General features: G+C 35.6%; 3 protein-coding genes and 2 long non-coding RNA genes across 6 annotated transcripts; 2 read left to right on the top strand and 3 right to left on the bottom strand.

Annotated features, from left to right (window-relative positions):
• The first annotated feature begins 16,438 nt into the window (after nt 1-16,438).
• Nucleotides 16,439-18,913, top strand: LOC116256517 (uncharacterized). Its single transcript, XR_007573654.1, has 4 exons — nt 16,439-17,155; nt 17,778-18,168; nt 18,249-18,512; nt 18,673-18,913. It is a non-coding gene; the product is annotated as an uncharacterized LOC116256517 (long non-coding RNA).
• A 147-nt stretch (nt 18,914-19,060) lies between these two features.
• Nucleotides 19,061-21,134, bottom strand: LOC116256579 (wall-associated receptor kinase-like 10). The gene is made up of 2 exons (XM_031632980.2): nt 20,015-21,134; nt 19,061-19,475 (listed from the first exon to the last, which is right to left on the bottom strand). Exons 1-2 carry the CDS (start codon nt 20,904-20,906, stop codon nt 19,432-19,434), a joined length of 936 nt encoding a protein of 311 aa, XP_031488840.2. The 5' UTR covers nt 20,907-21,134; the 3' UTR covers nt 19,061-19,431.
• An 11,433-nt stretch (nt 21,135-32,567) lies between these two features.
• LOC116256004 (probable prolyl 4-hydroxylase 4) lies at nt 32,568-37,422 on the bottom strand. The gene is made up of 8 exons (XM_031632117.2): nt 37,371-37,422; nt 35,928-36,017; nt 35,788-35,845; nt 35,601-35,693; nt 34,430-34,487; nt 33,688-33,860; nt 33,522-33,573; nt 32,568-32,912 (listed from the first exon to the last, which is right to left on the bottom strand). The coding sequence occupies exons 6-8, from the start codon at nt 33,844-33,846 to the stop codon at nt 32,611-32,613; spliced, it is 513 nt and encodes a 170-aa protein (XP_031487977.1). The 5' UTR covers nt 33,847-33,860; nt 34,430-34,487; nt 35,601-35,693; nt 35,788-35,845; nt 35,928-36,017; nt 37,371-37,422; the 3' UTR covers nt 32,568-32,610.
• A 1,476-nt stretch (nt 37,423-38,898) lies between these two features.
• On the bottom strand, nt 38,899-50,722 carry LOC116256000 (uncharacterized protein At2g24330-like). 2 transcript variants are annotated; one of them, XM_031632112.2, is made up of 6 exons: nt 50,451-50,718; nt 48,462-48,734; nt 44,898-45,042; nt 41,444-41,553; nt 40,921-41,341; nt 38,899-39,370 (listed from the first exon to the last, which is right to left on the bottom strand). In XM_031632112.2, the coding sequence occupies exons 2-6, from the start codon at nt 48,729-48,731 to the stop codon at nt 39,114-39,116; spliced, it is 1,203 nt and encodes a 400-aa protein (XP_031487972.1). In that variant the 5' UTR covers nt 48,732-48,734; nt 50,451-50,718; the 3' UTR covers nt 38,899-39,113. The 2 variants fall into 2 exon arrangements, with proteins under 2 accessions (XP_031487972.1, XP_031487971.1); XM_031632111.2 differs by having other exon boundaries at nt 40,921-41,553; nt 50,451-50,722.
• A 3,547-nt stretch (nt 50,723-54,269) lies between these two features.
• On the top strand, nt 54,270-57,524 carry LOC116256005 (uncharacterized). The gene is made up of 3 exons (XR_004173015.2): nt 54,270-55,366; nt 55,455-55,551; nt 56,729-57,524. It is a non-coding gene; the product is annotated as an uncharacterized LOC116256005 (long non-coding RNA).
• Nucleotides 57,525-72,089: the final 14,565 nt, after the last annotated feature.

The following is a 72,089-nucleotide window of genomic DNA, read 5'->3' as shown; positions in this document are numbered from 1 at the left end:
ATGCATACTCTAATAACTAATTAGTTTATTTGTAAATAAACTTCAATAGAGTTACTTAATGAAATCAACATCAAAATAAAAAAAATAGATGGTATACAAAAGCAATTGAAAATAATATAAAGACCTTAAACAAAAATTGCTAAGAAGGTTGAAGTTATTTATAACAAAATACTACTAGTATAAAAACAATAATAATATAAAAATAATATTTAGAAAGCAAAAAAATCAAATAATTAATTAGGAATTGAAGATGTTAACTTAAGATTAGCTAATATTGTAGAAATAATTTTAATAATAGTAATGGTTCCCTGTAGTTCCACACACTCTGTTTGGGACTTAACTCTATAACTATATTTCGCATAGGCAAATTTTAAAACAGGAGACTGATTAATAAAAATATCAACCCCACCACTACAGAGACTTGCAAATATTGTGATATATAGTTCATCATGTACACTAGATATTCTATGGTGACTCTCAATAGCATCACATAAGAAATCTTATTAGGAAGTAACTTTCTTTGGTCAGTGATCACCATGCAAAATTGTTTACGAAAGCAAAATCTTGGATAACTTTTATAAATACAAAAAAATGGATGTACAAAACTTTACTCAGTTAAAGAAAAATTTAATAAATAAATAATAAATTGCTGTATTACTTTGTAGAAATGAAAATTGATATAGTCAAAAGAAATTTTAAATTCAAATGACTAATTTTTCCACTGTCAAATTTCATATGGTATTCAAATGAACTTAAAATTGATTGGATAATTAAATGCATCTAATTCTTATACATGTATAAGCTTATATAAAGTGGTAACAACATATATATTTTATTTTTTGTTCTAAAAAGTAATCAAGGCCATTTAAAAAACAAAAGCGCGCTGAACTTAACTTACATGTAACTATATGGTTACCAACTAGTGAGAAAAATAGAGTAAATATAAATATTTTTAAATAACACTATATTAATCTAGTTTGCATATATTTTTCTTTCTTTTCAATTTCCCGCCTGTTCACATGTTTTCTAAGTACGTTTTTTGTTTACTATTGATTCTTCTATTCCATGTTTGTGGAGACTATTGACTCTTTCTCTCTCTCCTTCTTTCTTTCTCTCTCTCTCTCTTCCTGAAGGCACCACCCAATAATAGATTAATCGTTTCTTCCTCAAGACACCACCAAGAAACATCACGGTAAAGGAGAGAACAGAAAATGAGGGCCTGCTGGCTGCTGGCTGTTGACGGTGAATGTGAAGAGGAGATAATTACAGTGGTAAGAGGGAGGAGGGAGCTTCTTATTTAGTTGAGAACCTTTTCATTTTATATTGGCAAGAGTTGTGCTTCTTTATTGTTTGATTTCCATTAGTTGGTTATTCTACTTTCCCTTTTTTAGTTGTAGGATCTCTCTCATTGCCCCCTTCATAATTCGCAACAATTACTCAAGTTTTATACCCGAATATGAATGGATGAATTTCACCTCTCGTGCATGTCTGGTATTTCATTGCAGTGCAGTCTTTCATTCGACTTGTAGCATGTAATTAACTTGTGAATATATTTTCTTGTTGTTTGTCTTTTTTAGATAAATATCTGTTACTCGTAACTGTGGTAGTACCAGAAATTTCATGATTGAAAGAAATCTTGAGCTTTATTGGAAAAATGAAAAAGTATGACCAGTAATAAATAGACTATACTGTAATATATCCACAAAGTTATTAATTCATATTCAATTAGCACCCATAGACCTAAATCATTGGCTAGCCTTGTCTACTTCTTTTGGTTTGTTGACTGATGACATGTGTCTATTTCTTGTTACTTCAAGACGGGTAAATCCTTGTAGGCTTCATTTTGAAACATTTGGCTGTTCATTCTCTCTCAAGTGGTGGTCATGTTTTGTTGTCTTATATATACATGTGGAGTTGGTTCAGCTTAAACCAGAAGTACGTTACACACCATTTTGTTCAAGAAAATGATAAAAACATATGATAATTTTTCCTTTGTAATTATTACCTTATTAAATATAATACAACACCAAAATCCAACTCAAATGGCTTGGTACTCACGATCTGAGCATGCAATTGTATTTGCCTTGATTAGATATGTTAGTTCCTTAATTATGATATTGAAAATACAATCTGTAGACAACCTAAATGTGTTCCTTCATTATTTACTGCAATATTGGTACATGTTTCAAACAAAAATTTTTTGACTTACTTTATTAAATTTGACTAAGGTTCAAATTCTGAATGTAGATACATATGTTTCACATTTAGCTAATTAATAAAATTAGATTTTGAATTGAATTCATATAGAGTTTAAAAGTTGGATTTACATACGGATTAAAAGTCATGTTCGAATCGGATTAGGATATGACTTAGTAGTTGATTCAGATTAAGTTCAAATAGAACTAAAAAGTTGTTCGGATCAGATTCGAATATAACTTAAAAGTCGGATTCAGATCCGAATCAGATGTAGATTTAAAAGTCTGATTCGATATATTATAGAATTTTTTTCAATTGCATTCAAATTTGAATCTGAATATGAATATATGAATATCCAAAAAATTAGATATGATAAAAGGTATATACGGTTTGAATCTGATAAGTTGACATCTCTACTCTTAAGGGCCACAAACTCGGCTGGAACTAGACCTAGAACTCAGCTAGAGCATCTTTTGCAGAGTGACTAGACCCAGAACCGACACATTTGGTACAGCTTGCTTTGGACCTTTAGTTCACCTTTTGGCATTGGGTCTCTAGAGGCAACACATTTGGTGCAACTTTGAGCTTTATCTTTGGATTTACCTGCATAAACTTTGCATAATATTGGATGTGAAGTGATAGGGCTTCCATCAACATTATTTCTTCAAGATCAACAACAAGTTTTCTATTTCTGCATATTAAATGTTTTCAAGAAAAAAAGCTTCATACAAAATTTTGATGCCCATGAACAATGTAAAAGTGTTATGCCAGAAAAAATAAAATAAGTCGTAAAGCTACGTGAACCAAGCATTTTCTGCTACTAGTATGAACATGTTGTTACATACATTTGTTGTTTGGTCAAATGAAGTAACTACTAATTGATTAAATTAAACAGAAGTTTTTGTTCTTAGATTTGCAAATTATGTAGTATCATTCAAATGCTAGAGACGTGTGTATATCATTACACTAACTAATTTACTTGATTAATATATATGTAACTAACAATCCAACAACAAACTTTTCTATGAGTTCTGCATCTTTGTCCAATACTAAACATATTTATTCAATATTAATTTTTACATTATAAAAAATGTCAAATTTTGTTGAAGTTTTTCATTGAAGTTTCCTCTATTATTTCCTATCAAACAAATAAATTATTTAAGAAATCTTATTTATTTAATTAGGTTAATGAAAATAGTTTATATAAACATGTTTAATTAAACACTATATCCATTAATCGAATAATTAAATACATTTGTATTTATTAAAAAATTTTGTTTTTATTTGGAGGAATTATGTGTCAAGAAAATTTAAGATTAATTTTGTTAGTGCTGGCTTCCTTTATCAATCAATTATCATGTTTACAATTTTATATTTTTTTTTTACTTTTCTTATTTAATGCTACTCATAAAAATTAGTTATCTATTATAAAGAATTTCAATTTTTACCAATTTTTGTTAAAGGTTTTTTATATTTTCAATTATTTTTATTTGTCATATTTTTTTTCCATTTATAGATGGGGTTAATTAATTTCTTGAAGTTTATATAATGTAATAATTCAATTAATTACTGACATGCACTTGTTTAATGAATTAAATAATGAAAATTTTTTAGATAACAGAAAAGCTAAATTGAAAAATCAATTTAAGTCCCAGAGCTAGATCAAAACTTAGCAGGAATATGTAGGCCACCTAAAATAGTACTAGGAGAATTATTAAGAAACAACTATTTTTCCAAAAACATGTAGAATACGTAGGTGGAAAAATTGGTGAAGGAAAGATTAAGTTATAACTACATATAGCCACAAAGGCCTTAGAATTTGGAATACATGATATCAAAAGTTTGCAAGAGTTTTTTAGGATTGGTCAATTATGCGAGACCATCTATTAAGGAATAAGGGAAAATGGTTGGTCCTTTATATAGCAAACTTGGCCAAATAGGTGTTAAAAATTTTAATTTAAAAGATTTAAAACAAATAGACAGGGTCAAGGAAGGCATCAAACATTTACCAGAAATGTATATGGCCCCCTAGAATCAGATTTTTTAATAATTGAAACATATAGATGTTTTAATGGGTAGGGCACAATGTTAAAAAGAAAGCCTAATGAATGTACTCCATAAACAACAGAAGTCGTTTGGAGATACAGTAGTGGCCAATATAAAAAAACTAAGGGGACTTACCAGTCGCATCGATCACGAAATCTTAACCGTAATATATGGGTTGAATAGTTTTAGACAATTTTTTGCTCAATAAAAAGGAAATATTAGTAAGGACAGATTATGATGCCATTGTCAAATTTTATGAAAATAAAAACTCAAAAAGGATAAGGTAAAGGAGATGGATATCCTTTAAAAGTACTTTAATAAACCAAAATTATAAGGTAAAGGAGATGGATATCCTTTAAAAGTACTTTAATAAACCAAAATTATAAGGTAAAGGAGATGGATATCCTTTAAAAGTACTTTAATAAACCAAAATTATAAGGTCACCTTTGAACAAATAAAGGGAGAGGATAACCGCTCAGCCGACATGTTGAGTAGAATTTTAAAAGATGAATAGCGATATTGACATTTATGAATCAAAGATCAAAAGACTCAATAAAATTATAGGATATCTAGAACAATCAAGATAATGACTACAGAGTATTGACTATGTCTATTGAAATAAGAAAGACCATTGACAATTTATTAGATATTGTTTTAGAAATGCAGCAGCTGGTTGCCACCATGAAACAAGTTAGGGTCCGAGCATCTTCATCTAATCTTACATTAATTCCAGGTAGCGATGAGTAGAGATGTGACCCCATTCAAGAGGGAGCAACAACTTAAATAATACTTTTTTTTATGGAAGAAACATCATATAAGATAGATTTAAATTCTTTGTAAGTAGACATTAGTCATGGTAGACAATGTAGAATGCATTGTTTTTCATAGTAACAATTTTATATTGCAGGATTTATGGCCTCTATAAGTCAGATGTCTCTTGACACAGACCTGGAGTTACCAATCTTCCCTCACCATTCAAACCTAACCTTTTGTTCTTCTTCTAGCCTTATTCTAGAATTAAAAGACCGCATTCTGTTAGACAATTTGTGGCAAAACAAACAAAATCCTACATATCCTAGAATCTGTTCTTTGTTGGCAAGCCATTTGAACCTGAACAATAGACAACTGCAATAAAAAATTCTAGACATCTTCATGGAACATGTATCCCTTAGACCTCAAAGCCTAGGTGCCTACCTTGCCTTAGAAAGAAACTTTAAGGCAGTACACTGAAGAAGAGATAAAGAAGACATCTTCATGGAACATGTATCCCTTAGACCTCAAAGCCTAGGTGCCTACCTTGCCTTAGAAAGAAACTTTAAGGCAGTACACTGAAGAAGAGATAAAGAAGCTAGGGGAAAAAAGAGAAACAATTCCTCTAAATATTTTATTGGTAAAAGAACAGATCTAGCGCTTAGTACTAAAAGCGGTAGATCTGTTCTTTTACCAATAAAATATTTAGAATGACTTACTAAAGACAATGGTATAGAGCCCTAATAGGAGGGAGCATGGTTTAGGATATACTTTGATCAAATATAAACATGACCACCATAACAATAATTATTTTTGTGACTGTTAAAAAGGTTTCTCAATTATACAAGCCACCATTAACCTTAGGAAATGGTAAGACCAAGAAATCCTAGGAATGATACTCTCTATAGGGTTTTTAAAATGTATTATAAATGCCAAAGAAGAGAAGGCAAGACTTTTGATTTTAATTGGCGACTAGGATACACTGTGAGATAGTTGTTTAAAAGAGGATGGGTAAACTCCTATGGGTATGTTAACTTAGACATTAAATCTATCCCTCCTTCTTACGAGTACTCATGTGAATCTAGACAAGAAATCTTGATAACAATCTACACTTCACTTTATCCCTTGCAGACTAGGATTCCTGTAGACACTATTAGAACTGCTTTTACTAATGATGATGTATATGCCCAAATCAAGAGATGGAGGGCTTATACAATGGCCGTAAACCAAAATGTTAGTTGGAATATAAGCAAATGGATGATAGCTAAAGACAGGAATACACACATCTTTTTAGCATATAATCGAGCTACTACAAAATTCTACATCCCTTACCAAAGCATCTTACAAATAAATATTGGCTTATGCAAACACTTATTTCATAATAAAGATAATATATGAAAAATCAAAATGATTTATTAATTTTGCAAGTTGAGGACCAAAATATCGAAACAATCCTCCAAAGAGACGAAGAAGATGAATGAGATGATGGAGAAGATTGGGATGACAATGAACGATATGAAGAAGAGGCTATAGAAGGTATGGATAACAATTAGAAAAGTAGGGACGAAGTTACTGAGTCTCCACCCCTGCAGCCTAACTTCATCAGGATCGATAAAACTTGACCCTTGCAAGTCATGGTTAAACTTCCCATGGGTATAGTGTTTTCCATGTAAAACTCAAACATCATCTATTTGAGAATGTGTGTAACAAACTTTTCATTCAGAAAATCCTCTAAGTTGAAAAATAGAATTTGTATTTTAGATAATCGCCCTAAAATATATTCTAAAAAAGTCCTCCAGGTTAAGTATTGGTATACGTTTGTAAATTTTTGACACAAAAATTTACCCTATGAAGTATCCCGCAGGATAAGCTCTGGATCACTTTTTTAGGCAAATCATCACGAGGAGCTTCTAGAAGACTGTCATAACAACCAACAATCTTTATGTGGCATAAAACAACATTGCGCGTATCCAAAATAAATAAAGGCATAAGGAATCTCACATGCATAGAAAAAACAAAAGTAACAACAAGCCACGTGGCCTCTTCTTGGAGAAAAGGCGAAGGTGGTTACTATAGTAGCCACTGTAACAATACATCATACACTATTGTGCACTATAACACTTTTGACTTTTGGGCATTTACGATTGTCACCTCATCTAACACATAATAGTTGTCCTTCTTTGAGTTCCTTCACATGTAACTGTTTTTGTTTGTTAATTCTTTGCTTGTTCAGGTCGGAATCTGATTCATTTTTCAAGTTGTATTTTGATTTGAAGTCTGGTGCCTATAAAAGTGCTACCCCTTTAAATCTAGAATAAAGCCAGGAGAAGTATGAAATGTTAGGTTTGAATGGGGAGGAAAGATTGATAACCTTAGGTCTGGGTCAAGAAATATCTGGTTTGTAGAGGCCATAAATCCTATAATATAAAATTTTTATTAGGAAAAACAATGCATTTTATGTTGTCTACCATTACTAATATCTACTTACAAAAGAATTTAAATATATCTTAGAAGATGTTTCATCCCTAAAGAAAAGTATTATTTAGATAGTTGCTCCCACCTGAATTGGGCCACATCTCTACTCATCGCTACCTGAAATTAATGTAAGAATTAGATGAAGATGCACGGACCCTGACTTGTTTCATGGCGGCAACCAGCTACTGTATGCTTAAAACAATATCCAATAAATTGTCACTGGTTTTTCTTATTTCAATAGACAAAGATGGATCAATATCATGTAGTCATTCTCTTGATTGTTGTAGATATCCTATAATTTTATTGAGTCTTTTGATCTCTGATTCATAAACGTCAATATCCCTATTCATCTTTTAAAATTCTACTCAACATGTTAGCTAAGCGATTATCCTCTCCCTTTATATGTTCAAAAGTGACCTTATAATTTTGGTTTATTAGGGTATCTTTAAAAGATATCCATCTCCTTTGGCTTATCATTTTTTAGTTTTTATTTTTATTTTACAGTGACATCATATTACTATATCCTTTTTATTGAGCAAAAATAGTCTAAAACTATTCAACCCATATATTACAACTAAGATTTCCTGATTAGTGTTAATGGTAAGGGATGCAAATTTTTGAACTACATTAAAGGTATTTTGTATTTTTAACTATTTTTATTTGTCAGATTTTTTTTTCATTTGTAGATGGGTTTAATTATTTTCTTGAAGTTTATTTGATGCAATAATTCAATCACTCCATTTTACAACGTAGCAAAAATAGTATCATATAGGATATATTTAAATTTCTCTATAAGTAAACATTAGTTATCGTAGACAATATAAAATGCAGAGTCTTACCTAATACCTTTTTTATTGCAGGATTTATGGCCTCTATAAGTCATATGCCTCTTGACCCAAACCTAGGGTTATCAATCTTTCCTCCCCATTCTAAACTAGTCTTTTGAACTTTTTAAGGTCTTATTCTAGATCTAAAAGACCATATCCTACTAGACAGTCTTTGACAAAATAAATGGAATCCTACATACCAAAAAATCATTTCCTTATTGGCAAGTCATTTAAACTTGAAAAATTGACAACTCCAATCAAAAACTCTGCTAGAAATCTCTATGGAACATATACCCCTCCAACCTTAGATCCTAGATGCTTATCTTGCCCTAGAAAGAAGTCTAAAGGCAGCTCAGGTAGAAATAAGTTGGATAAAGAAAAAAAAAGAGATGAACTAAAGAATAGAAGCTCTGATACCAAATAAAAAAATGGGCCAGATTTGCACACAAAAAGCATCAGTTTGACAACATGAGAAGCAGAGGGAAGGAAAGGAAGAGGAGCTAAGGAAAAGAGACAGGAACCGAAAGGACTTGAAGTCAATCAAGCACTTAGGACTCGATGGTGGATACAAATGTGGATGATGATACAGATTCCGGGGTGGTGCTTATATAGGCAGCAGACTTCAAAATAAAATTCAACTTAGAAAATGAATTAGTTTCCTTCCTGAACAAGCTAAACACTATCAAACAAAAATAGTTACATGTGATGGAATTCAAAGGAGGACAACTATCGTGTGCTAAATGAGGTGGTAGTTGAACGTGTCAAAAAAGTCAAAAGTGCTATAGTGCACAATAGTGTCAACCACAGTACTATAGTGACTGCTACAATAATCACCTTCGCCTTTTCTCAAATAGAAGATGTATGTCTTGTTACTTTATTTCTTAGTTATTTCCATCTCTTCTATAATGTCTTCTATAATCTCTTCTTCATACTGTTCATTATCATCCCAGTCTCTTCCATCATTCCACTCATCTTCATTATTGTTTCTTTGGAGAATTGCTTAGATATTATGATTGTCACCTACCTATTTTGTTGTTATTGTCTTAGATTTGAAAATTTTGTTCACATAAGCCAAGCTTTATGCATTAGATACTGTCTGCTAAAGAGATACGAGTATTTTTATCTTCAGCTATAATCAAAGAGGATCTAGTCCAATGGGTATTTTGGTTTGCGGCTATTGTATAAGCTCTCCACCTCTAAAGTTGGGAATGCACATCAGCTTCCTTAAGTTGGGAAGATGAGTCCTTAAACCTACAGCCTAATGTTTGTCAAGAATGGCAAAACTTGGCCCTTGCAAGTTAAGGTTAAACTTCCCATGGGTATAGTGCTTCTCATATAAAATTAAGCATTATCTGTTTGAGAAGGTGCATGATAAACTTCTCTTGAGAAAAATAAAAAGAGGAGGCTGACAGTTTGCTTTTCTTACAACATGGGAGGCAGAGGGAAGAAAAGGAAGAGGAGCTATGGAAATGAGACGGGAACCAAAAGGACTTGAAGTCAATCAAGCACTTATGACTCGACAGTGGATATAGATGTGGATCATGGATACAAACTCCAGGGTGGTGCTTATATAGGTAGTGGACTTCAAAATAAAATACAACGTGAAAAAGGAATTGGATTCCTTCTCGAACAAGCTAAATGCTATTAAACAAAAACAGTTACATGCGAAAAAACTCAAAGGAGGACAGCTGTAGTGTATTAGATGAGGTGGCAGTCGAATGTATCCAAAAAGTCAAAAGTGTATAGTGCACAAGAGTGTTTGTTGCAGTGCTACAGTGCTCCTAAAGTGACAGTAGACATCCAAAAACATCTAAAACAATAGACAAAAGAATGAAATACTACCTTCAAAAATCTAACATCAGGAAACCATACCTTGACAAACATAGACATGTTAGAAAATATAATACTCAGTGAGATTATAACAACAAATTAACATGCTTTACTTGCAGTAGTCCTAAACATTTAGTTAGGGACTGTTCTAAACCAAAAAAATCTATATAATAAAGCTTCAATTTTAGTTGATTGTGCAAATGAAGATTTATTAGCTTTAGATAAATATATTAGTGATACTAAAAGTATTTATAGTATTGTCTTTATAAACAAGTCGTTTTCTAATAATAATTCTTCTAATGAAGAACCCTTCACTGATAGTCGTATCTGTTATAACATATTTGAGTCAAACAGAAAATATGGTGAACAATTCCAGGAACAAAATGTCCACATTAACCAACCTACAATATATGTTTGATAATATAAATGATGACTAAAGATCCTATTGAAAAAGCAAATGCATCATATAGGATAGACTTAAGATTTCTCGATATTTTGTGAATAGACATCAGACACAGTAGACAACAAAGAATGCATTGTTTTATCTAACATAACATTTTTGTTTCAGGAAACATGGCCTCTACTAGCCAAACCCAATTGGTCTAAATAGACCCAGATTTAAAACTGCTTATGTTCCCTTTCGATTCTAATCTTACTTTTCAAACCTTATCTGACATGACCACCAACCAAAAAGATCAAATTTTGTAGACAATCTATGACACAATAGAAAGAATCTAACATTCTCCAAAATCCTAAGCATCATGGCAATCTATCTTAGCATACAGAATACACAAATCTGACTTTTTTACCGATCCTACCGAAACTCCTATTTTTCTGAAACCTACGATACAGAGACACACCAAAATGGGCCAAGTACCCATGTCAACATTTCGACACGTGGATCCCAACACGTGGACATGGCATGACATGTTTTGGATCGGGTCTGCATCAGACCCGATCCAAACCACTTTTCTAACCTAACATTTTAACCCTAAACTTCTTTACGCGTCCTGTTTCACGCTTGATGCTTCCCTTTACGACAACTGCTTCTCCTTGAAACCGACGACAGCAATGCCAGGAGACAACGACGAGTTCCCGCGATCCATGACGACGTTCGGTGGTGTCCGGCGACAGACAGGTAAGTGGTTTTTTCTTTCTTTTCGATTAGAAGCTAGGGTTTCATGTTCTTCATTTGGGTTTTTGTTTTTTGTTTTGGATTTGCCGATTTGAGGATGTTTTTGTTTGAATATCTTGATCTTCTTTTTCTTTCTTTTCGATTAGAAGCTAGGGTTTCATCTTCTTCATTTGGGTTTTTGTTTTTTTGTTTTGGATTTGCCGATTTGAGGATGTTTTTGTTTGAATATCTTGATCCTCTTCTTCAATGCTATGTGCGATATGTTTTTTTTTTTATTTGTCGATTTCTCGATGTGGGGATTTTGCTGTTTTGCCTTACTCGTGAAAGTTCCAAGGGAGCCTTCCTCATGCTAAGGTAGAGGAGAGAGAGAGGGACGTGTCAGAAAATATAATACTCAGCGAGATTATAAGAACAAATTAACATGCTTTACTTGCGGAAGCCCTGAGAATTTAGCTAGAGACTGTTCTAAATGAAAAAATCAATATAATAAAGCCTCAATTTTAGTTGATTGTGTAAATGAAGATGTATTAGCTTTAGATGAATATATTAGTGATACTGAAAGTATTTATAGTATTATCTTTATGAATGAGTCATTTTCTAATCATAATTCCTTTGATGAAAAACCCTACACTGATAGTCGTATAAGTCATAACATATACTTAAGTCAAACAGAAAATATAGTGAAGAATTTCAAGACAAAATGTCCACATTAACCAGCCTACAATGTATGTTGAATAATATGAATGATGACTAAAGATCATTTTGAAAAAGCAAACGCATTGTATAGGATAGACTTAACATAACCTAATATTTTGTAAATAAACATTAGCCATAGTAGACAATATAGAAGGCATGGTTTTATCTAACATAACATTTTTGTTTCAAGAAACATGGCATCTACTAACCAAACCCAATTGGTCCAAGTAGACCCATATTTAGGACTGCCTATATTCCTTCCCGATTCTATTCCTACTTTTCAAACCTTAATGGGCATGACCCTCGACCAAAAAGATCATATTTTGCTAGACAATCTTTGGCACAATAGAAAAAAATTCAACATTCTCCAAAATCCTGAGCATCATGGCAACATATCTTAGCATAAAGAATACACAAATCCGACTTTTTACCAATCCTATTCAATTTTTCTAAAATTAAACCAAAACCTAGAAGATACCCGCAAAGAACTAGATCTATGTAAAGAGAAGTTAGAATATATGATTGAAAGATTGAAGCAATCAGTAGCAGAAACAAAATTTCTAAAAGAGCAGTGGAAAAAAAAATGAAAAGACAATGAGAAGAAAAAAGATAAAGTTTTTTCCCTGAAATAGACATAACAAAAGAATAAGTCTACAAAATAGTACTCCAAAAGAAAAAGGTTAGAGCAGGGATGGATCCAAGAAATATTAAGATTCCTTTCCAAAAACCATGGATTACGAAAAAAAGGATTAAAATTCTGCCTAGTCAAATTTCAATAAAAAAGACAGAAAACTCTTTTTATGAATGCTATAAAGGATTTGGGATCATCTTGGCAAGTATTAATCTCAAAAAATGGATAGATATGGAAGTATTGGATATGCAAATTTCTTTGCAAAACTTGATCGAACAAGGATATGTAAAAAAAATTATTGTAATAGCAGTAGAGCAGACTCATATGCTCCCATTTAATTGGCATTAAACTCATATAGTAGAGCAAATATTCAGAAACAATTGGGTTACAAAAGGCTTTGTAAACCTAGATATTGATGCAATTCCTTCAACGCATGATTATCCCTATGACACAAAACAAGATATTGTTATTCGAACATATTCTTTTGTTGCCCCTTTACAGGCTAATCTACCTCTAATAGAAGTTCTAGAAGCACTTTTAGATGATTGGTATGACAAGCTCACAAGATGGAGAGAATTCAAGATGTCACAAAAATTAAAAAAAAATGGCATCACCCATATAACCTTATTTCAGAAAATAGAAATACCAGTATACACATTTGATTCTAAACGTGTATCTATGGTCATACCCTTCCTAAACCATATTTGTATTAAGCCAGGATTACACGAACATTTTGCCCAAAACAATACAGGTATGTAGATTCAAGAATTTGGAGATACTGATAAAGATTGTGCTGCAATGGTTCCCTATTTCGACGAGTATTCAAATAATAAAGAAGAAACGATCCAGTATGGCAATAAACATTACTTAAAGAAAATGGAGACGAAGCAGCTGAGTTTTTAACCCTGCAGCCTAACGTTTGTCAAGATCAGTAAAACTTGGCATTTACAAGTTATGGTTAAACTTCCTATGGGTATAGTGTTTCCCATATAAAAATTAAACATTATCCGTTTGAGAAGATACATAATAAATTTCTCTTTGAGAAAATCCCATAAGTCAAAAATAGGATTTACATTGTGGATTATCGCTTCAAAATCTACCCTGGAAAAACCCTTCAGAATAGGTATGAGCTTTAAGCTTGTAATCTACCCTATGACGTACCCCACAAGATAAGTGTTGGGTCACCTCCTGAGGCAAACGCATGAGCCTCTAGAAGACTGTTGTAGTTGTTGACTCTCTTTATGTAACATAAAACAACATTGCATGAAGATAAAGGAAATAAAACGAAAAGAATCTCACACATGTCAAAAAAGTGAAAGTAACAAGACATGCGGCTTCTCTTTGAGAAAAGGCGAAAGCGATTGTTGTAGCAGTTACTATAGCGGTCAGTGTAGCACTGGGGTAGAACTATTATGCATTGTGACACTTTTGACTTTTTGGACATGTTCGACTGCCACCTCATCTAGCACACGACAACTATCCTCCTTCAAGTTCCTTTGCATGTAACTGTTTTTGTTTGATAGTGTTTAGCTTGTTCGGCAAGGAATCTAATTTGTTTTTCTAGTTGTATTTTATTTTGAAGTTTGGTGCCTATATAAGCACAACCCTGGAGTCTCTATCCATCATCCATATCGATATCCACCATCTAGTCCTTACATCCATCGCTTTAAGCACATTCTTCATCGCTCTTCTTCTTTTCCTTACCTCCCCTCCTATGCTGTAAAAAAAAGCAAACCGGCGCTTTTTGTGTGCAAATTCGGTGCTTACTATTTCCTTTTTATTGAGCAAAAATAATCTAAAAATATTCAACCCATATATTACGGCTAAGATTTCCCGATCAATGCTACTAGTATGGGATGCAAAATTTTGAACTACATTAAAGGTATTTTATATTTTTAATTATTTTATTTGTCAGATTTTTTTTGTCATTTACAAACCAGGTTAATTATTTTCTTGAAGTTTATTTGATGCAATAATTCAATTAATTACTGACATACACTTGTTTAATGAATTAAATAATGAAAATTTTTTAGATAACAGAAAAGCTAATTTGAAAAATCAACTTAAGTCCCAAAGCTGGACCAATAATTACTATTCTTATGTAATTAACTTTGTTTTATTAATATTATTTTATAAAAAAAATCAAAAAACTTGTAGTTTTTTATTTAAGCTAAGCTTATGTATTCTGTGATTTATATGAATATCATAGGGCTAGAGGTGTGGTGTGTTTTAGCTATAGTAACCTTCATTACGATCGCTCAATAACAAGATTTTAAAGTTGGTCTCATGGCTTTTGGTTTTGTCATAAGGGCCAAAAGTTTTGTGATTCAAACCCACGGTGCAGTCAGTTTGATGTCAGATATACACTTGATCTGATATCTATGTTTGGATTTTGGATGTACACTGATGGAAATCTATATTCGGATTTCAGATATACACTTATATATATATATTCAGATTCAGGTTTCAGATATCTATCTATAACTCTGTTAATTATCAGATCCGATGTTTGATAAAATCAACATTATGCAGTCGGATTCTTAATACAAACTGAATCTGCATCCGATCATATATGACTTCCTAAGATTGAATCTATTCCATTGAATGATCCATCTTAAATTTCCTTCCCAATTATTTAAAACAGATTGTTGGATATCTGATATGAATCCAACCACTATATCCCTACTCCAAAAATAGAATGCTGAGAACTTAGGCTTGTGCAATTTGGAGCTCACGTTGGCACGGCAGTAGAGAGAACTATTTTACAAATGCAGCAACGAATGGGAAGACCACCTCCTACTATATAGTCTTTCCCTTTAGAAAACAATCCTCATTGGCTACACTACTTTTTTGGGTGAATGGGGTTACCCACGGCCAGCAGAAGGCCCAAAGTCTTCACAAAACCCCTTATCTTCATAGGGTATTGCTTTCATTGCCTCCTTTTTGTCATGCTTCAACTTTCACAGCGATTACCCTTCTTTGCAACCTATAATGTTGATGTCACGGGGATTCGAAATGGGAGCCAGCTGTTTATTAGCCCCAGCCCGAACCATTGCACGGACCTCATTAGAGATTGACAATACTACTTTTGAATGTGATTATTGTGAATGCTTCTTAGAATGAACCATCATAGTGCACTATGCTTGCATATTAAACGACCTTTTGCGACAGACGCTCCTTTTAAATGCCTCTCATTTGTTCCTTGAAATGTAGGCAAAACCACCCTCGATGGTTATATATTTAGCCATTGTTCTTGCAAAGATATATTGTTGTATCAGTTTTGCAGCATAAGAAATCAAAATGGTTAGGTATTTACCTAAATCCTGCCATTGTCATCTTATTTTATTTTTAGTTTTTCTTGGAAGAAATTACATATTGGCGCTTAAGTGTTCTGACCCTCTTATCTATTGTTTGATTTTCCGATGTCCATTTCCGGCCGGCCTACTTTTCCCCAGTATTTCCCGTCTAACATTCTGGCATCTATTTCTGGTCGACTCTTAGGGCCCGTTTGATAGACAGGAAGAATTTAACGTGGTAAATTTACCATGGTAAATTTTTCTGGAAAAATTTACAAGATGAAAGTTTTCCCTCTTCCAATCTGAGGGTCTATTTGATGCACAGGAAAAATTTAACCTGGTAAATTTAATCTTGTTTGATGGACAAGATAGAAAAATGGAAAGACTTTTTTCATAACATTTAGTAGTTGTTGTTGTTTTTCTTTTCCTCCCCACTTTGACGTGGGAAGAAATTGGAAGATATCTTCCTATTGAATGTGAACTACAATTTTTATAGTTGGTTATAAAGTGCTCTATCGATTAGTCAGAAGGAGAGAGTGACAGAGGAGAGGAAGGAGAGAGCAGTAGGGCATCAGAGAAAGGGAGGGAATCAGAGGGAGAAAGGGAAAAAGCCTACCGGCGGTGGAGCGGAGAGGCAGCGGCGACGGTGCAACCTCCTTCCACTCTGGTGGGATGTGAGAAGGCTCGAGGGAGGAGGAGCTGCGGTGCGATGTGAGCTGCAGAAGGAGGTCGTGCGCTGAGGAGGGAGGTCGAGTGCCCGAAACAACGAGTGGGTGAAATTTCACCCAAGGAGGTCGTGCGCTGAGGAGGGAGGTCGTGCGCTGCGGAAGGAGCTCGGACTTTTGAGCGGGTGGAATTCCACCCGCTCCCTTTTGGGTTAAACGGGTGGAATTTCATCCCGTTTGACGGGATTTCAATCGGGCGGGTGAAATTTCACTCGCCCGTACCAATTTCTTCTCCCCGGGTGGATTTCAACCGCCCATCAAACGGGCCCTTAATGCAAACCTCCCTCTCCTCAAACCCCTTTTCTCTCTATTATTGTAGGAATATAGAATGCCTGCAACTCAGGGGCAAAGCTAAAAATTTGATTGAAATATAATTTTTCAAAATTTTTATATACAATAAATATTTTTTGAAGAGACCCCTGCCGGCCGTTGGCCCCTGTGTAACTCAATGGTTCCACGACTTAAGCTCATGATGGCATTGCTTTGGCGGAGAAGCAAAGAGCACCATTTTACAAATGTAGCAATTCGTGGGAATGCCACCTTCTACCGTAACCTTTCCTTCTCAGTTCAGAGCATTTTTCTGCTTATTTATTTCGTTGTTTTGAATGCTTTCTAGCATTGATGCTTTTGTATGTTCTTATTTTGAATGCGTGTTAGAATGAAGCATCTTAGTGCACAATGCTTGCACGTTGAACTACCTTTTGTGGCATATGCTCGCTGTGAATGCCTCCCATTTGTTTGTTCAAATGCCTACAAGAGCATTCAGTCAAAGGCAGCCTCCACGGTTGTATACCCAGCCATTGTTCTTGCAGGATATATTATTGTGTCAATGGCAAATGATTTTGCAGCATAAGAAACTGCAATGGTGAATAGATTATCAAAATTTTATCATTAGCTTGTTGCTTTATTTTCGTTTTCTATTGGAGAAAATTACATGTCAGTGCTCAAGTTTTGCATGAATAACGAAGTGGCCCTCAACTGTTGGAGGTGAACAAAAGAACTTTCAAGATATATATTCACAAATGACCAAATTTGTGACGATTTCTGAGGGAACATCATGCATCATATTTTTAAGTCATTTGCATGTATTCATATGTTTTTATTGTTCAAGTCCCATGTTCACAATGCTTTTATTGATAAAAGCTTATATTTCAAATTTCATGTGAGCAGAGGTAAAACAGAGAAGATATGACATTTTTGGTGTTTGGGGATATTTTACAAGAGATCGAGATCCAAATCCAAATCCAAGGAGTTGAAGTGGATCAAATCTAGGATCCAAATCCTCATAGGCTTCCTTCAAATAAAATGCCAAACACCGACGTCTTTTTTTGTTATGGCGTCGGAGGCTATGGTAAAACCGACAATTGGTGTTAGTAGTAGCTGACGAAGAGTAGCAGGGCCCCAATCGACGATCTCCAATAGCACAGCCATTACCCCTTGCTGATTGAGATGCAAAAGCAGCAAGCTGCATCGAAACGACGCTCCAACTTTTCTCATTTGCATCGTCGGGTTCTGGATTTCCTCCTCCAATCTTCGCGGGCATCTCAATTTTCCTAGGAAGGTAAAAGCGTTCAACTTCCTTGTTCAAATCTTTTCTTTGGGTTTTGTTCCTAATTTCTGATACTAGGGTTCATCGAGCAGGCCGTAAGCTGTGTGTGAAATCCAGGTGGTGACTTGATGAGCATGTAAGAATATGGTAAACAAGGGGGAATGGAAGTATTTGCTCGATTTGTGCTACTAACTTTTTATTATTTGTATGTCTGGGTATATGGAGTATCATTGTTTCTGGATTCATTTGGAGAGGTGTTAATGCTTTGATGCAAGTTTTTCTATATTCGTTCTCAGGGCTGTCAATTCACTGTAAATTTGGTGTGGGTGACCGGTGATACTCTGTAATGCTTAAAGGTACCTTCCTCACCTACTGTTGCATAACTTACCATGGTCATTCTTTAATTTTGTGAGATTAAGAATGAATTGTAAATTAGTTGCTGATTTCACCAAAAGGATGTGTCCTACTGATTGTATTATTTATTCTTTGACTAAATAACTATAAATGCAACTTCAGGGTAAGCAAGTTCCTACCCACCACCCGGAAAAGAGGCCGAAGAACAAATCTCGTTGCTTTTGGGTCCTGGGTCAGTATCAACATGACAGCAGTGCACTCCTCAACTCATATACTATGCTCCACTACTTAGATGCAAAGACAATATACTTATGACTAGATACAGTCCCTTTTCACGGGCCCTTAGTCTGACCAGCTGCACTATGTCTTTTGTGGCTGCTAAATTGATGAAAAATATCTTAAATGATACAGCGTATAACAACAGTCGTCAATTGCTCCATGAATGCAACTTTGAAGGATCAATTATTGTCTGAACTGTATATTAAGAAACCATGGGCAAACACGTGATCAAACACTGGAAGCCCAAATACAAGTCTAACAAGGGAAGGTAGAGCTGGACCTAAATATATAATAATTCAAACAGATTGGCATTCTTCATAAGTCAAATTCAACCCACTCTGTGAAGCAGTCTGGCTCATTGGATACTTCACTTCAAAGATACATCTCAGCAAGAGTCCTGAGAAGAGATCCAGCGACACATGCACCACATATAACATGAAAATTCACTGTCAATTTGCAGATAATGATAAGGAAATTAGTTGCTAAAAAAACAATATTTCAAGTTCTTTATTCGTTTCAACCGTAATGACATCAGATCCCTGTAACAGATACAATTAAATTCTAGCAATTTTGCAGAACTTATCAGCACTTTTCCACCATTGTTTAGTGGATGGTCTGCTCTGTGGTATGTTCATTTTCTCCTCAGTCCATCATAATCACAGTCCCCAAGAGCAGCAGCATAATTCCTGCAATCAAACACCAACTTGCTTTACACCGGGGAATCTATAAGACTATAAGTGACAGTTCACTTTGAGAAGGAACATCACCAGTAGAGATCAATTCTACTGAAGAAGGATATGGAGAATTGGGCAGTATCGGTTGAGGGAGGGTAGAGAACTCGGACCCAGTAGTTCGAGTACTCCAATCTCCATCTCGTCGTTGTATCAAGTCGAGGTGAATCAGTTTATCATCATTTTTGAGATTAGACGCAACACAAATCGGAGCAGAGAACCTGATATTTTTCGGGCCAATGTTCAGCAACATTGACATGATGCACTAGTTTTTTTTTTGTTTTTCGTTTTCCATTTTTTTTTTTGGGAAAGGCGACGAGGTTTAAGGGGCAACATACGGACATCTGAAAATCTCAGGAGTATGTACAATCAAAATCAAAATATTTTCAGAAACTGGCGAGATCTGTTATCGTCCCAAAGCTACGAGGGGCCAAGGTTGAGAGAGAGAGAGAGAGGGTCTGTTGATCATAGCAAAAAGAGACTCTGCACGGTACCTGTCCAGATCTGTGGAAGAATCCTGAAGCCATGTCCCCAATATGATTCTGCAAAAAGACAATCCGTAGAGGTATTGAACCCAGCTGGGCAGTTGCAGACAAAAGTATTATAGCTCCCTGTATACCCACAAACTCCATTACTCTTCTCACATTGCATACAGACAAGTGGGTACGCATTATTCACGCTGAATTTATATTTAAGCGAGATGCTATACTTCCATTTCGTGGCATCAAGCTGCTGGTAATTGAAATTGTCAATGGAGGTATAAGAATTACACTGCAGCCTGTCGAGATCCATATCAAAGGAAGGGCCAAGATCAACAGGCGAGTACACGCAGCAGGAAGAGGCAGGGGAATAGAGGGGAGGGTTCAATCCTGCTACAGCCGGACAGGCATAGAGCTGGCTGCATATTGGCTCGCCGCTAGCGTCGCAGAGAGGGGCATTTCTCTTAGTGAAGTTGGAGTTGAAGGAATTGTTGAAGACGGGGGAGGCGGTGACAGAGCAGCCGAGAAGAGCAAAGACGATGTTGTCTACGAAGGAGAAGGGGGCGTCCCAGTCGAGGCCGAACCCTTTGCTCGGCTGCATGCAGGAGCAGGTGGACATGGACGGGTCACTAATGTGGATCACCTGGTTGCTGTAGTCGATCGCTTGGATGGGATACGTGCCGGAGTGCGTCTTGAGGACGAGCTCCTGCCGCCGGCCCTGCTCGTAGTTGCAGTTGCAGGTGACGAAGTTTTGGAACCGGGGATCGCCGCATCCGGGGCCGGTGCCGAACGGGTAGCGGATAGGAATGGACCCACATGATTTCTGGCAAGCTTGGGACAGGACCCGGGCAGGAAAGAGCAGGAAGAAAAACCAGGAGGTGCAGAAGACGAAGTATATAGAGTTCATGCTGGTTGTTTTAAGAGTTTGGAGACTTCTCTCTCTCTCTCTCTCTCTCTCAACGCTCTTTTGATTCGGTAGTCCTCGATGTAGCTGGCGAATTCATAATTTGCATGCTGGCATTAGAATTGTTTAGGAAAAGGTCGAAGAATGGTCCTTATATTTAACAATAATATCGCTGAAATAACCATGCATCTCCCAACATTGCATACCATGTGAACCACTGTTTTCGTTTTTCCTTGAAGAAGTGAGGTTGGGTTCGAAGATCTTAAATCCACGTTACAAAATGAAAATAACCAATTACGAGTACGTTCTGACCTTAAATTCACGGATCTGAGATCGAAACTGAAACAAATATTACCTAGATTCACTGAAAACAAATTAAGAAGGTTCTCGCCCAAGCTCCGGAAACCAAGCAGATATGCAGAATCATCTCACCACCATTGTTTTACAACAGCCATGCCAAATTTAAATGTACGTTTTGTGAAAAGTTTGAGTTGAAGGAATGATGATAAGTTCCAATCGAATTTTTAAATACAGAAGATAAAGCAAGGACTATTTTGAAAAGAACTCGCTGCTTGTAATGGCTTTAAATGGGTGGGTAGTAGCTTGTTTCTGGAGGAAATTTATGGGCAATGGGAGGTGGCCATGTGCTGTAGCGTGGAAGTTTCGGGATGCGGGAGCGCGCTTTCGGTGTCTTGTCCGCCTTTGGCATTGAGATCTTAATTCCTTCGTTTCCTTGACTTGGGTAGCCTAAACGCATAAACTACTAGCACGTTTGTGTATTTCAATGTTTTTTCACTGGTTAAATGTGTTGGAATATTCATATGAAAAATAACTAATCATCCAATCATTAATTTATCTGAAGCTTCATAAAAAGGTTACATGTTAATTTTTTACTTTTACTCTTAAAATGTAATTTTTTGCATATAAACAACGAACGTTTTATAAATCTCTCTCTTTTCTCCCGTGGTTGGTGTTTATTAAGAGGTTTCTTATCTATATATCATATGTAGGAACCTCTCAATAAACCCAGGTGCATAGAAACAGGTTATTTTGAGGTCTTGATCTCAAGTCTCCTCCTTGATATATCTTAACTTCTTATGCCCCTAGTGATAAGAATGCATACGATATCAAGAAACATACATATTAAAAGAAAAGTGAAACACACCTTTTTACAGATCTAATTATAAAGTCATGCTGCCTTTAATTTGTTTGTGCAAGTTTGCCTTTTTGGCAAAATAAGGACCTGATATTGCATCCAGGTCAGATGGTGAACTTTTTCCATATATACTTGAAAATCTTGTAATAAGTTGTTATTTTTAAATGCAAACAAAAGAGATCGGTGTAAATGCATGTTGCTTTTGCTGCATGTATAAGTCACATAAAGTTAGCTGAGTATGCTTTCATCACTACAGTTGGTTTATAGGTTTTGACTTACTCTTTCTTTTTGGGCAACTTCAATATGTCAGACTAAAAAGTAGATTTATGGATATATAGCAAAAACCTCCTCGTGCACAAGTTCGGATTTCCTAGTTTTTAAAAATTAATGGTTTAATTCTTTTGGCTCTAACAGAACAGTTATCAAAAGAAAAAAAAAAAAGATGGGAATTAAGGTATTTTGGAGAGTTTTTTAAACGAAGTGTCCTTTTTAATCTTTTAACTTTTTCACTACCTATTTTTGTCATCGTAGCGAACTCTCCTTTTTACTTACCAGGGGTATTTTAGTCATTGTGTATTCTGGTATATACTCTTCTGTGCACCGGGTAGGGCATATAAACGACTTCAAGCGAAACTGGCATCAGCTTACTAGTGACAGTGATCAACATGATTAATGGTGCTAAGTATTTGAAGCGGGTTAGATATATGTATATATCAGGCCCCAGGCACCCCACAGTGTATAAACTCATGGAACAAACAAAAAGAAATGCTCCCACAATGTACTATGAACATATGCAAAAATTTTTACTAGACATTTTTAAAACATTTTTTAAGCCCTCCATATTACCAGTAGGGGCAGAGCCAGAAAATTTTCATGAGAAGGGTTGAATTAAAGTTTCAAAATTTTCAAAATATCATTTTTCAAAATTTTTATATAGAACAAACTAAATTTTTTAAAATTTTACATGTATTAAAAATAAATTTTTAGGGTGGGTCAAGGCCCGTGCATGACCCCCTTTGGCTCCACCCCTGATTACCAGGGCATAAAAATAGTCGACCAACTCACACATATAATAATAAGGGGAAACATGAACCAAACAATTGAAAAGGAACGCTTGACGCAAACTGAAATGCAAAAATGCAAAAAGTAGAAATGAATTTTTCATTTACCATTTTGTTCAGGGACATGGTCCAATGGCAATCAATTGAACTAATCCATTTTTTGCTTCTACTTTTCTTCACTTTCTTCAAGCTAGGAGTACACCAATCGGGATTAATTAGCTATGCAAAGGTGCACTGCTCTCCAACTTGTCCCCTAACAACCGGTAGAGCTAGAAAATTTTGGTTAAGAGGCACTAGCTAGCTTCTGGCATGGTAAGACAAGTACTTATAGAGTGCCGACCTAAGTTTGGTGTAGACACAACATATGATTGAACCTATGTTCAGCTCAGTCACAACAAAATACTTCAAGGACTGGCATGGGCAATGGCCTACACCAGTCACACAATAGCTCCGCTACTACCTTCCAACTGTTTCTCTCTCAGTGAAAGTTACATTCATGAGTGCAATATGAAAGTACTTTGTTTATGCCACGAGAATCAGAGCTCAAATGGCAGGCTGGAACGTATTATAAGGCACATCGTTAGTTTGATATGTGGAGATTATGTTCTTGTACTGTAAAAGGGGATGGGTCTCTATGTATAAGTTGGAGCACATGGAGTAAATCTTGATCGTTGGGAGAAAAGGAAAGAGAGGGTTTCAACTCTCACTTTGGATGGTGGGATTAATCCTCTTACTCACACGAAAATGCCTTGTTGAAGATTCCCTCGCAAAACTTTTATAATTCTTGATAGTATGTTCATATTGTATTTGAAAAATTACAGGAAAAATGACCTGCGATGTGAGAGGACTACAAAGCTGAGAATATGTTTGAAAAAAGCTCTGAATTACTTGTTAGGAACAACATATGAAACTACAGGAAAAATAGCAGAGACGTTGTATACAACTGTGGGTAGATGACCCTTTTTGTTGGGTGTGGAGGACCACAAACAAATGTGTTCTTCCTGCAGTTTTTTGGCATATTTTCACATTTTCAGTTATTGCATTGTTATTTTTGCATTTTATGTTTAGGATTTCCTTTCTTAAAATTTTTGAAATTTACTGAGATTTTCATGAGAAAACCCACTTTGCCTTATTATGTCTCAGAAAAACCTCACCATTTATTCTTAACTCAATATTTCTCCGAGAAAAACCACATATATGTCCATATTTATAAAAAAAAATATTAACTCAAGCAAGAACACTAGCCAATAAAGGAACTTATAAGGACAATCACATAGTCAGTCCAAAGCAAACAGCATCACAAGGAAGGGCATTAAGGTCTTACACATGCAACACACTCTTGCTTTTCTTTTTGGTTTTCCTGTTGTCTCTATCACCCCCTTTGTTGCCTTGTTATCATTGAACGCCCGAAGGAACAAGAAGAGTAATCTTCATTATATATATATATATATATATATATATATATATATATATATATATATATACACACACACACAAGACTTTGATTCGGGCCCCTTTACAGCTGACGAAAAATCTAGAAAAATCATAGTCAAGTCCTGTTAAAACCAATGTTTAAAAACTCATAGAGTGCGCTCGTTGGCTCGGCCCCTTATCAGGTCAACCTAATAGTGGGATTTGGTTTAGTTAATAAATTGGTAAGGCTCCACCTTGACTCGGTTGACTTGGCAGAGTTACGAGTCGAGGAAAACTTGTTCAAAGTTTTGTTGAGTTTTTTTTTTTTTTGTCAAAAACTCGGCCGAATTTGTGTAGAATCATTCACTCGATTCCCATCTCCTTATGCTTGACCTTTGTTTGTCCAACTTCTGCTTGATCATCTTTTGGGCTTATTGGGCTCATTTGGTCTGCTCATTATGAAGTTACAGAGTGTGTAGAATTTTTCTTGGCCATTGGACTGTTGTCCCTTCCTGAGTCTTGTTTTTCCTACATGAGTATTGTTGTCTATGTCTTCTTGCTGAGCATATTGGGTTCATTTTGTCTGCTCCTTATGAAGTTACAAAGAGTACAGGATTTTTCTTGGCCATTAGACATTTGATTAAATGATGAAATGTTCAGATTTAATAGATAGTTTGTTGCCTTCGTTGGTCAAACGATTGTTTTCTGGTTCAATTGTTTTTTTTTTTTCAAATGATTTTAGATACGATAGAATCTCAACCTGTTTCACCTGGAGGAATGGAAGATGATCCATGAACTCAACGGTCCATTATTGTTGTTCGGTTATAGACTAGTCCACATCCTCTAAGGTCATTAATCACATATGATGTATCTCTGGAAATATCTTAAATTTTTGTAGTTTGAGCAATCAACTAACACAAAGTCAATAGCAAAAAAGTTCTCATTTGCAAAGGAGAAACTTTTTCAGTACTTTTATAGATCTGAATCCTTGGTTGTTTTCTACTACTTCTCGTCATCTGTAACCAAACATGAGATTTTCTTGCCTAGCTAGTTCGGTCATCATATTAATTTATGGCTTCTTATGATCATGGAGGCTTGGAGGAGCAGCATAGTTGCATCTGGTTGATGGAAAGCCACCTTCAATTTTTGGTGAGAGTAATTGACAATCATAAAACAACTAATCTATGTGTGTGTGACTTTAATTAAAGTTAGAACTGCTCTAGCTTACCTGTATTTGGCAATTTTTTAAAAAAAAAAAACATTAACCTTTGGATATTACCTCTCCATCCAACAACCTAGAAATTGGCAAATAAACTTCTTTTTCCAGTGTAAATAGGATCGTGGCAAAGCTTACAATATTGTTTTGAATCCTTACATTAAAAAAAAAAGAAAAGAAAAAACTAGAATTGTATTGTTGGTTCTTTTTATTATCATATTATCAAGTATTATCTCTTTTTTCTCTTTATATAAGGAAGCACACACCTACTAAAAAATTCAGGTGACAAGACCTATAGTTAGAGTCATTGATATGCTTGATTCTCATTTTTCTCGGACTCTGATATCTATGGAGACATCACCTTGAAGATCTTAAAATTAGATCTTGTATAGATCTTTGGCGGTGGTTCATCCTTTCTATTAGATCTACTGTTTTTCTTATTGATGTAATGTCTAATCTTATCTATTAAAAGTAAATTGATCTTATTTTTCAATTAGAAAAAACTTATAATCGTTTTTAAAACAAAAATGCAAGAAAATTTTCAAAATATTGTAAAGAAAATGGAGATTTATAGGTCAAATGCATACTGAAATGAACAACTAATAATTATTAAAGATAATAAAAGTGTAAAATAGCTAAAAGTATAAGCAATCAACTTTAGTTTTGATCAGTGATGAGACACCAGACCAAAATATGTTTAATGGATAATGACATAAAATGCTTACATATAGTACCTAAGTTGGTATTTTTTCTCTTTTTATATAGATTAATGAATTGACCCTCTTGGGCAATTTACCTTTTATTTTGGAAAAGATATATCTCATTTATGTAAAAGAATAAGGGAAGGACATTTAATAAGGTTACAACATTATAAATTGAAATTTATTAGCTATGACTATAGTTGTTGGAATAGTATCAAAAGTACAAGTGAATCACTAAAGGCAAAACTATGCATGACTTCGGACCCTCTTTTTTTGAAAGCACATCTTCAACAATTAAAAACAGTTGAAGTATGTTTGTTTGAAATAAAAGTATCAAAATTTTCCCAAATCCAAACATTAAAGATGGATATCACATTCACAAAGTTAGTTTCATTAAAAACATAGTAGGATTGTTTCAACGGGATCTCCAAACCCAGGAGTAACAAAATGATCATACTTAAATTTTATGAAGAGAAAAAAAAATGGCCATGCTTTGCTTAAACCTCGTTATTCTTTCCAAAGCCTTGATATCTACATGACTTAAATATTTTTGAGAGTAAAATCTGTTTGAAAAATTTTGTGAAGACATTTCAAGATTCAAAGAACTCCAGCAAATATTCTTGGCTCCAAAACAATAGAAGACATCATGTTTGTGTGCAATGTGATTCTAGACATGCTAGGTAGCACATATGGTGCCAAAACATTGTAGATGGAATTGATTTGACAATGAATGATGACACCAGAGCTGAATAGTTGTATGTCAAACTCCAAGGATATTAAGCAACCATTGAAGAACCATTTTGCATGCATTTTGAAGGGGTATCATGAGTTTGCAAAAATCTCTTCAAATGTCTATTTCATATGATGTTTATATTTTGTATGTATAGATGAAAACCATTTTGTATGTATCACATGCCATTATAGATAACTACAGGTAATCAAATCTACATCATATTTTTTGTCAGATGTCATATTCAAACTTTACTATCGTCAATATGACTACTATTTTGTATGTCATCTTGTGATAGCTGCACATAAAGAATATAAATGGAAACTTTTGTTTTGCTTTAGTTGTTTTGCATGTTAAATTGTTCATATTTCATGGATTGGCATTTGTTTGAATAAGGTTACTCTTAATTGTATAATTTTTTTTGTAGGCTTTGAATATATGTTTGGTTAATTAGTGTTTTTATTTTTATAATTTAGGAAGCATTTGATAGTGAATGATAGGTGAGTTGGGCAAAGACTATATTCAGTTTCCATCGAACATAATTCCAAAAAAAATTAGACCTAACTCTCTCTTCTAACCATATTTTAAGGTAAGATTTAATGAATATAATGTTGTCTTCTTCCATAATGAATGTAGTACATGGTCGAAATATTGAATGTCATTATAATATTGCACATTCTATGTTATTATTTATATATGATTGCTTGAGAACAATTGATGGAGCTGATAATCCTGCTTGGGTGCCACTTGAAACACAATGATGATTTTGTAATATGAATGAAGTATGAACTCAAAATGTGATGGTTGTAGTGGGATTTGATATGCTTCATTATGCACTTGTAGGTTGGAAGACATCAACTTCAGATTCAAGAGTTCTACATAATGCTATTGATGATAATGAAAATCCACTTGTAATACCTGAAGGCAATAGTATTTCTTGTTTAATAAATTATTTGTTGTATTTTTTATTTTGTTTTATAATCATACGACTATAGGGAAATATTATCTTGCTAATAATCGATATTCAAACATAGTTGGATTCCTCACTCCATATCAAAGATACATGCACCATCTTTTAGAATTCAAAGCTTTGGGAGCTAAACCTATAGAGAGAGGGAAGAAGAGCTTTTCAACTATATGCATGCATCACTTATAGCTATAGTGAAACGTGCATTTGGTATTTTAAAATCATGTTTTCCAATATTCAAGCATCAAGTGCAATATATTTTTCACACTCAAGTAAAAAATGTTCTTGCAACATGTGTATTCCATAATTTTATACTAGAGATGACCTCAAAAGCAAAGTAATTTGAAGCAATGAAGATGATGAATTTTACAACCATAAATAGGTAGATGATGATAAAAAAAGAATAGTAACCAACTTCACCTTCGTGGTAGCAACAATATGTTGACGAATGAATCACAAAACAAATGTGGCATGACTATACAAAATGGTGCGTACAAATTAATAATATTTTTATGTCTCTTTACCTTTGATTATAATCATTTCTTGTTCATTGTTTGATCATCAATAATATAATATGAATTGCAAGTTGTTGGATTCATTAAAATGCACATGTTATTGGCTAGATGGATAACTGGACCTTTCAGCTGCATTTAAAAGGAAAAGTATTTCATGTACATCATTAGATGGGACTTGTCTGAAAAAGGGTTGTTACTTGTTGTAATAGGTCATCAAGTTTTTTTTACCTTATAGTTGTGTTTTATTTGTAGTGCACCACAAGAACCTTAATTGATTACTCTTTTACAACTGTTTATTCACCATGTGATTGAAATTCAATTTTGGATATGACATGCATGATGGTTTCCTAACACTACAACTTCTTACTGAAAATTTGAATAAAATTCTCTATAAACAAGCCAGCTAATCATGTAATTGGAAGACAGCCAACTAATCATAGGTTTGATAAATGTATGGATTGACTAATGCTTAGAACTGTTCTTGGTAAAATTGCTAGTGTGTTATTATGCATGCACAAAGTGTGAAAAACTTTAGTAGTCTAATTGTGGAACAAATATGGGCTTGAGAGAAAACAACTCATAGGTTTGATGTAGCATAGGTTTGTGTTCTTTTAAATTTTAAAATTTATATAAGATTCTTATGCACTTAAATTTGAAATTTGAACAACAAAAATGCACTTATGGGAGTTCTTTTCAGGCCTTCTCAATTTAGGGGTGTTGTCAAATGGCAAAAATTTTGTTTGGTTTTGTTAAAGTTTGGTAGCCATTGCAGCATTCTTTTCTACTTTTGTGTTTTTGTCCTTTTCACTTTTTTAAAGGAGAATGTCTTTTTGTTGTTGTTAGAACACAACAGTTGTTGAGTGGTTCTATATACGTCTGGCTATTAGATGAGTACATTGGTGGAAATAGATGATCCAATTCAACTTAAATATATTTAAAAATGATCCAAATAAGAAGGTTGCTAATCTTTTGAATGTCTAATTGTAGTTATTGCATAACAATTTTGCCTACCAAAAGCATAGTTTTCTTGCAACTCCATTCCATGTACTTATCAATTGTTAAAGAAGTTTGAATTTAAGATCCTCATTTTGTAACAAACATTGGATCTTAGATCCCCCATTGTAATTTTGATTCCATCAAACAAAAAATCTTAAATCCATGGTAAGAAGCTCTGTTCTAAAAACTTAGGATCTAAGATTCTCATATCTCAAATCACCTCAGATTTAACATCTAAGGTTTCCAAACACAACCTAAAGGTAATACATCCTCAACAATGAACTGAACTGAAACTACCATAGCAAGAAGTTCTTGACATTTATCTTAACATTTAAAAAAATGTTGTAAATTAGACGATAGTTGCAAAGTAGGTTGAATACTTGACTGCGATGACAAGGCTAATGAAGGAAAATAATCTCACTAAAGATAATAAAAGGTTATATGCTAAGAAGGTGAGGATTCTTGCTCATATCTTGACTATTTGGTGTACACGTGTGAAAGTGGGAGATAAGGCGACACTAAGTTTGCCATCTTTATCATGTTGGTTGCACCTGCCTTATTGAAGATCCAGAAACTATGGGATGCTCGTCAGGATAAGCATGATGATCTAGACCAGTAAGATCTGAATCTTTCTAGCATTCTCTGATAGACCTTGCCCAGAGTTGAGAACCATAAGTGTCAGGATTAATGTGACCTTGCCATGGTATGTCTTGCCTTCCCATTTCTGAAATAATTATTTAGTGAGGGAATTGTATCACCTATGCCTGAGGCATGGGAGATGTACAATTAGGGTTATCAAAGGAGGGGTTGCAACAGCTAGAGTTATACTGAAACTAATTAAAAAAATTGTAATTAAACACATCTAATGACATGTGGTCATGCTTGTTAAGATGGTAATAAAAAAAAAGAAGTGTCTTAGTGAGTTATACTATCCCAAGCTTTTAGTTAGATGGTAGTCAAATTGATGAGTTGTATAGCTTAGTTGTACATACTATATTTGTTTGCTTTGTTCATTCATTTTCTATGTACATTTGACATCTTATATTCTTGTATTAAACGAGAATCTTAAAAAATGTGGGAAGGCATATGGAATATGTAATTCTACTGCAGTTGTATTGGTTGTCATTCAACTGTCACTGCTGCTTAATTGAGACATTGCTTGCCTTAGCATTCAAATGCCACCTAAAAGAAATCAATTGGTATATTAATTGAAAAAGAGATCCTAGTGCTTGAGAAATGGATCTAGAAAATGTAGGAAAAATTTGGAGCATGATATTTTTGAAAAAATAGGGTTTTGATAGAAAATAGTTTCCTTTAATTTGACGTAAAACCTTATCAAATGGGCAAATATTTGATTCAAAATTGGGTGGCTGAACTACACAAGTGTAGGAATATAATCTAACTTAAAGCATCAAAAAGCTTGAGCTAGACTTTGAGATATGATCTAAACAATCTCTATGAAAATTTGGATTTCTGCATAAAGCAATGAAAGTGGCCATGACAAAAAATATGATGCTATAAAATAGGTAAAAGTGATAACAAACACAAACTTTGGTTCACCTAAATATTGATAAGAAAAAACTGCATGTATATAGGAAACTACTCCAAAGTAATAGAAGTGGAAAACTCTTTCTAAACTCTGAGATGTGATGCATGTGAGACTGGATAAAAGATCATGCAAACAAAACACATAGCAAAAAGTTACATACCTACTGTCAGGACAGTGGAGGACCCATCAGATTGGAGTTGGATTTGCACTAAAATTGGTATACTATTCTACACATATGTAGGGAAGTATTCCAATTGGTAGGTTATAACAATAAAGTTTAGGCCATAAGACATTCCTCTGAGCCCAAAAGGAAGAAATCTTCATTAATGTAAGCTAGCTGTTGAATTGTTCGTGTAACCATTCATACAAAATTAATAAAACCGGCCAGCTGATCTGATTCATGTGTTTTTTAACTTTTTTGGGAAAAGCTAGTTATATAGACATGATCTTCATGTTCTAAACCATGAAATCAAGAGAAAAAAATCATTTTTTGTGCACCAAATCATTTCAAATTATTGATTCTTAAACTCTAGCGAGCTCCTATCTGCATAGTTCTAAAAAAGTATACATCATTTTTAAGTGAATTTTTAATGTATTATTATGTAGTAAATTTTGCAATAAAAAGAATACAAAATATTGAATTTTATGAGTGCAACTGGTGAAACCAATAGGAAATGACAGCTGATCCTACCCAATCCTCTCTTTGTCATGGATAGCGCAACTGGTTGGGGTAAATGGTGTGTAAACCCACATCATTGGTTCAATTCTTGAAGAGCATTATTTTGATGGTATTGAGTTGAGTTAGGGTTGAGAGTTGACACTTGGGCTAATGTGGATGGGTCTTATCGGATCCCCTTTCCGCTTCCCCTTCATATCTCTCTCTCTCTCTCCTACTCTCTCACATATATGTGTGTGCGAGTGTGTGTGTGTGGATATATATATATATATATATATATATATATATATATATATAAAGAGAGGGAGATGAGAAAATTGAATGGTCACTTTAGTTTTCATAGTTACAGAGCTAAGCAGGATCATCCATCCAACATGATAGACAATTAAGAAAAAAAAAATGATAGGTATTTTTGTCAGTCATCTAGTATTAGTTCACATTTTTTCTTGTTTTTCTTTCAACCATCTATATGCTTCAAAAAAAACAAATAGACAGCCTGTTTAGATTAATGGGTAACTTCTGTTTAGATTAATGGGTAACTTTGGATAGTCAGAGTGTGACTCTGGCTTTTCAAAGTCACTGCATTTAACAGAAAAACACAAAACTCTTAGTAGAAATGTAAACCCCATTAATTTTTTTTGTTTATAATTTGCAGAAAGATTACAAAATCTGGGGACACAATGATGAATCAATAAAGTATTTATTAAGGGCGACCAAATTTAGCCGATCAGCTGGGCGCCCCGAATACGCAGAAACGGCAACTGAGTTTACAAAATTTAACAGCAAAGGGATCGTTTTGGACACAGGCACCAGCAGCAGCCCTTGCTTTGCAACTAGCTCTGCGGTCTCTGCACTCACCCTCCTTGTACAGAGATGCGCTGTAACGATGGGCTCTAACGTGGACCCAGTGGGTCGCAACCCACTTCTCGCCCTCCACCACCCGGCAGCTCCCATGCCGGCTTGTCTCATCAGGAGACTCGTCCAGGTTCAGGTTGAAGAACAGCAGAGCGTCTCCTTTCCTTGGCTTCACTGCGACCAACAAGTTCAAAAATAAATAGACGAAATAATACCCCACAAAAAGTTCTTATCTTAATTTTAGGTAAAATCGTTTAATTTCTTTTTATGCTTCTTTCATAGTCACAAAAAATGTTATTGGCAAGGTTTTTCTTAGGTATAATATAAAATGTTATTGGCAAGGTTTTTCTTAGGTATAATATGGTGAAATTGAAAAAAACGAAAAAAAAATGCAGTAAATTAAAAGAATAAAAATTTAAAAATTAAGGAAGAATCAAATAAGTGAAAAAGTAATGACAAAAATATTAAAAATAATTAAATAAGCAAAAATAAAAGAAAATAAAAACTAACAGTTTGGCATTAAAAACGTGAAAATCCTAAAGTGAAAAAAAAGAGAGAAAAAACATGAAAGAAAAGCATTTTTCTTGTTTTTTCATTTTGGTGTTTTTTTAAAAAAACCGGCGTTCTTTTAGGTTTAAATGGCTCACTTATTTATCGAGTTCTATAAATGTTTTTTTTTTTTTTGGAGACTATGGTTTCTTAGTCCATTTTTTACTGCTAATTAGACTTATTATCCATTGATAAGAGAATAAATGTTGTGTTAATCTCGAGATTGATGCTTACCTGCAAGGCCCGTGCTACTGCAGTTGGACAAGGGATCATACTGATCAAACACCTGCCGGCAAGATGGATAAATTTCTTTATCATGATTTTAGCAAGAAAAGATTGACAAATGTGTAAGAAAACCCGGGAAAAAAAAAAATCTAGACTGTGGATGTCAACATCTTGCCTTCGCGTTCGGGAAGAAGGTCTCTCCGCCCGTGGTCACCGTGGACAAGTACATTATCAACGTTACCACTCGGTTGCCGCCGGCAATCGGACGTTGGTTGTCCATGAAATCCGCGTGCCACATGTAATGCTGGCCTTTCTCATACCGCTGCACCTGCATTGTCTCGCCATTTTCTGATCGCCAAAAACAACGGCAACGATCAACTTGTGATTTCCAGAATTAGATGAAATTGGGCCTGTGATCCGTCGAACACATACCCAAAAAGAAACACAATTTCAGTAATTTTACTTTCAGAATTGCATGTTTTTATCACAATTTCACTAATTTAATTTCATAATTGCGTGTTTTTCCATGATCGAGGGGGTTACAACTTGCCGACTAGGAAAGAGCCTCAATATTCTCTCCATTTCTCTGGCTTATATAGTCCTGAGTTGTATATGTAGCACTCCACTTAGAAAATTTTGTATCTCCCGGAACGATTTGGCATCTCTCTTGTTCAAGGATTTCATATTTCAAGTTCTCAAAATCCAATGAATCAAACATTTTTTTTTTCTAGTTGTCCAAGACAAGTAGAGTTCTGTAAGTAGACACTAGCAATTGAAGTGTTTGCTTTTCCACTAAATTACACCAAATTTAATTTCTGCGATTACATTGCAAGCTGCCTAGTTTATCCTCGATCCCATACGAAGAATTCTAAAAATTCAGAGAAGATAAACTTAATATTATAACATTCAAATTTCACCTTTAGGAAGTAGAGTCCATGCTTCAATTCTGTCCTTTAGTCTTGCAACAACCTTGTCCTATAAATGAGAAAATGAAAGCAAGATATATGAGAACAATAAAGGGTCTCATAGATGCACGTTCTCTCTCTCAAAGGTTTTTGGAGGGCGTTTGACAAGGACATTATATTTTTAGGACATATGTTCGAAGAATATAGCCTGCCTGTCAAGAAACATAACATGATTATGTGTTATATCAGACTGTTGGATCTAATCACAAGAACATCAACAATTGCACTATGTCTCTTGCAACAAGACCTAAATGTTTGTGAGTCATGTGTTCTTATATAGAATATGCATTCCAAAAATACAATTTTCTTCTTATGAAAAGCCCTCTCAAAAACTAAATGTGACATGTATTTCAAAAATATTATATTCTTTTTATCAAACGCCCACTTAATGATGCAAATTATCTTGTTCTATGCAAAGGTCACCAATTGATAGAACGTGACGAGTTGAAACACTACAGTAAAAGTTAATACATACAGCAATTTGAGCAGCTTGTAATACCTACCGCAGTAAAAATAGCTGCTTACAGCATGTGATAAGCAAAAGCAGCCACCTTCTCAGGTAAGGTAAAATTGCCAACAAAAAACTCCACCGGCCTAGCTAAGGGATTGTTTGATAACTTCAGATATAAGATCCGAGTTGATTCCACCTTTCCTCATAGTGGTATATAATCTGGTGTTTGTTTCTATATATTGTGAGTCTAACATAAAAGGTATCTTAGATATCGACTCATAGATCCGAGGCTATCAAACACGCACACAAGGAAAATGACACATTCAACTTCCATGAATGCATCTTAGCGTCTGCCTTCTGCCAAATCAAGGTCAGAAACTGGAGGTTTTACAACAACAGCATCAACTAAGAAAGTTTTAATTTCAAACTGAGTGAATTTCTTTTCTATTGAACTAAAGAAAAAACTCGCACCCCATCAACTGATTTAGAAGTTTTCAGTTGAACAAGATTAAGTATATTCATCGATCAGATGGGGTGCATTCCTTGGCCACATAACCATTTAAAGGAAAAGATGCTCGAAACTAAGATTATGTTTCACTAAGTGTAGATACAGAATATACAGATTGATGATGTAGCAGGAACTTGAATGGGATCATGAAATGGTTCACTCACATCGTCGTCTAAACCCGCAGTCGAGCTCGTTCGTCCCAGACTGAAATGACCCGATGAATGGCCAACCTTAGATCTTGTAAGGTTATGCTTTGCCTGTACGTGACCAAACCAAGCAAAGAAACTCGCCATCAGAACAGAAGCACTGGATTGATCACCATGCTTAACTCTTTAAGTTCGTCAACATTACCACATTGATGAGATGATCACATTCTTCATCCGTCAGGAAACCCTTGTAAAGGAAAACCCTGCCAGAACCAACACCAAATCATTTGTCAGAATTCCGGAAGAAACTAACTTGCATTCTTCTATTAATCCAATTCAACATACCTTGGTTGTTGGGACAGTTGGACTACTCGATCGTATTCAAAAGAAGTTGAATGCTGTGAGTACTGAAAGGGCGAGCTTTCCTTTTCGTCCCTGAGATGAACGTAACAAATAATTTTTAGGACATGAATAATGGAAGTAAGGGAAGAAACCTAAACTAATGCTTCTTACCATTTTGAAAGATCATCAGAACGGGAGAGATTGAAGATGGAAAACAAGAGCAAGAAGATAACAAGTAAAGACATTCTTTTGATGCAGGAGAAAAAGATGGAAAATTTGAAAGAAAGATAAATGTGGTAGTGATCAGGAGGTGAAAATCAAGAAGGATGAAGAATGAAGGAAGAGAAAAGGGCGTTTACGTTTCCTTTTCTAAGCAACTCCCAGACAGTAATGAGCTTAATGAATTTGCATTCACTTCTATCTTAATTATTTTTCTTAATGCAAAATAAATGAATATAGGTTTTTCTTTTATTTACTTTGAACGTATTCTGTTCAATAATAATAAGAGTAGCAATCATTCCGGACATGAATTTTATATATATATATATATATATATATATATATATATATATATATATATCACTTTTCTTCTCATTTCTGCAGTTAACTTTATCCAATTTTTTTTAGGTGAATGCTCGAGCCGGTAAAACACGGCCCGGATCGGCCCGTTGGGTCCAAAGCCCAGACCCGGGCCCGGCCCAGTCAACAAACGGGCCAGGTGGGGCCGGGCACCGAGCATGTCCACCAAAAAACAGGCCCAGCCCGGCCCGTTAAAGTTAACTGACCAGTTTGGGCCGGGCCTGGTCCACCAAAAATCAGGCCCAGCCCGACCTGTTTTGTTAACAGGCGGGCTGGGTCGGGCCGACCCGAGGTTGAGGGAGAACTCGCCGAGCCAGGGGAGGCAGAACTTTCGGGAGGGGAGGACGGCGGCGAGGAACCGGCCGGCGGGGAGAGAGGCGACCCCAACTGGGCGGTATCCTCCTAGACCATTCGTCTACCCTCCTGTCGAACGACGACGACTACCGTTCGCCTCTGTCGCAGCCGCAATAAGAGTCAGAAAGAAGAACAGGGCGAGGGAGAGGGAGAGGGGAAGGCGATGGAAGGCGTTGGCCTTCCGTTGGAGGGCGACGACAGGGAAGGGAGGCCACCGGCTGGTTTGCTGTTGCTGGACTGCACCGTGCGACCCACAGGTGCCCACCCACAGGCTGTCGGTGGCTTCCTCGCCGCCACTATAGCGCCCAATCAAGAAAAAGGGGCATTTTTTGAATCGGGAAGGAGAAGACCGGATTTCGCCGGTTTTGGGCGGGCGACGGCCGGCCGTCTTGGCGAGACCCGCCGACGGCCACCCACATTATTGGGTGGCCTGCCGGTGGAGTTCCACCGTTCGCCTTAGGGGTGGGCCTTTCTAAGCCCGGCCCGGCCCGAATCCTAGACCCTTCGTCTAACCTCCTGCTGCTGGATGACGGCGGCGTTGGCCACGCTGATGGGGGTCTTGACTCTTGAGTTGGAGATCATCGACGGCAGCAACGATTGGAAGTAAACAATGCAAAGCCTCCTCTCCTCCTGCTCCTCGTCCCCATCGCCTTCTCTCCTTCTCCTCCCTCTTCTTGCTCGTCGACGTCGACCCAACGGGCCGTTGGGCCGGGCCGGGTTTAGAAAGTGATAACCAGGCCAGGCCCGTCCCGTTAAGATATCAGATCGGGCCGGGCTCACTAAAGTTGAACCCGATAGAAAAAAAGTGTGACCCGGACCCGACCCATACCCGGCCGGACACCCAGGCCTATTTAATATATCTTCATTGATTGCCATTTTTTTAGATGTTTCGGATGTTGGTAATTGTGCTTTAGCGTAACAAGTGCACATAAGCCGTAATCTTCCTACTTTGTAAGCATGAGGTCTCGCATTCTGAGCTAAAAGACATGCCTGCTTGACCATGAAAAGGAACAGAGGGCTTCAACTCAAGAGTGCCTCTGCTGTCGTTCTTGCATTTTGCAACGCACGCGAGAGAGAGAGAGAGAGTTGTTGTTACTTCACATTTAGTAACTTTAGTCGAAAAGAATTGTGCTAGTGGAAAACTTCTTGTTCCACGCCCATCTAATTCTGCTCATGTCAGAATAAATATCAAATATTCTTAATTTTTCATGCTAAATTTTAAACGTCCTGCTCGCCAGTTTCCATTCATCTCTGCTAGCGCCAACTCTTACCAGGCACAAATAGGCTGAGAAGATATGACACTTGGAAGTTTCGCTCTCCTTTTTCAAGATGACTGGCTCAAAGAACAAGCGTATCTTAAAAACTTGACAGCATTAGCGGCTAACGTGATAATCGAAACATTAGGTAGCACTTCACAGATAACTGATATGGTTGGCATCTTTTGGCAACTGTGCTTGAAAATTGCCGCCAACTTGTATCACGCATGTCCCGCTCTCGAATAGCCAGTCGATAGACAGGATCTGATAAGTTGGCTTCAAGAACTTGCGCAGTTTCACAGAAGCTTCTAGCCTTTTGCAGCATCAAACATCTAAATGCCGCTGGATGGTGGCCGTTCCTGCAGACAAGAACCGTGTTGAGCGATACAAGGGCAGAGATCTTCCCACCACAACCACACTAACCAAAAAAAAAAAAAACTGAATGAGGAAACAAGCATTGACATTTGTAACCGCAGCAGACTTACCAGCGTCTAAAACCTCATCTACCCCCTCAATGAGTAAAAGATCAACTTGCCCTTGGAACAACTTTAAATATATATATATGTTGCCAGAGGCCCAGAACCAAGCAAAAATAAAGTAGAGGCAGATGCATGCACATACGAGCGTGCATTTTGTGCTTACAGATGGTCATAATCTGGGAAACCTGCCAGATGGATCTCTTTCACAGACAACAATAGACCACTAGAGACTTGTGAAATGATCTGCACAGACAAGCTGAAAATGATCTACTTGATGCAGGATGTTGAGAAAATTCAAAACGGGAGGATCTTAAACAATGCCCTCAATCATTAAGCACAGAGATTTTACAACAGTCAAGAACAACCTTGACATGGATATGGAACTCAGAAAAGGTTCTTTTAACCACCACAAACTATCCTTTCCTGCTCTCAGAAAGATACAATGGAAGCAACCCTAAGGGAAAAAATGGTATGTGTCCTCTACTGGTACATATCAAGCTCATCTTTTTGTATACATGGGTTTAAGATGCCGGTACATCAGATTGCTCAACCTTACTCATTCCTGCAGCTTCTAGTGAGTCTAGAGAGTTATCAATGACCTTGCCCTCCAACAGTGTACCTGCACTAGCACTACTTTGGCCATCATCAGAATGAGGTGAGCTGATCCCTTTAGAACTTGAATCAGCAGTCGGTGAGTCTTGCTTGCCAGAACCGTTTAGAGCATGGCAGTGAGGGCAGTAGTAAGTTATGTAAGGAAAATCTTCCTTTCTTGCTAGTCCTGCAATGTTGAAGCACATTGTTAGTATAGTAACATAAATTTTGTTCAGAATGCCAGGAAGTGTCTAAACTTCCAGTCAAATTCTGGGCACTTGAAGCTTCTTCGATTGAAGGAATACTAGTGCCCTGGCAACATTATTGTTCCCCTTCAGGCAAACAGAAAACATAGAAGACTCTCCATCGTCCAAAAGAGTTATCTGGGCAATGAAGCACGCCCTAAATGGAAAGCACCAAGCTTTCTCTTTTTGGTAGACCAATGTAAGAATTTTATCTGAGGAATTCTCAATTTTCTCCTTTTCCAAAGTTAATTTTATATTTTGTTGAGTTCATTTTTTAGCCTTTTTTGGGAGCCCAACTAGGCCCTTTAGATGGCATTTATTAACAAGAACGCTGAATCCATTGGAACATAATGCTCCAAGAATGTGTTTGTTCTATGGTTCCATGAATGTGACCATTTTTTGGTACACATTCATGGAACTCTAAGTTCCAAACAGCAGTGTTCTTGTCACCAGACGCCCTCTTAGGACCTAACTGTCCAGACAAGGACTAACACTTGAAATTTTGCCCCTCCCAAGATCCACCACTTCTTGATTTCCTGGCACAGGAAACATAAAAAAAATCAAAGGAACAAACTTCATAGTGTTGAATGATTCACGTGTCTAACTTAAATTCAGAATATCTCTTTTTAATGATGTTTCTTCCCTGTGGTCACTTTGTTCTTTGACCCTTGTCAACTTGTTATCCACTTTCTCTGGGACTCGTATATCCTTGTTGGCATAAAAAAAAATGATAGTTTTTAGTTTTTACAATGTTTTAGAAAGAGTACATTCTCGCTACTTGATATCCTTCTGGTGCAGAAAAAATGGTACTTTCAAAGTAACAAGCTTCAAACAACGTTTAACATTTCTGTCCCTGAATGAAGATAACAATAAATTCACAATATTAATTTTGATGATGTTCTTCTGTGTGGTTTCTTTCTTTGTGGGTTATCCACTTCATCTTGAACTCCATTTAGAATGCTTATTTGACTCTTTTTTCTTTGGTTGACATAAAATTATGAAAAATGATTGTTTTTTCAGTGTTCTTACTAATTTTATCTAGCTGATTTTAAAAGTTAAACAGTGTTAAACAGATAATTGTTTTTCAAGGAGTGCAGCTATGTCACACAGACTTTCCTAGAAGGGCGCCACATCCGCATCATGACAGCAGGAGCAATAGCATGGGTGTTGGGCAAGCAAAATGATATTTGGTATCCTTTTTTTTTGTCTATTTTCGTGCTTTTTGTTTATTAATTAATATCTTATGAATATAAGAAGTAAATGTTATGTGTTCGTTTAAAACCTTATTATTGCTATTGGGCCATATGTAAAGCATTTTGAAAATGTTCTACACCAGCAACTGAAACCCATGCCTGCATCTGCACCCATGTGACATAGGTGATAGCAGTAGAGTCCCTGTTCTAACTATTTCCATAACCTTAAGGTGCCATTTATGCTTAAGACCATTTCAGCTGAACAGCACAAGTAAATGAAGGTAATTTGTCTCACTTACCGTTGTGCATATGACAGTTGCCACAGATAAGGGCATAGCACTGTGTCGGATCCTCACCAACAAGCATTGCTGCCAGGCGTGCAATCCATCCTCCATCACTGGCAGTGGATCTTTGATGATGAGTCACAGCAATTGCTTGGCTTTGAGGACTAAATTGCTGCCCACCAATGTCAGACATCCTTGGTGTTTCTTCATGAGCATCTTGAGACACAACACTTCCCCCACTGTTACTCCTCAAGTGAGGTGCCTTCCTGTTGCGAAGGCCAGTGGATTGGACCACCTCGATATCACTGCTTTTTCCATGTGGAAGATCAAGCTTTGGTTCATCTCCAACCATTACCTTCAGGCCAGAATCTGCACCTAGTTTTGAAGCTAAAACAGTAGCTGCTGCAGCTTTTGCTGCAGGATCTGTATCATATCTCTGCATTTTGAGATAATTAGCATGGTTTGATGTTTGAGAACAATAATAAAAACGGTCATAAAAGCTACAAACCCATGCCAAGCTAATGCCTCGCATTGTTACCTGTATCAACTGTTGAGTAATATAATAGTTTGTTCTCTCCTTAAGCTCATCAATCTCTGCTTGTCTCTCAGCACGTAATCTTTCAAGAGTTTTCTGATCACTGCGATCACCTGTCATTTTTTCAGAAAAAATAAAAGAAGTTACAGAAGCATCATTGTCTTAAAAATATAATGAGCAAACAACAGACAACTTAAAACTAGGTCACATGGATGTGGGGTGCTGGTGCTGGTGTTGATGCTAGTGCGGATGGGGGAGCCAGTGTGGCATATCTCAAAAAACTTGGGTGCACGGGTGCAGCGAGGGTATATATTTATTTATTTATTAGATATATAATTATATGATTGTTTATTAGCTTAATCTGTCTTTTCTTTTACTTTTATTACTGTAAATAAAGAAAGAGAGGGAGAGAGAAGAAAAAGAAAGAGGAGAAAAAAATTTCAAAGTGAATAAGAGAGGCTGTTTTGGGGTGCAAGTCAGAGTTGCACCTGTGTGACATCCGGTAGACGTGGGTGCTGCCCCTTTTTTGAAGAGTCCGTGTGACATAGCTTAAAAAGGTAGAAGTTTTCCCCCCATTTTATCATGTCTAGTTTTCTTTTTCTTTTCATTGGTGGCTGGCTGGGCTCTGGGGATGTTTCATGGAGAAGAAACTCTAAGTTCGGTGCTTCTTTAAATTTCTTTGGTGTTTGGGAATCAGGTCAGTATAATGCAGATTCATCGAAAGGAATGCATATTCACTGGGAATGGGAAGTTAGAATAGCAAACGACCATGCTTCCCTGATTCACACAGTTTTTCATGTGCTTTCAGAAACGGACTTCATATTTAAGATTTGAACTGTAATTCATCTAACAAACTTTTATATTCTACAATAAACTTCAACCGCATGCTAAAACACTAGTACGTTCCCTAAGTTCTGTGACATTACGCTTACTGAATGCAAACCAAAACTCCGTCTTTTGACTCACAACATTTGCCTTTTTTTGAAAAAAAAAAAAAATTAATTCATGAGATTAAAACCTATATACTATAAATCGCAAAGGGATTGATTTAGCTATTTTAGCCTGAAGCCACTTTGTGAATGAAATTTCGTTAAGGAAAGTTCACACGAAAAACTAAGTGCTCACTCGTTTTTTATGTCAGAATCTTGAGCTTCAAATCAGGAGCTGCTAAAATTTAATACCAGCTGCATTCCATGGCAAAATAATACCAGCTGTACTCCATGAAAAGTGTAACAAGCTGAAATCCTGAAACAGTCAAGTGTTGATAATGATGATTCTTTCCTACACTTTGAATAGGAATGCTGGCCTCAAACTCCCCCATCTGTGCCTTTTACATGAGGAATTTACATGGCTTGTTCTCATTGTCACAGTGAATTGACAGTTGACACTTTTTCCATCACATTCTCTCTTGATACTCAAATGTGCCTCCAAATGATATGTTTCCAACATCAGTATAGTATGTTCTATACAGCATTATTGGCAAACCCATGAATCAGACTTGGATTGGCTTACTACTGGATCACAAATTGTCAAGTTGACTTGGCAACACATTTGGGTCAGCATAAAATTTCATTAGTGTACTTTTACTACAAGTCTTAGTTGTTAAGGCATCGCCTAATCTACGCCTAGGCGTCACCTAGGTGTGAGTCCACACCCATCACCTAAGTCCATCACTTAGGCAATGGGTGTTAGACTGGTCCCCAGCTGTGCCTAGGCTGGACTAGGTGCTAGCACGCCTAGTCCATGTGAAGGTGAAAAGTCACCTTCCCTTCAAATTTAAGTCCTGTAATTTTATTATACACTGTTATACCATATATACTTATATTATATACAGTTATATTATGTAACTTCTGTTCTTTAAGTACAGTTTACTATACGGTAGTTACATATTCTATATCAACTCATCAAGTAGAAGTTCCAGCCATACGTTAAATACATATTCTATAAAACCATGAATATGTGCTCTAAAACATATCTTGTAGAACCTATGCCACCCGTGTTACCCATGTTAAAACCTAGGTTTATGGTAAAAAGTCCACCATTTTCTCTTGTTTAGTGCATATCTAGTAATCAGAGAAATAAGTGCAGGCCTCACTTCAACATAGTCTAATGTTAGAGCTGCAAAGAAACAATATGAACCATGTAGATGACAGTCCACACATGACGCGTAAAACTTTTCCTAAATAACTACGTGGTAAAAATCCTCTTTGATCCATACACTTATCAATTCATGATCATCAAATGTCCAGTACACAAGTAAGAGAATAAAAGTTTGTCAAATATTGGTAAATTTCTTCATCTTCATTTATAGACTAAATGCAATTCTTGATTATGGGTTTAATCTTTAACTAGATATCACTTAATTCCAGAAAAGCTCTCTCTCAAAGAACTGAAGAGTTAGGACATTAGATCAACTAAGATTAACTGAGACAACAGATAACTAAAAAGTTCCATTAACTGAGCAGACTGAGCTAAATCAATGAAACGGCTATAGCAGGTGAATGAGAGAAACACTAAGAATGATTTTGTATCTAGACTGTCTTCTAATTTTCATGCAGAAATGAAAAAGGTCACCAGCAAGAGGTGACCGAGAGGTCATTGGATAGAGGAAATAGTAAAGAGAGATTAGAGAGAAGGAGGTAGAGTGATCAGGATCCACTCATTGCTGAGCAAACAGGGACAGCCACACTCAGTTGCACGGAGGATGCAAGTGACCCTCTCTGACTGGTCGCCAGCAGTGCTGGACAGGGAGCACATTGGAAGAGAGGGAGAAAGAGAGCTGTCTGTTGTCGTCAATGAGCAACTGGCACTGGGAAACTTTATAGAATGGCCTTTCCTTGTTGGGGAAGAAAGGGTTTCCCTAAAACCCTCGGGCCCTCATATGAAGCCTTTTATACATGTGATTGACCCATTTTTAAGTTAGAAACCAGGCTAAGCAGTGATACGAGACTAAGTCATGTCAATAAAAAATGGACATATCCAGACTCAGGGAATCCCGACTGTGACCAGCCGAGCCAACAATCCATACCCCCATGCCATAGGACTCAGACATGTGGATTAGACGTTGAGCTCTGACCCAGTTAATAGGTGATCCAAGACAACCAGGGAGACTCTCCGGTCGACTCACCAGGTTTGCCATAGAAAACATTACCACTACCTGGTCTCTCAATCAACCATACAGATAATAAAGAGAACAACATAGATGCAACAATACTCTTGTGAAGGGCATAAAGCATATCCCAGATATTTTCAAGAACATCAAAAAAATAATAATAAGCTAGAGCCAAGCAACCATAGAAAATAATCAACCTTCCATGAGTTAATTAACTTGTAAACTTTTTTCCAAACAGTTCTATACAAGATCAGAATGTGTATAAACCGTGGCCATTTAAGATCTAACTTGAAAGGGAAAATTTAAGTCCTAAGATAATCTTCTTAAAGGTCATTTGTGCCTTACGCATTCTTTTGTAGCTGGAAAGTGTTGAATAAATAGCAGCCCCTAGAAAAGGCACAGCAAATACAGGCATCACCCTTAAAGCTCTCATCTTCCAGTTAAGATCCACTGATCTTGTTGTCATGATTGCATAAAACAGAGCAGCAGCCTGAAGAATATTAATTAAAATGAGACTAACTTTGTTGCAGGTAGTAGTCATAACATGCAGTTCAAAACTAGACATATACTATTATCCTATGTCCTAACTACTCAATAAATAATCAATGCTTCTATATGTGAAAATTAAAGAAAAAAAGAAGGCCAATAGTTGCAGCACTTTTTAAGTTCAAATGCCCATCAGCATACATTGCATATCAGTTGACAAATTAATTCGATATAACTGAATTAAAAAAATGAAAAAAGAAAAAAAAATATGCCAAAACAGAATATTCACAGCCAGCTTATGTGATACTACATACTAGGGGCAAAGATTGCTTTAATTCTTACCATGTACATTAATGAGGATCCTTGTGGATAAGATTCAGATCCTAGATGTTGCAGTATCATGCCAAGATCATTACTTATTCAGACAAGGGCCATGCAGCATCGTATCAAGAAACAAAAAAGTACAACCACATGATAAATAAACTGTAGACTTCCATTCAGATGGACTAACAGCAAGAGGCACCATTACCATCATGATTTCTTTAACAAAGGACTATTTTACGAAAATGCTTCCAAAAATATGCACTTGCAGATGTCACCCTACTAAGCAGATTGCACTGATGTTTGTGCCATCAACCATTCCATTTCCAAGTGTATTTATAAAAGACATCTGTCATAGAAAAATATGGTTGCAGGCTATGCCTGTATATCTACATGGTCTCACAACATACAATGTATACTCGAACTGAGATCATAATGATTAGCACGTCACTGAAGTTGGAAGATAAGCAGCCGTAGGCCCGTACATGAACTTCCACATTCAGAACTTCAAGAGGAAATGAGGTTTTACTTGTCACAATCACAAGAGAAAATGAGGTTTTACTTGTCACAATCACAAGAGGAAGGTCTGCAACTGTGGTGACAAGGATTGGCAGCTTATTGATGCTACAGGCTGACCCCAAAAGCAACTTCAGGGACCTTCATATGCTCAGGATGCATTACTTTCTCAATGATTGACATACTCGGCAAGGCAACTTCATGTGAAACCATCATGGACATCACATTTTTATATCTTTTCAGTATTTTAAACCCATTCAAACATGCACAGGAAATGCCAATTGCTGGAAGACTTTCCAAGAGATGCAATGCACATGAGCACATTTTCTTGACATGCAAATGCATGCATAACTTCATCCAAAGAAAGAGACATGAAATTTTGCTAAACCATACTGCATAGACATCTCTGGGGAAATGCCTCTTTAAAGTCAAAACATTTAATCTTAAGAATCACTAACCAATAATACTTGAAACAAAACATGTGTGTTGATAGCCTGATACTACACTTAAGCACACACTCACTAATATTCATGGCAATTTTAAACCAAAATCCTGCAGGCACCTGTGCAAACTGCAACCTGGCCTTTTTCTTTTCTTGTTTTAAACTAACACATAAATGTGGGCTACAAGCTTCATTTTGCAGGAATCAGTACTTAGGTTCAGTTTTCTTAAGGCTTGATATCAATGTTATATCTAAGGATGTGTTACATGCCTTTAGGAGAAATGATATCACAACCTCCTGGAACTACTTTCATGGGTGTAACATACCATTAATGTTTGGGTTTGAAACAAAGTCACAATTATCATTTTCACATTTTAACAGCAAGGTTTTTCTTGAGTATAATATGACGAGCCTGAAAAAAAATGGGAAATTGATGGTGACTTTTTAAAAACATAAAAAAATCTTAAAAATTAGGGAAAATAAAATAAATGAAAAACGAATAAAACAACATTAAAAAAATAAGTAAATAAGCAACAAATAAAAATTAGAAAATGGAAACAAACAGTTTGGCATTTAGAAAAATGAAAAAAATGTCTTTCTCATTTCAGCATTTTTTCAAGAAAACGGAAGTTTTGTTTGGTTGACTTGTTTTTCACATTTTTAACACGTTTTTTTCAAAGAACACATTTTTTGTGGCTATGGTTTGAGGTTTGAACTTTGTATTTTGAACCCCGTATATTTCACACTTGGGTTCAAAAGGCCTCCCTCTTTAAGTCGTTCAACTTTTATAATATTTTGTTTACTTATTGTTTCCTCAGACTGTTCTAGTGTCATTAGACATGTAAAGGTTAGGTTTGAGATAACTATCAAAGCTAAAATTTTGCAATTAAAATCCTCAATCAATCATCCGCTACCTGTAGATGTGAAAGGAACAGGTAAACTTACACCAAGAAGAGGATAAGATTAAGAAAATAATAGAGTTGAATGATATGCAACTGAGAAATAGGTCATAAACAAATATACACTTGTTATTATAAGTCAAACACTAACATAAACTTGTCACATGATATGTGTTGGTTATCCTTAACGTGTTTAGACAACTAAGAAAGCATCAACAAGAAAGCATAAAAAGTAGGTTAACCCTATAAGCTTGCAGCACTTCTATGTATTTGATGCACAAGTAGAAAATATTTCCAGAGGAAAATGTAGAATGAACCAACATTAAAGGAGCACAAGAAAAATGATGACAAGGAACCTATATAGGTTGAGGATGGCATAGACTTTGAAGGAGAAAATGAGGAAAAAAATGGCAAGGGTGACAAACGATAATTTCACATTCATGTTTTACACGGAACAAGTTTATTCATTGATGTTTAGAACTTTAAGTTTAACTAATGGATCATGTTGTTAGTTTCTTGCATTGTTAAGTTTACGTATGACATTTTACTTTTTTTATTTTTCAAAGGAAATTATATTTTTCTTTGTTTCCCCCGACTTTTTTTTGTATTTTCCATGATGCATCCTAATTTTTTTATATTTCTTAAATCTAAAAATGTACATTTACAAATTTTGCATCATGTACCGAACTATTAGTCCAACCATGATTTTCATGGATACCAAAGCCCCAAAAAAATGACGTTCTTGTCATTAATAAACACAATCTAAATGTCAACTAATAGCAAATGGACCAAGTTGAAATACCAATAGAATCAGATTTGTGGATGCAATATGCACTCTTTGCAGTAACTGCATGCTAATTTCCACATTTGAATGCACATACATACATGTATGCATATACATATGGTTGGAACAAATGGTCGGGTGCATGCAATGGAGTGTGTATGTGCGTTCATGTGAATAATTAGTAAAGTTCACCAAGCCTGTATTCTAAAGCAGATTAGGTTGCACAAGTGGATCATCACAAGTTATCTGCCGTGCAATATAAACTGATCCATTTCATGACTGAAAGCATGTTTTATGGCACCGGGTGAGGAGCTTTTCCTTGGAAGCAGTGTTAGGCTAGAGAGAGCAGGATAGATCAAGTTATATTTTTTTGAACATGGACACCTTCACTTTCACTTTGAGATAAACAAATACAAGCAGATGTTCCACAGACCATCTTTGGATAGGTATTAGACATGCACCTCCAGAACCACTGAGTAAACTATAAGGTTCCTTGCCATGGATCTCCAAGTTTGAGCTCTCTTCTTCATCCTTGAATGAACAGACGCCTCTTCTTTTGACAAATACTGTAACTTCTTCTCAAAGTCATTACGCCCCCTACTAAAGATTGCATGCCAAATGCGAGATAGAATCCCCTTTCTTTGCCGATTTGTAGTTTTTTCTTTCTTTTTATCAGTAAAACTGGCTGATTGTTCAACAATAGCCTTCTCTTCGCTAATTGCTTCAGCCATTCTCTATAGCAGACAAAAAAATATTGAGGATGATAAGGCAACTGAATTTTCTCCCAAAAGGACAAAACAAGTACGATAATCAAGAACATGTACATAGTATGCAATGATAAAGGATGAGATACATTAAAACTGCCTGTGTGTTTAATCATATAAGTGGAAGTATAAGAGTTTGAACCTGATGCATGTGTCCCTTGGCATAAATTAATAGGTGTATGCTTAATCTCAAATTGTCTCTCTCTCTCTCAGATTCAAGCATTCAAGCAACTTCTATTGGTAAAAAATAAAGTCAATTGGAACTATACTTGCGATCAAAACATGCTGCAGAAACCATGCATTACCTGAGTGCAATTACAGATAGCACAATCCTTCATTCTATGTTCATTCTACGGAAAGTGCAGTGAACGAGTATTACCTTGGTATGCACACACATGCACACATACTTGATATCAATATAAATTGTAAAATAAATACAGGTGCCAGATAAATCTCAGGACATTCTTGCCAGTTGGCCTAAATCTAAAATAATAAAATTATAATGAATTAATAAATATGTTTAAAATTTTAAACCATAAACATTTTCTAGAAAAGTAAGACAAACTACAGTTTTCAAAGAAAGAATGTCAAACCTGAAAAAACAGGTTCAAAAATTTTGCCTTAACAATGCACAAGTTTTAATGTCACAATGGTTTTACTGCATCACCTGTATGTGTGACAATGCACGAAATAATACTATAATAGCCAAAAATGCTGAAGGGCAGTACAACATACAGCCCACCATATACCCAAGAATGATCGTGGTCATCTTGAAACTTCAAACTTTTCAGATAAATAGGAGAAATAAATTGTCCATCGTTGTCATTTAATTGCTCCCCCATGAAGGAATCACCATTTCATGATATAATTTTTTCAAAGAAAAAGATAGAAATGGATGTGATAAGGATATTGATGTTAATCGGGTTCATATTGCGGGAACCAAATCAATAACACTTGTCCACGATCACTTAATGTTTGATCTACGGCATCCATGAAGGAACCAACGAATCGCTATACAGCCAAACAGAATAATACAGAAAAAAAGAAATTGGCGTCCGTTTCAGTTTGAATTGTCTAATAACTGTTTATCTCACCAAGGAACTCCCAAGCATAAAACAATTCCTTTTTCTCTTATATCAAGCAGAAAAAAAAAACAAATACGATGAAGAAGCTGGTACTAAATTGGGTTTTCAACAAATCGAATTCTCACCAGATGCATTCCTCAAAAAGACAATCAGATCTACGCTGAATCTTTTCCGAACATACGATGGGATGGCATGAAGATCACCACAGAGAATAACGCAATTACCAAGAAAGTGGACAAAAGTGATCGAACCGAAAAGAAATTACAATCCCAGAAATGCCAATTCCTTAGGGCAGACCAGGAGAAGTAGGACGATCACGATCCAAATAAATCCTCATAATCAGAGAACATGAGAAAATATCCAGTCTTGTTCGGAGGGAATAATATAAGAAAGATCATAAGGTTTCTACCCTCAAATATCATCAGTAGAATACTAAAAAAAAAAAAAAATCAAAAAGTATGTTCGATTAGGAGCCTTTCCAATCACTTCATCAAGAGTTCATGGGTAGAGGAAAAGGAAAGAAACAAAGTCCGCCAAAACAAAGTTGCATCACTGAATTAGCGTATGTGCGTGAGAGAGAGAGAGAGAGTAAGAAAAAGACCTGCTTCTATGTCCTCCTCCACTCCCCTACACAAGCAGCACCTGAACCTACTCACAGAGAGAGAGGGAGAGAGACTCACAGAGAGAGAGAGAGAGAGAGACGAGGAATGCCCTTCGTCAAAGGGAAAGATGTTTGGCGACCGTCCCACAGGGGATTGGGTTGATAAAGTAAAGCCTCCGAATGAAAAATGAAAATAATACACCGGAAGAGACTCGATGCTTTCCGTCTGAGAGCTGTTTTTTGCGCGTCTGCATCGCAAGATACTTCCGCACCGCCCCCCTCCCCCTTCTCTCCCCTCCTCTCTCTCTCTCTCTCTCTAGATTTGCTTTTGTTGGTTTGGATCTCCATATCTGGATCCAGGGGTGCTCATTGGTCGCTCGAAACTGCCACCAAGTCACACTATCCTCTTGCCGAGATCCAACATCGGTCGGAGTTCCTGCTTCCTGGATCTGCATTTTGTTCTAGGATCCGGTCCGCCAATGGGACTTCACGTTTCGGGTTTTTCTATGATATTGCGATATGTCTAGATCCAGTAGCACATGGATCCACGCCATCCTCACCAATCCCCTGCCCTGCGAAATCTCGTGATCTCGAGAATACATTTTTTTTAAATTTATTTCGACGAACGAACGAGTTTGAACAGCTTCAACCCATCGCAAGATTTGAGATATAATATAAAATAAATCCAAAGTCATTACTGTGCCCGATGACTAAATAACGGGCCGGAAGAGTTGCATGTCCATAATCCATGGAAAAAAGAACATGATTTTTGAGATTTAATTAGTGAAAATAGTGCAACTTTCAAAGTCAAATCGACGCTGCTATGACAAACAAAGAAAATTTAATGCTCTTAACAAGTTCAACCCCCTCTTCGCGGTATTTTTTTTGCCTTTTTATTTAAATTTTGTCTAGTTGCATCCTATCCCAAATATTCGAAGGTTCATTTGTCTTGTCCTCTTCTCGCACCATTGAAATGAAAAAGACGTGAGCGTATAATGTAGTTTCAGGTGAACGAGATGGCCAGGAAAAGTCCAAAGGTTCTCCTCATAATTATCTCTAAACTTATTAAAGAGATACTTCAAAGAGGCCGGACCTTTCTTTTTCTTCTCTTTTTCCCTATGATCAACTTTTCACTGTCATAAGGCCGGACCTTTCTTTTTCTTCTCTTTTTCCCTATGATCAACTTTTCACTGTCATAAGTTCGACCAGCTATACTATGTCACTTGAGTACTATGTCACTCGAGATAAATATGGTGGTTATAAGCTAGACTAAGGCATCGGGTCGGCCTGGCCCAACGCCCGAACCTGAGCCCGATACTCGACACTAAAGCTTGGGCCCGACTCGTCTCGATTAAAATAAAAAATATATTTTTAAAATATAAAATAAAATATTTTGAATATAAAATATATTGTTAATAAATAAAATATATATTATTATTAAATAAAAATAATTAAAAATTAAAAAAAAAATCAAGCCAACCTGGGCCTGTTTTTTTAGTTCGTACCCATCGGGTACCCTGGCCTAGTGCCCAGGTTTATTGTAGGTTTGTGCAGTGTTTTTTTTAAAAAAAAAAAAAAAAGAAAAGTGGTAGGAAAAATTGTTAGGAACAAGAGTTGAATAAAGTGATGAGGTGAAGTTGGTTACTTTAGTAATAGCGACTGCACTCAATGCATCACAGTCATTCATTTAATGGTCAATGTAGTACTACACTAATAGGCGATCACCCACCCAAGTGTAACCTCATCAAATGCAACCGTTTCTTTTGTTGTGAAGACAAGTTTGGCCGTATACACGTTAAGTCACTATATAAATTGTTACCTTGTTTTATAAAATTTACTTTTAAAATGTTTAGAAATGACCATTTATCATAAAAAAACTCGGCTTATTTTCTTATCACATTTTTAGGTTTTTTTATGGGGATTTTAGTGGTTATGTCATAAGATTAAAATTATTTTAATCAAGCTTATTCTATGTGTTTTTTCATATTAATTTTTTTTTAATCAAGCTTATTCCCGTGAAAGAGTGATGAGGAAGTGCCTGTTTCAAAGTGAGCCTGGGAGAATAGTAGCCGTTTCATTCCAAAAGAGTCTCTTTCTCATGAAAGCCGGCACTGTGAAAGAAAGGCTTTTTAACGGTATTAAAAATACTATTGGAAATATTGGTTTCTGAGTCGCTATCGGAGAGGGGTTAGTGGCCAAATAGAAACCTGAATCAACTACCAATTGGGAAAGTTGTTGAAGATTTAATTCATTTATGCGTTTTAACATTTCAAAAAATCTCAAAAAAGCAAAAAATCATCTTAAATCTAACGAACGTGTAAGGTAATCAAAAACATATTTTTCAAGAGGTGTTTTTTTTTATGCATTTTGTTTTATTTCTTACATCGGAAACGTGCACCAGAGCTCTTAAATAGCACCCTCAAAACGGGCTGTTTCGAAACAGCAATATACGTATTATTGTCTCATTAATCTGTATAAAAAAAATAAGGTAAATTTCTAGAATAATGTAACAAAAATGTTTCATGAATTTGCCTAATTTTTAGGTCTAATTTATGAAAAAATAATAATGTATTACTATTACCAAACAGTTTTGAAACATTCAACTTTGCATTTAGTACTTTCACAAATGTACCCTATGAACTCTTAGGGCAAGTTTGGCAACAATAATTAAATTGTTAGTGTTTTATGAATTTGACCTAAAAATTGAAACTTATCATTTTTTATTCTCGAAGAATGAGGGACAAGGGGATTGATAGAGAAAAAGGGGATTGATAGAGAAAGATCTCTTGTATTTTATAAATCTACTCCAATTTAGGGCAGGTTAATGGAATAATAACAACTTATTATTGTTACCAAGCAGACTCTTACATGAAAGGGTGAAGCAAAAAATTTTCATTAGAGGAGTCAAACTATAGTTTCAAAATTTTAATCCTGAAATAAAATTTTTATATATGTTAAACTAAAATTTTTGAAATTTACTTTAAAATTTCTTAATCTTTTAAAACTCGAGAGGGGGGTGTGTGGGGGGCCAAGCAAGGGCACTATGTACTAATTAGTACCTTGGGCTGGCGTGGGCAGGCGTTCACGCCAACCCCACGCTGGCTCCGTTACTGCTGTAAGCAGTTGAGTACAAGGGACAAAAACGTGGAGCTATCTTAGGCGGGCATGGGCAGGCGCCCACGCCAGCCCCAGGCTTCGCTACTGAGGCCAAGCCTCCTGCCCGCCCCGCCTACCCCACGCTGGCTTCGCTACAGCAGCATTGTGTTATTTGGAGTTAGAGTTTAGTCTTTTGTAAGTGTCAAACAGTGCAAGTTTCCTGTTCCCACTACCTCATCCGTTAAATTGGAATCACCTTGGGGTGCACAAGGTCTCCAGCATGATCCCAAGATTCTCCCTTCTTTTACCAAGCTATAATTTTGGCAGCTTATTGTTGGATGCATTGAGCTTGCATGTGGATGGAGTGAGAGTGAAGCAATGAGAAATGCTCTGCAGCTATCTATCACTTTGATGCACTGATAGGTCATTGCCGATTAGTTATGATGTCTAATCTGATGTGAATGAATATGATTTTGATTTCATAAACTTTCCTGTCAGGTACAACTGACGGAAAATAAAATGAATTTTAAGAAAATAATGGGTTGAAATTGGAATATTCAAAGGACGAGCAAGGAAATCAGTGCTGAAAGTAAACGACAAGAAACAGTAAGGGGCCGTTTGTTGCGCCCGAAAAGAACTGTTCATTCAAAAAAATAATTCAAAAATTTGAAATTTTTCCATCGTATCATGGAAAAATTTACCGTTAAAGTCGAATTCCGGAAAACGTCTGGAGAGACGGAAATTTTTTGCTGGAATTTTATTTTTGCCCGTTAGGGCACGCACGGGAGCGCGTCTTCGTCTTCCTCCTGCACCGTCGTCTTCACGCCGAGCTTCTTCTTGGACAGCCTTCTCACACAGCGTCTAGCAGAGAAAGAAAAAGGAAGAACGAAGGGGGAAGAACGAAGGGGAAAGAGGAAGAAGGGAAGAAAAGGGAAAGAGGAAGAACAAAGGGGAAAGAGCATCGTCCGTCGCCCAGCACCTCACGCCCAGCACCGTCGTAGTCTTCCTCTCCTCACGCCCAGCATCGTCTTTCGCCCTCTCACTCGCCTCTCCCTCCTGCCGCAAGCCCGCAGCCCGCAGCTGCCTCTTTCGCCCTCTCACTCTCCTGCTCCCTCATCCTCTCTCTCGTCCTCTGTTCTTGACATCTGGTTGATGGGCATCTGTTTTTCCCTTTGATCGTGACTCTCCGTGAGTTATTTTGAGTGTCTCGGAAGCTTTTGATTTTGTTTGGTGCTCTTGATTTTGTTTGGTGCGCTTTGCTCTGGATTTCCTGAGAGTCGATTCCGTGGGTTTCTTCCGTCTGTTCAATCGGTTTCTTGTTCTAACTTGGTAAAAAGCGGTGTTCCTTAATTTGCCTCTGCACTGTTGGTCTGTCTTCTGGAGTTCTGAGTGATGGTTGCTGGCTGAAGCCACCATTTCTACTGCTGCCACCGTTTCTACTGCTGCTGTTGGTGAATCGGATGCGTGGAGTTTACTTGTGTTTATCGTTCGGATGTTAAGTTTCTTGTAAAGAATTTAGTAATCCATATGAGCAGTTCAAGAATAAGTTCTTCGATATCAGTTTGTTGAAGTGGCTTTCTCTTTATTAGTTTCCTGATTGGTTAGTTTCGTCGTATTCATCAAGCTCTTGTGCAATAATAAATTTCAGGGGTGGATAAAATTGTCAACCCCCAACAGCCTTCCTATGAAATTTGGTGCTTGCAAATTTTGTGCAATATCAAAGGAACAACAGTTGAACAGGTCACAGTCTCAGAAGTCCAAAACGTCGAGTTCAGTGGCAGCAGCAAAAATACGTGCAACAAGGGTACTTTTGCTTCTTGGTACTTTCTTTTCTCTCCCCATTTCATTAACCTTGTTAGCAAAGCTTAGCATTCGGAATTTTCATTTTATCACTTCTTTCTGCAACAGAATACGGATTATGAGATGCCTGTTATTTGCGATTCAACCAGAATGGAATGAAAATTTGACGCTTTCAGTTTCTGATCCCATTTTGCTGGTCAAGATTGTATGTTCTATTCTTTCCCAGCTACTTATTTCTTGTTTTGCATGGAAAATATGCTCGTTAATTGGCTGATAATTTTTTTGGTAAAATGCTATGTTTTTTGAAATATAATTCTTTTTCATCAAACATAGAAATATATTTCTCAGTCTTCACACACACATTAAAATTGGAATCGGAAAGATTTTTCCCATTCATTTTTTCCAGAAAATATATTTCCAAAAATATATTTCCAATTCCACATTTCCAGGCCATCAAACGGCCCCTAAGTGAAAGCAAAGCGAAAAAGGAAATAACTGAGAAAAGATTTAGTTTCAAACTTCTTGGAATCTGTTACAAATGAGGTTTGTGGCCCTTTAAAAGTGGATCTATATTTATATATTCTCATAATTTTTAATATTAGATTAAACTTCTTAAAAGTAAGATATTACAATATACCTCCCTTAAGACATATGTATTCACATGTGTGGAACTATAGGTTTGGGTGTTGAATTGCGTTTTCATACTACTGCAACAATTCAACCCATTCTCATATCGGACCTGAACCTCTGATTTGACGGTTAGCGATTTGGTTTTAGCCCCAAAAAGATTAGGAACCATGACAACTAATCATTTAACAAACTTCATTTTTAAGTTATATGACATTCTTTAGTATTAAACTAAACTTTTCAAAGTGGGGTATTGCATTTATTACCCGTTATAACAGAGTAAGCAATGTATTTGCGATTGTTGGTGAGAAATTTTATTTGGATATGTGTAAGGTCAGGGGTATTAGTTTGGTTTAAATTTTGTTTTTTGATATGGATATGGATATGGGTTGGGTTTAGATTTTGGCTTGAATTCAGGTTTGGTCTTTGTTTGGATTTGGATAGTGTATATATATATATATATATATATCTATATAGATAGATAGATAGATAACTTCTTAGCTTAGGCCATCAAACTTGGGGGGGAATTTTTTCAAGGGTAAATTCTCCACGGTAAACTGACAGACAGAAAGGAAAATTTCCCTTTTTCTTGTTTCAGGCCATGTTTGATGGCATCAAGAAATTAAAAAAATATCATAACAAATATGCATATCAGGAATGTTAACCAGCTGAGGGGGAAGGGCGAGATAGAGAGAGACAGCATCATACCTAGACTGCAAAATGAAAATCTTTGATGAATGGCGTCATGGTTGCAGATAGAAGCAGGTCGTCGGAGGAAAAGGGACAACGAACGATGAAAGAACAACAATTCAGAGTTGCTTCCTTTCACCCCCAAAATCACAAAAAGAGACATCGGATATCAAAATCAGGTCTTCAAAGTAGAAACAATGGCTAAGTGGACAATGTCGCCGGAGGAGGAAAATAACAAGCCGCTGGGAATAGTAGCAGGGTATTTTGCTGGAACAGCACAATGCCGCCGGAAGAGGGATAAAACACGGCAATCCAACCCTAGATAGTCCAATAGATGCATTTATCTCCGGAAACAGATGGGTCGATCATCGGAAGCTGAGGAACAAGCTCCGAATCGATGTTTGGAACAATAGCTTTTGCGGAGAAAAGGAGAACGAAGTAGAGATGGGGCGAAAGAGGGGAATGGAACGAGCTTACCTGTGAAGAAATGCGATCGCCCAACCGGCTCTGTGATGAGAAGAGAATCGAAGGAGCTCGGTTCGAACGGAGGAGGAAGATGTGATAGCGAGGGAGAAAGTGCTCGGTCGATCGGCAGATGAAGAGGCCGGCTTTGTGATGAAAAGGGGATAGAAGAAGCTCCGTCGATCGAAGGAGGAAGCAGCAGTAGCGAGGGAGAAAGAGCTCGGTCGATCGGCGGTGGCGAGGGAGAGGAGCGCGCACGATGGAAGAAGCCCCAACGGGCAAAAAAAAAATCGTCGAAAAAAAGTCGGACCCCCACGGGTCCGACTTTTTTCCGGGGTAAATTTACCCTGAAAATCGACTTTTAGCACGGTAAATTTTCTCACGTTTGATGGTGCTGGTTGAAACCGTACAAAGAAGAAAAAAACCCCTCAATGAACAGTATTTTTCTTAGCCATCAAACGTGGCCTTAGATATGATTTATGGTTTGATCACTGACTGGATCTGATCCTAATCTATTGGCGGGACCTAAATAGGATGATAAGTAGGATCGAGTTTATAGACACATTCTGGTCTGAATTGGACTCAAAATCTGAACATGGATTTGGTTTCATGCAGACTACATTGGAAGCTAAAGGTCGTTTAGGTCCAATTAAGTCTAGGTAGGTTCGGATTGTGGATTTGGACTAGAGTTTGATTATAGACTTAGTTGATGGGGTTCCTCTGAAATCCAAGACAGGGAGGTAGTGAAAAACATAAAGGTGCACTCCTCTATACATACTAAAAAACAAAGGTGTACAAACAGAAATAAAAATTGAAAAAAAATAAAAAAGACTGTAAAAAACATTTTTTTTTTAAATTATCAAAATACCTGTTGCTCCTCTGTCTGCCCGTGCCTCTTGTGCGGATGAGAGATCCATCCAAACTCCTTCTTGTGGACCAATTTAGACGTAGAAAATTCTTAAAATTTTTAATCCGGACAGGTGAAACTCTCGACTGGGAAGAGAGAGAGAGAGAGAGAGGGGCGAAAAGGTCAGTGGAGGGTTTTGATTGGCAAAACCCTTTGTGTGGGCAATTGCCCACACCTGGCTCCACTTGTCTTGTCCCTTTGGTTGTCTTTTGATAGGAACAATCCTGAAAAAACTTGATCAGTGATGGTTTTGAAATGGTTGCACTTGCACTCTGTTGGTCATAGGGTTGACCTTCTGCTCCATCCATTGTTACTGCCATTGCCTCAATGGTGTTCTCTGTTAGCCATCGCTAGCTTCCATTGTTGCATCTCACTAAGGACAACTTCAATGTCAGTGAATAGCTTTGTTATTTTGCTCCGCTAATTGATTTTCAATGTCCACATCTCCTGCATTTGTCTCGGTTCACATGCGAAACAGCAGTAGGATATCGTCGCTCATAGTTGGCAAACCGGTGACTCGGACTTAAATCAGCTGAAGATTAGGTCATGGAGCCAATGACTGGACAAGGCCACTGTTAGGTTATAAATTTAAAAACAACACTTACTTTAGTCTTTACAATGCACAACAAATGTAATTAGTTCATAACGATCCAAGCCAACTTGATGAACCTTTACTCATGGGCCAAGTAAATAGGGGGATCATAAACTCACGACTTGGATCGGCGATGGCACCTTCCTCACACATTATTTGTAATTGTTGTCGTCAAGTGACTTAAGGATCGTTTAGTAGCTGGAACACTCTGGGAGTGTTTCTTAAATTTATCCAAAAGATTGAAACAGATTCATAAAATACTAGAATTAAATGTTCATGAATCTGTTAAAATAAGTTCATGGAACACTGACAAAGTATTTTATTTGCCTAATCGGCCGGACAAAAAATACTGCCGACTTGCTACTTTTTTTTTACCACAGTAGCACTTAGTCCTTATTATTGTCTCAACCATCCATCACAAACGAATCAAATGACCCTTTATGAATGAAATGAGTGACAGTGGATAGCATAAAGTCTAGCCAGAGTATCATTCAATTTTCCTCTCTCTCTTTCTCTCTCTCTCTCTCCCCATATATATATATATATATATATATATATATATATATATATATATATCCTCGTTCTTCACAATTTTCTTAATTTATATGGACTTCTACATGCATGCAAATTATATCCTCGTTTCTCACAATCCTTCCTTGTTTATATGTACAATTAAATATGGTTTTAAGTTATGTGGATTTGTATGCTTTAAACATAAAGATCACCTTTCGCATAATCATTGTTTCCAAAGAATCTTAAAATATAAGGTGTGGGAACATGACTTACAAAGCAAGGAAGACTGATTTAATGCGTTGATCAGATTCAACCCGATTGATTCATTGAAATGGGAGTTTTGTCATATATATAATTCCATTGATCAGATTCGACCCGATGGATTCCCTTAAAAGGGAGTTTTGACATAAATATGACTGCATTTATGAGATTCTACCTGATTGATTCATTTAAGTGGGAGTATTGCCATATATATAATTGCATGCACTACTAAGATTCGACCTGATTGATTCATTTAAATGGGAGTATTGCCATATATATGTAGTTTGCATTTATCAATTCGACCTGCTTGATTCATCCAATAGGTTAGTGACAAAAACCAGACCCTTTAAATATGATACTTAAAATGCTTTTTTTTTTTTTTGAAATCCAACCCTACCAATATGATTTTAAGGATAGTTGATGCAAAATATATATTTTGACAATTTTTTTTGGATTTTGATATTGCTTTTATAATAAGAAAAAATGAATGGCTCTCGTATAATCAACATTTTGACAATAAAAGATAAACATTTTTCATAAAAACAACTTGCCAAAGCATGTTTTATATCAGGATAGTTATTATAAACATTATATTTTTTTTAAATAATTTTTTAACAAAAAATTAAAGGGTCTGGTTTTCATCCCTGACTTAAGTGTCATACCAATTTCTATATATATATATATATATATATATATATATATATATATATATATATATATATATATATATATATATAATAAAACTTTTTGTGCTGCTTTTACATATTAACTTTCAAAATTATCTTTATCTTTTCCGGTTTTTCAAATTGTTCTGATTTTGGAACTTCACAAGATCTCTCTCCATCTCTCTGACATGGAGTCGTAATGGACGTTCATAGTTTTAAGAGTTTCCAACAATGTTTTGATATACAATATCTGGGCCATATAACTTTGTCCACCAATATATGTTATAGTGCCTTTTTTTTTTATGCTTTCACAAATATTTTTAAAATGCTTTATATTGATTTTTAAAATAAAAGCAAAAAATCCTGTATTTTCCTTGTATAATATATCGGCCGATCGCACTCCCCTATGTAGCCCTTATTGATATATAACATTAACATGTGCCCTTTAATTGAGATCAAAACGAATTTGTCGTGGTTTAATTTGAAAGAAACTTTAATTAATTTGAAATTAAATGTGGCAGATCTCCCGTACAACTAATGTTGCTGGATCTGGTCCCATTCCAGCTCAGATCTGACCCGCTTCACGTGACGCGTCTAAAGGATTGGCCGTTTTTTTCCCGACATTAAGTTACGACGGAAGAAAACCAACTGCCTGCAATGACTGCATTAGGCGGAGGGTAAAATGGACTTTTCTCAATAAATTAATTACGTTCAATATTGTTTGTATTAACATTTTCATGTAATAAAATTACAGACCTTTTCCAAATTAATTATGCCAAAACTGAAACTAACTTTAATTTATTCGTGATACTTTGCTTTTCCAAATTAATTTACTCACTGCTTAGATGGACAGACGTCCTCCCATTCACCATATAATTCTATAATTAATCATTGACAAGAAGGCCTAACAATAAATTATGCATTAGACAAATTGTGCTATTTAAGTAGCCACGTATGTCGAAAACCGATTTAGTCAGTTTATTTAAATTCATATCAAGGATTTTTTAAGCAAAACATCAACAACCTAACATGCTTATGATTATAAGTAAGTTAGTACAAGACACAGTAGCGGAACTACTATGTGACTGGCATAGTCCAGCTGCATGTAGTGCCCACATTTGACTTGAGTCAGTGTCCTGCAGTCATTCATTCTCTTAAGCGAGAGATCGGTTAGTGCTGCTCCTCAGTCAAAAGTTTCCGGCTCCGCCACTGAAAGGACATGTTCTAATTCACGTTTTATTTATAAAACCTCTTGATTTTTCTACAACGAAAGCGATAATGTTCTAAGCGAATAATTTTTGGCAATTAGAATAACACTTTTACATATGTTATCTCTTACAAATCATTCACCCTTAAGATTGTATAAACATGAGTTAAGATTGCAGAAAAAAATGCATCGACCATTTCTTTGAATGTGTCAAAATTAGTTTTTCGTCTACAAACCAAGATGGCAAGAGATATATTAATTCGCCTTAAGAAGGTGCCTGATGTATGTCTCCAACCAGCTGGGTGGATGGACACGGGGATTGATCGAGAAAGATCTATTTTCTTGTATTATTGTAAGCAATAAGATGATGAGATCGTGATTTGATCCACAAATGTCTGTTTGGTAAAAAATAATAATCTTTTTCTATGATCATAATTTTAAATGGAAAATGTTCGATTAAAACATGACTGAATTAGTCCTAGTTACTCTTTGAGACCGAGTGAAAGAAGGGAGGAGATACTCGAAATGATACTCCTTCTTAATTTATATGCATACAGATTAATAATCTGTTTTACAAGATCTAAACTGTCAAATTAACATAAAAAAAGATTTTATCAAGCACCAAACAGGTTGAATTTGGGATAGACAATCAAGTAAATCAGAAAGCAAGTTGGAATTAGGCTGGCACCGTAGAAATTGACAACTCTCTCATCAGCCGGACCTCATAAATATATCTTAAAAAACATTAAATGGAATATGTTGGACAGTTGGAGGGAGGAAAGGAAGTTGTTAAGGTTTGGGGTTAGTTGAGCAGGCAGAGGAGGTCCTCAATTCATGTGGCCGGGCAGATGGGAAACAAGCTGGTTGTTGGGTAGGAGCTATTAAGGCAAGGGGCCATGGTCCGCCCTCAGATTTTTTTAAAAAATAAAAAAAAACAAAATTTTATATGTCAATTTTGAAAAGTTTTAGTTTAACCGAAATAAAAAAATTGAAAATTATATTTTGGCATCTGTTAAAATTTTGAAATTATAGTTAGAAAGAAGCTGAAGAATTGGTTGACAAAGGATAGGTCACAAGTTCAAATCGGAATAGAAGGTCTCTATTGCCTCAACTAATTTCCGTACCATATTGGCGGAACACCGGCGCTTAATTACATGGCTATCAAACCTGCCGGCACCAATGACCATCAGTATAACGCAGTCTTGCGAAAAAATGGACAGCGACTTGAATTGACAGCTGGCTGTCAGTGAATTGGTTACAAATTGGCAAAAATAATTACTTATTTTAAAAAAATAGATAAAAATATATAAAAGTAGTGAAGAAGTAAAAAATTTTACAGGAATCCAAACGATTTGTTACATGGTCAAGGCTCTCGATTATCAAGATAATTCCGGTAAATAAAATGAGACATTTTCAAGTGAATTAATGAAAGGGTTATCCCATGGCCATTGCTTAGGGAGAGCCAAAGTCTACTCTTTAGTCAAGAGCTGTCACTATAACTATAGCAGTTTGTCTATGAGATCGCTTCATGCTTCAACTTGCATGTAGGATTTATCTCTTTATGATAAAAGGAGATTTGCCGAGTTAAATTGAAGACATGCCTTCAATGCATCCCGTTGTGGTTAATACCCTCATAAAATTTTATTGATATTTTCGAGAGCCCAATATGAAAATAAAAGAAATTACTCCACAGGAAAAAAATATTTCATCTTTTTAGTTTTTATTCACAAGCCACAGTTATTCAACTTGAAGTCCGAAAATTCACATCATAGTTACTGGCATGGCAACAAAGATGTGAAAATATGTTAAGTCATAAGACTCTTAATTTATTAATTATCTGACTTTTCTTTATGGGGTCATAGTGGTGAAGAGAAAAATCCAAGTAATTTTAGGTAACTTCCAAACAATTGCAGGTCTACATTATTTGATTGTAAAAAAAAGTTGTAAAAGAAGATTGCAATTAACACATAAATCAAGTGTTTGACAACAGCAACAAATTATTATTATTATTATTGTTATTGTTATTATTATTATTATTTTATGAATCTGTCCCAAAGTTAATGTTACATGAATATGTCCACGGGATGTTATGTTACTATTGACAAATAGTCCCTTATTTTAATAATGTTAACCTGTAAAATTTGATAAGATTGTGGAGGCTGTTGATTGATATAAGGTCATAGACTGACAAATCTTACATGGGTGATTTGAGTGGAATCCTCATGCCTTATTTTTCTTTTCTAATAGATATGGGTCCCACAGCATTTCTATGGTTAGGCCATGAAAGTAAAAAAATTGATAAGAGTGTGTTCACCACAGATCTTAGATCCGTGGCGATCTCAGATCCATGGATTCAAGGCCAACCCCCCATATCAAACCTTAAATTCATGGATTTTAACATGTAAAGTGGACCTTAGATCTACATTACAGACATCCGAAGATATTGGAAAGCACATCTTTTAATGCACCTCCGGATCTAAGATCCAAAGCTATCAAACACAACCTAAGTGTGGAGAGCCAATGGTAAAGGGACTCATACATGATAAGACATTTTAGAAGGCATTCAACCGGAAAATTATAATGTAGTGTGAAATTGTCCCACATATTGAGGCAGATTCCTAAAACGTTAGTGAGGCAATGTTTCAGTTGAGGGCATTTGATAACATGAATAATGTGTGGGTATTCTATATTGAATTAGAAGGGCAGCAAAACACAAGAGGAGATAAAGAACAGAGAAGAGAGAAAAGGAGAGGGGGTGAGAGAGAGAAATGAGAGTGGTTCATGAGTTCCTTTCAAAGGGATGAATTGCAGCTAATTTATTGACTACCCTACAACAAAGAGTGCTTGACAATTTAAGACCAACCTCTTTGGATTCCCTATTAGTTTAGCTAATGATTAAGGCCTGTTATGAATTGGTTCATGAAGAAGATCTAATTTCAAGTTTTTTATGAAAAATTTTTTTAAAGCAAATTATCTTTTAAATAAGAGTCTAATTTCGAAAATTTTCTTTCAATGTCTCATTTGCCACAATGGATATGTTCTTTCTACTTGGATATATATTTCAACTATATTGACACTATGTTGAGGATTTTGCCATCAAATTAACATGCAGTATACAAATGAAAATTTTAATTAAATAAACATCTTCGATACAAATAACTATAGGTTTTAATTGATGTAAAAAGCATATAAGTACAAAAAAATGTATACCTCTAATTTATAATTCAGTTTCAATGTACGTAGATGCAAATTGTGTTTCTTTTTCATGCAAAAGTGTATGCAAATCAGAATCATCTAACAAAAGAATAAAATAAGCAACACAAAATATGCTTAAAAGCATTAACAATAAATAAATTACCTTCAACCTAATCTAGCAACCAATCTTGTGTACAAATCAAAGTCTCCATGGCTTCTACTTTTGTATGAATCAAGAATATGTTCACATGTGTTAAATGTTGCCTTTGATGCAACAGTTCATATAGGAATAGCCAAAATATCATATCTCATTTTAGATAACACTAGGTATTTAGGTGCATTGACTTTCCACCATGTCAAAATGTCAATTAGATTGTTTTTTTGATAAATAAGTTCTTCCAAATACAACTCTAAATCTAATTCTCTGCATTGGCTCTATGATGATTATTCAAGAAAAGTTATCTAGTGCACTTGTTCTAGACTTCTTATGAGAAAAAAATTCAATCAAAGAAATAAAACTGCATGCATCACTATCTTTCTCAACATCAACAATATAACCAATACCAGCAGATAGTGTTTTCAATGCATAAATAGTTTTATATTCATCATAAAGATCACAAAAGAAGTTATTAATTGCAGAGACATATTCATATATTTCATCTTTATAAAATTACCTATAACAAAACTCAATTATGTTTGTCTTATAATGAGAATAAAAAACTATTGCAACTGTTAAAATTAAGTTGCATGTATCCCAATACGTGTTAAACTTTGTTTTTATCCTCTTTGCCATACTTGAAATGCAAATATCTGAACTTGAACACATTTTTTTAATTTACATCTTTATCTCACAAAACTCTTTAAACAAAATATTAGAAGTTGGGTACTTGACTATAGAAATGGCATAGTAGTATCATAAAATATTTTTAAACTGTTATGAATAATAACAGTTTTCCTCTACTCGTCCTTAATCGAGTCAAATGATAGTGACGATCAAGTTATTGGAAATGACCAAAAACTTTTTTATATTGTAAAGTTCAAACCTAAGTTTTGGTTCAATTGGAAAGATGATTTTTATTCCTATTAATACCAAGATCAATTTTATTGCATTTGCATGGTCTCGTTACGTTATATCAACCCTTGAAGTCTTCAACACAAGTTATTTATCCGATCACTTTGAAACGAGCACTTTCTCGAATGATATATCGTTGGCATGGACATCAAATCGTAGCTAGCAGATCTTGGAAAAGAGATCTGATTACGTAAGGTGTTTCTATATTATCATCCATTAATCCATGTTGTTGGAGCCGTAGAATAGAGATAATTCTAGTAGTTGGACGCCAAACTAAGCTGCCGTAGCGATGGTGGTCACCCCAAATAGTGTACAACTCCAATATGAAACTCACTTTGAACCAAAAGAACCTTCATGCATGCAAGTGTCCTGAGGCTTAGCTTCACAAGAAGCTGAGCCCATTCTCTTGGTTAGGGCACTCCCTAATTTTTTGCACACTGGATATGTGCATATCTTAAGTCAAACCTAGATGCCATTAGTGTAGAGCATAATAGACACTGATTTTTTGTGACAAAAGAGATCTAGCTAAAATTTGGTTTAAAAACAGAGAATTGGAAGAGCCTATGAATACAATATTTTTGGCGTTTCATTACATACCAAAATCTAGCCAAGGTTTTGCTTGGAATATGCATATTTCTGCCATTTAAGATATTTCCAGGAATTTGAACTCTTAAGGGACATTTGGTTGCCCTTGATCTAAAATCCCCAGGATTTGAGATTCATGAATTTAAAATCAGACTCTCCTGTTTGTGACCTTAAATCAGTCTTTTTCTCAACGCAAAAACACAAAATAAGGATTTCATTTCAAGTGTGAATCTTAGGTCTGATGTCCTGGGAACCTTAGTTTGACTAAGATAATCATGAATTTTACTATAGATCTTTTGCCACAATAGTAAAAGCATGTCACATCAGCTGTACGTCATATCCATGGACCTCAAATACCGTGAAGCAAGCAAATGCCCTCTTAGGTATAGAGTATGTGAGATCTAACTAAGAGAATTATCTTAATGAGAACGATGTTCAATGACTAATTTTTCAGGAGTCAACCCTTGGACATGGCGGATTCATATCTTTGAAATGTCTCAAAGCATGGATGGTTACTACTGCTTTCCATGGAAAAAATAAACATGATTATATTTGATAAAAACGTAAATAAATTGGAAAAATTAGTATATAAGAAAAAGGATTTAGCAATTTCTCATAAGCCAAACCTTATAGAAGCAACTTCCTGGTTCAAAGTATGAGAAAAATATTTTATGAGGATTTCATATTCAACGACTTAAACTTTTGAGAGCCTCGAGAAAGGCTTTACATCCCCGTCAAGTCCCTTTCTATATGAAAGCTGAAAAACATTTTCAAAAATGTATTTGGTGTCCCAAGAGCCAACGGTACTACTAGATTGAGTTGCCTGAAGACAACAAATATGCAACGAAAAGAAAGAAAGGAGGTGGTGGTATTTTGGAAATTTTTTATAAAGCTATGTATATTTTAATCTTTTAATATTTTTATAATTTTCATTTTATCTTTTTCAAAAGTTCACGTTTTTCACTTTAGTGGGGACATTTTAGTCATTACACACCCCAATGCCTGCGCAGCTTGGAACGATTTAATCCTTGCGTGTGGAGCCAACGTTGATCAGATCAGAATACATTTGTGGATCGGTACGTTGCTTGAAAACTCTCCAAGTCGAGACACCACAATAATGTGTTCGCAAGCTAACAGATGCTAAAGCGACTTCTATCTCTACAACCTTATCTTGTTAAGTTGTATTGAAGGATAAGGGAGCATCATTTGATAATTTAATGATTTCTAGAAAAACTTTTGTGACTGAAGGGACATTTCTGATTCTCCAATTTCTCATATCAACTGCAGTTCAAATTAAATCAGAGTTCAATAAATATATATATATATATATATATATATATATATATATATATATATATATATATATATATATATGTTTTTGGGTGAAGAGGAGAATATTTCATCCTACCATTCACAAAAAAAGCGGAAACTCTCAATCAACCTCTTGTTCTCCTAAAGTGCAAGGCTAGTAAAGTGTTGTGTGTAGGTTGCTTGCCTTCATGGCATTGATTTTTGTGGCAGCGTTCTAGTTTTGTAATATGTATGTGTATACTTAGGCTTTGGATCATTTTTTCTTACCAAGGGTGAGAAATTTTTTTCACTGCCATGTAAAAGAGTTCACTTACCTTCCTTTTTCATCTCGTGCCCCCTACTGTCTCGAGTTTACAAAGCTTGTTTAAAATTCCATTACGATCCGATCCAAATGTGGCAGCTACCACCCCAAGCTTTAAACTCAAGTCCTTTTATGAGGTGGACAATTTTGCCATTGAATGTGCTGCAACCCTGTGCTGCAACCCCTCCGGTATCTTATATCCTTTTAGTTTTTACATGTGGGTATCTTTTACCTTTTTTTCTTTCTGTAAGATTATATGGAAAATTTCGCCAATTCTAGAGACTTGAACGAATTTTCTTCTCACACAATTCGTTTTTTATGCTTTTTTGATGTTAATAAAGTTTTCTTTTTCTTTGTAACTTTTTGCTATCTATTACGGATCAAATCACCTGAAGGACAGTTTGGGGAGTTCACTGACTCGATGGCCTGAGCAATTTGATTCCATTCCCCATTTGATAACACCAGCTTAGAAATTTAAAATTTTATATAAAAGTTTATAAATTCTAAAGTGCATAATAGTTAAGGGATTTATATAAGACTTTTTAATCGACATTATTTTGTCTAAACTTTTGCCTTAGGCTGGGCGAGCCTTGGGTGGGCAGCCTACCCCTGGCGTGGTCAACCCTCCAATCAACTTATTTTTTGTTAGATTTGACCTTCTTAGTGTTTTTAAGCTATTTTTAAGTTAAAATTGACTAATTAATGGCTAATTTTATTTTAAAAAGATCACAATGCCCTTGAGCCTCATTCATTTATAAATACCTCCTCATTTATCTCATTTAACAAGGAGAAAATCCATCATCTTTTCAAGTCTTTGAGCTCTCTCTCTCCTCTTCTATATTTTTTCTTCTCTTCTTCTTTCACTATTTCTTTTTGTTCAATTTTTATTGTTTGGTTCTCCTAAGCTAAGGGCCTCTACACCAAATCTTCTTTTTAAGGTATTTATAACTTTTATTTATACCATTTTTTTTTATCTCTTTTCTTCATAACAAGCCGATGAAGGTGTAGAGTCTCCCCGGAGCTAAGGATTCTCCTTAAAGCTCCCTCCTAGAGTATGACCAAGGCAAACATTTTTCTCAATATCTTTTTTTCTCTCTTTTTAACATATCATTTATTATTTTAACTAGCTTCTTCATTTCTTTTAACTTGTTTATATCTTTTAAACTTGTTTTTCTCTCATTTTAACTTTTATTTCTTTCATTTTAACTTTTTTTTCTCTCATTCTTTACTTCTTTCTTTTTCATTTTAATGTTTGTTTCTTTCCTTCTTAACTTTCCTATATCATTTTAACTTATATTTCTCCTATTTTAATTTTTCATCTTTCTTTCTATTTTTTTGTTTTTCTTTTCATTTTTCTCTCATTTAATTATTTCTCTTTCAAATATCTCTCTTTTTCTCTCCCTCTTTCATCTTTATTTCTCTCTATGTATTTTCTTTTTTTCTTTCAATTTTTCTCTACTCATTCTTGTTCTTTCATCATATATTTATTTTTTCATTTCTTTATCTAATTCTCTATTTGATGATTGATTGTATGTGGATCTGTATTACAATGTGAGGATTTAGGGTGGGTTATTTTTTTTTTTTTATCATTCTGAGGTTGGGACATGTCCAATCAGGAAAACACTCAAACACTCTTAATGTACATGTTAATTTGCAATGAACATGTCATTTAGATTTTTCAAATTGCAAATTCATCTTTCATGTTTTTTTTATCATGCTTCTAGCCTTCCATTGACAAGGGTATATTTTCAATATACCCTTGAGTGACTCGCTAGATGAGATCTTACTTCTATCAATTTTCATCAAATTGTTTTATTTTTGTTGCTCCATAGATGTATGTTATAGTAGGAATGGTTTATTTTTTATTATGTATATAGAATTTATGTAATTATGCATATACAATCACTTATTTGACTCACAAATTTTCACAAGCTTATCTCTAAGAAGCTTAAGTAAGACAAGATCAAACCCTAATGAGATGATAATCAAATTAAGGCAGAAGGGAAACACATCTACAAATTATAATATTTTCTTGTTTTAGATATCAAATCTTCATTCTTTGCAATATATTATTTTGATATTCGCAATATTACAAAGTCTCTTTCTTTGGCCCTGTGATGAACAAAAACTACGGTCATCGTCCATATATTTTGATATCTTATTTCTCAAACAAAATTTGAAAAACTTGCTTTTGTGAAGCATGACAACTTGAAGTCACGTTTGCAAAATAAGTAATTTACAAGTATGTTCATAATCATATTTTTCTTAAACAAGTTGAAAACTTCGATTTTCAAAACTATCTTCAAATATAAGTTATCTTTTATTTGAGTTCTAGTGACAATATTTGAAGAACTCAAATATCTTTTAAACAATTTGTTTTCTATACTATTTGGCTATTTCAACAATTCAATCTCAAGTTTGTAAAGTCACTAATTATTAAGGGTTCATTAACCCTTAAGACTATAGTTTTAGACCTATGGGCACCACTTTTTTTAAAACCAAACCATATTTTAATTATTTCAAAATTTTTCTTAATATTTAAAAAAAATGATTTAGACTTGATCACACATGCATATAGGATTTAGGATAACATTTCAAATATTGAAATGTGCAAAGCAAGAAGCTAGTTCTTAATCAGGCTACCTTAATAAAGGCATCAGGAATAGGTGGACCATTTTTTTTGAAGCACTCCAAAAACCAAAATAAATTTTGGGGATGCAAACAATTCTTCATCACTCTTTTTTGTGTTTCAACTTATATGATAAGTTTCCCTTTGCTTATTTAGGCACGTTATTAAATCAGCCTTAAACAACACTCTTCCAAACTGCAGCAGCTTTACTAGAGTTGAGATAATGTGAATAATACATAGTTCATGTTTGGCTTTTGGCTTATATAATTGTCAAAATTTCGTAGAATATGAACTTTGATTTCTCTGATTTTGCAGTGAACTGACTCTTGAGAAACAACAACTTGAATATGCAGATCCCGGAATTCTTGGGGAGATGTCCTTCCTTGAAAGAGACGTGAGTTTGGATTTGGATACTGTCTTAAATAAATATCTCCAATACTTGAAGTGTACCATGCTTTTCTTCAATTTTAGTATTTGATTATCATTATGTGGTTATAAATATTGCTAATATATTCATGGGGATTTATATATATATATATCCTCCTCATTTGAGCTGTTATTGGAATAAAAGGTAAAATCTAACACATAATTTGACTTAGTTTTTCAAATGTTTATCTATTGAATTCAACAAATGTTTATCTATTGAATTTAGCAAATAGATGGCATTGCTTCAATTTTAGTATTTGAGGACTCAATGGCTTGTTGCTAGCCAAATGATAATCCTTCTATGAGTTTGTTAATTATTTTTTTAAGGTTTGACTTAATAATGAACTTGTGAAATTGGCTGGAGAGCATAGATTTGTATCTAAATGTGCCTTCTAGATTGCATACCTTTTTTGTGGTCATAGTAGTATAAAATATTTGTGTCATTAGATGAAAAATCATTCAAGAGCCAAAGATTTATAACCAAGATTTGGTTGTCAACCAAATGGATGGCATAAATACTATTGGTCTTTGTTGTGATGACAATTCTTTTTCACTGTTTCTCTGATTTTTCTTGGAACTTTTGTGGACTTCTAGTTAGATATTCTATTCAAAATGACCAACTAATATCACGATTTCTTTTGCATTACATATTTGTTGTCATGCAGGTCTGTTTCTCTACCCATTTTTAATAACTTTTGGCTTCTATAGTGTCTCCTTTGGCCATTAGTGAACTATTTGAAAAAACATTTCTTCTTCAATAAAAATCTTTATGGATTACATGCACCGGCAACAAGCTTTAGCTTTTATATCCATATATCTATATATTTATTGAGCTTTAGCTTCTATCAAGCTTGTTGATTTTATCAGTGTCTTTGTTTTGCTTTTGTTTGTTCCCACTTGGATGATGGTGGTGTTTTTGCCTCATGTCATGTATGTTGACTTGAGCTCCTCTCTATGTTTTCTTATGCTGTGTAGTGCTCCTGGGGCAACAAGCCCACTCCAGAGCTCGACACCACTTCCTCCTCCTGCTCCCTTTCCTATGCCGTCTGCTGCAGGCCTATATGAGAGGCAGTTGGCGCTATCTAACATGGTTGCTGGTCAGACATTGATGCAGATACCAGGTCAGTATGCCTTGAAGCAAGCAACAATGGCAATGGTTGCTGGGGCTAGTCAAGCAATTTATGATGGTGGTTTTAAGAACGTACCCACTGCCCAGCAACTCATGTGTTACCTGTCCAGAGTGTTGTGATTACGAAGCAAGGTTTCTGGGGGGCTTTCTTTCCCGAACTTGAAGGCTCCA

The sequence above is a fragment of the Nymphaea colorata genome, chromosome 6 (assembly GCF_008831285.2).
Source record: "Nymphaea colorata isolate Beijing-Zhang1983 chromosome 6, ASM883128v2, whole genome shotgun sequence".
In the NCBI taxonomy this organism is placed as follows: domain Eukaryota; kingdom Viridiplantae; phylum Streptophyta; class Magnoliopsida; order Nymphaeales; family Nymphaeaceae; genus Nymphaea; species Nymphaea colorata.
Note: the sequence above shows the minus strand (reverse complement) of the source record. Positions and strands in the feature narration are given on the sequence as shown.

Bases quoted from the DNA above. Each gene is read 5' to 3' on its own strand.
- LOC116256000 (XM_031632111.2), bottom strand. From the start codon at position 48,731: ATGGCTGAAGCAATTAGCGAAGAGAAGGCTATTGTTGAACAATCAGCC. The intron at 45,043-48,461 runs GTGCATGTCTAA...AATATTCTTCAG, and splicing joins TTTACTCAGTGGTTCTGGAG to GCTGCTGCTCTGTTTTATGC. The intron at 41,554-44,897 runs GTAAGGCACAAA...AAAAAATGACAG, and splicing joins TTCCAGCTACAAAAGAATGC to GTGATCGCAGTGATCAGAAA.
- LOC116256579 (XM_031632980.2), bottom strand. From the start codon at position 20,906: ATGAACTCTATATACTTCGTCTTCTGCACCTCCTGGTTTTTCTTCCTG. The intron at 19,476-20,014 runs GTACCGTGCAGA...GTTTGATTGCAG, and splicing joins TCTTCCACAGATCTGGACAG to GAATTATGCTGCTGCTCTTG.
- LOC116256004 (XM_031632117.2), bottom strand. From the start codon at position 33,846: ATGCAGGTGCAGCGGTATGAGAAAGGCCAGCATTACATGTGGCACGCG. The intron at 33,574-33,687 runs GCAAGATGTTGA...TCTTGCCGGCAG, and splicing joins CCTTCTTCCCGAACGCGAAG to GTGTTTGATCAGTATGATCC. The intron at 32,913-33,521 runs GTAAGCATCAAT...TGTTGGTCGCAG, and splicing joins CAGTAGCACGGGCCTTGCAG to TGAAGCCAAGGAAAGGAGAC.